Consider the following 72,089-nt stretch of genomic DNA (forward strand, 5'->3'; position numbering starts at 1 on the left):
TGTGAAAGTTAATTTTGTTCACATGGAGCGTGATAGGTGCTTGGAATGGGCTGACAGGGGTAGCAGTGGAAGCAGAAAGTGGTGCTTAAGAACCTTCAACAGGGCCTCTGAATGTACATGAATAGGCAGGGAATGGAAGGATATGGATCCTGTATAGGATTCAAAGATTCAAAATACATTTATTATTCAAGTGTGTATGTAGTATACAGCCCTGAAATTCGTCTTCCCCACAAAACAAAGAAGAACCATGGAGCCAACTCGTTCAAAGAAAAACATCAAACATCAAACCCCTCTCCCCCCGTGCACAAAAAACCACATAAACAGCAACAAAAAATTGAGCAAGAACTCAAAATATAAAAGACAAAGTCAAAAGGTGTATTTCATTTCAATTCAGCTCAGTGTTCATTATCTGCAGGCTGCCTCAATTTAAAAATTGCCCAAAAGTAGTAACAAAAAAGAGTGACCAGAACTAGAATACATCATAGAGCTGACTTATGGTACACTCCAAGTCTGAAATCCACGTAAATTAAAGGCAGAGGAGATTTAGTGTAACTTGGCATTCTGTTCCACACAGACACGCTGGGCCAAAGGGCTTATTACTGCACTCTACTGTTCTCTGTTGCCTTTTAAACCACAGATTATTACTTCATTCCACAACAGAATATGTTGCTGCAGAAATGCTTTTGCATGGGAAGACCCAATTGCAACCTAATGTTGCAATTTCCATCTTTGAATCTGGAAGGGAAGATACAAGCAAATTAATCAAAGTCAAACAAACATAACTCTTACCAAAAGAGGAAAAGGTTCAAATTACATGATATAGTTTCCATAGTATCACCACCAGGCAAAAAGGAGATGAAAGTGGTCTTTGGAAAGATGGTGGAAGTTCAAGATTCAAGAAGTATCTTCAAAGAGTTGAGGAAAGATTCATGTGGTTCACTTAATCTCAGTGCAAAGAGCCTAGCAGAATACTGTGAGTTATATCTTGCAATGAGTCCTACATTATTTAGGAGCCGGCACAAGACATGACTAAACAGAATCAAAAAATAATATCCTTAATGAGTTCAGAGATGGAAATTGCAACAACATTGGTAGTGTCTCCAGGATCAGCAACAGTACAGTAACAGAGTCAAAGAAAACTCAAAGCCCAGCCAATTGGTTAACCAATTCAACTCATTTCATTCTTTTCTTTCGAAAGAAAGCAGCGTAGTGTTTGTAAAAAAGTATGAGGTTTTTGCATGACCCATTTAATCTTTTGTGTCGTGTGCAAGAATCTCAAGTAAACTAAGCCTGCCTCTTTGAGCACGCAATGTTTCCTGTTTATACTCTATGTGTTACTTCATAATAGACCCGTAATATACATCCTGTATCCATTCATGTAGACTAGAGGTGGCAAACTTTTCTGAGAACGTATGCGTTGATTGACAATAATCTTATAAATAATTTTCTTACATGCCATAGTTGTCTTGAGTAGAGATTATTATTGATTAATGAATTAGTAACAATAATTATGGACTTTTTTTTATCATCCAACTCATCCATATGAATTATGGATAAGTCATGGGGTAAAAAACTAATTTATTACTCCCTTGGCAGTAAAAATAATCATTATGTAGTTTTTTTTATTATGGATGGGGGTTTAAAAAATCAAGGGGTGGCAATGTCAACAAAATTTTTGCATATATCATCTTGGGCATGCATGCCATAGGTTTGCTACCCCTGAAGCAGAAACTTCTGGAACGTTGGAGACATTAATGGCACAGATCAAAATCCTAGAGGCAGCAGGGTAGCGCAGTAGTTTGCACAACGCTTTACAGTGGCAGCTGTTAGATCAGGATTCAATTCCTGCCGCCGTCTGTAAGGAGTTTGTACGTTCTCCCCCGTGACTGTGTGGGGTTTCCCCCATGTGCTCCGGTTTCTTCCCACAGTCCAAAGACAAACGGTTAGGGTTTGTGAGTTTTGGGCGTGCTATGTGAGAACTGGAAGCCTGGCAACTCTTACAACGGCCCAGCAAAATTCTTGCTGATTTGATTTAATGCAAAATGATGCATTTCACTGTGCAAGTGACAAGCGTACTTGCTTTTATTATTCACATGATTTTTTTTTCTCTACACATTGGTTGTTTGACTGTCTTTTTTTAACGGGTTCTTTTGAGTTTTTTTGTTTTGTGGCTGCCCGTAAGATGAATCTCAAGATTGTATAATGTATACTTTGAACTTTGAAATAAACCTAATCTTTTTAATCATTAGTGGTTTAGGCTGGTAATGAAAGGGTTACCTTACCAAGGCACTGCTACCCCTCCTCCACTGCCATTCGAGGTTTTATGAATCCCCATAAGATAAACTACAAAAAAGAAAGAAAGCTAGTTAAATGTTTAAGTAAAAGATCCTCCCAATGCTTTCAGTGTGAAGAATCCATGCAAACTTCCTGTGATGGGTGCATATGAGACATTCATGCTCAGTCAGTATAATGGGATAAGAGGATTTAAATTCCTGGAGCAGCAAACAGTCTGCTGCATTTGGATAAATTCCTGGCCTGTGTGGATTGTGTGAATTCGTTTCCAGTGCAAATGTCAAGGCCGTTTTTCCCTAAACTTTGAAAGGACAAGTAGTGGGTGTGAGTGCTCGCTCAAGAAAGGGCAGCCAAAAGAAGTTTTAAGGAAAGGATTTTCAGTGAGAGCTTTCACTTTTCTCCAGCTCAGCAACAGTGGAATGATCAGGGCATTCCATTCCAGTTAAGGTAGTGTAAAGTGACAGAGGGAACCAGACACCAATGAGCAGACTGGGAAGCAGATCAGGGAAGGTGGATTTTTAAGAAGTTTTCGAAAATGAAAAGCAGTGTGCTGAACACACCCACTCAGCCCCAGGGAACAGAAGGACTGCCCACAAAACTTCTTACACTTTCCAGTAATCGTTACTCCTTGTTAATCCTGAGCTTTCTTCCGTTTTTTTTTGGTTTAAGATTTAACACATAATTACGAAGTAGCCCTGCGTTTAAAGGGTTGCGAGCTTCATTTCCTGGCCTGCTCTCCACTAACGGGCCACAGGGAAGTGACAGGCTCCGGCTCCTCCCTCAGAGAGGAAGCACTCTCTCCTGTTCAGATTTCACCCTGACCCTGTCTCCTCACAAAGCAGTGGTGCCTCCTTTCCCTTGGTCTCTCCTCTCAGCCGGCATGGCCCCTTGGCTCTGTTGGCCCGTCTTCCTCGCTCTTACCTCAGCCAGAGGGAACAGGGCTGAACTGCCGGCGGACAGATTCCCACTGGAGCCCTATGACCGCCTGTTCAGTACAGCGGTGGAGGCCTATTACCGCAATGACTGGCAAGGGGTGATCATCAACATGGAGCGGGCTCTGCAGAACAAGGCAGCCCTGCGGCAGGCAAAGGTCCACTGTCAGATCCTCTGCAGCAAGAAGGCAGAATTCAGCATCTCCAACAGCAGCCGGGACTACTTCTTCGATGCGAACTTCTTCGACACAGTGCTGAAGAAGGCCAACTGCCTGAAGGAGTGTGAGAAGGAAAAACTCGGACCATACTCCATGTACCAAATCTCTGAGGAGCTACAGCTGGAGTTTCAGAAGAGGACCCCCTATAACTACTTGCAAGTGGCATACTTCAAGGTAACATTATCAGTATCACTTGCAACTTCATATGGATAACACTCATCACCATTCAAACCTATTTTCATCTAGGCTGAGTATATTATTAGTTGTCATCAACAAAAACATTCTTTGTTAATTCGATCCAAGAAAACTACAAGTCTGCTTGATTAATGGGTTTAATAATATTTTATCTATAATGTGTCACTAAAACTGAATATTATCAGCTTTATCTCCTGCCTTGCATTTTTCATACACTTTAAGTAAAAGGCAGTAATTTTATGTGCTTACTTTGTTTGGGGGAGATAGGGTGGAGTACCATTTAAGCAATCTCTTTCTGAGCTGCCCGCCTTCTTTATCAGCAGCAGATGTTGATGTTAAAAATGTTTGGGTAGAAATGGAGAAAGTCAGGATTACAATCAGCTCACCCTTTTAGCATGGCAAGCAAGCGAAAAGGACCTGCAGGCTACAGATAAAGAAAATCTCGTAACAACTTGAGCCCAGTTGAAAGTACTTTAACAAAAATGCCAGTTTTAAGAATTCCTCCTGCTCTTCCTTTCTCTTTCAACAATGAGAACACCCCCACACCCACCCTTCACTCCACGGAACACATAGCACTGATTTCTGCCACATTGCAAACTATGTAGGAGTCAGATTTGAACATTGACTGTTACGTCTGGGTCCTTGCGGACATTTAGTCCCATTTGACTAATGTTTTCTTAAGTTAGACTCAAAAGGAACTTTCTACAATCCTCTACGGACAAGATTACTTGGTTTTGGTTTGCCTTGGGCTTTTACTGCTGGATTATGCTCACACAACCTGAAGAGACGGAGCTGGGCTACAATCCCCCCCCTTCCCCAGCCAATCCCCCTGCCTCCTAAGTGCCACGTAGGAATCCAGTGTCAGCTGAACTCTCTCTCTCTCTCTCTCTCTCTCTCTCTGCCTCTGCATGCAGCCTTCAGTGCACAGGCTACAGCAAGAAGGCTGAAAACTCCTGCAGCGATTTGGATAGTTGGGCTTTTGTGCCTTATAATCAAATTTTAACAATCTGCCTATCCATCCCGCGGAAGGAATGCTCCAAGATAATATCTGACTTAAGTGATTTTTTTCATAGAAACTTGTGTCAGACAGTCGAGACATCAATTGTTCTAACTTGTGTTAAACTGTGAATTTTTGTCAGTTCTCAATACTGTATGATATAGTTCCCCCCATAATGTTTTAGAGTCTTTCAATAATTTTAAATCCCTTAATCTTTAACTCCTTTAATTGTCCCTGTAAGATTAGCAGCAACTACATATTACCTATTATATTCAATAAATCATGTGTCTGTGCAGTCACTTTCACAACCTCTGGCTGTCTGGAATGAGCAGCAAGCTAGTTTTGAAATGTAGCGAATGTTTTTATATAAAGAAAATCAAGGAGCTAATGAGCACTCAACATGAAGCAAGAGATAAACAAATCATCTCTACCAGTAAAGTCATCTGTCAGGGGCACAGGATAGAAAGGATTGCCCTGGAGTTTAAACCTGTTGGCTTCCGATGGGCAACTGTGCTCATACTTCGAGTTATACTGGGCAATGTACATGGGGCCCCTAATGAACTAGGTTCTCCTTTGGACAGTTAATTGCAGGACCAATACTCCTGCAAGTCCCTCGCCTTGACCTGCTGGAGAGAATTTATTCAAAGCAGACAGAGGGATATTGATTTAAAATCTCAGCCCAATCTCAGTCACTTCCAACAGAGGAACCCTCTCTCAGTACTCCATTCTGAACTGATTCAAAGATCTCTAAAGATATAGTTGCTGGGAAGTACTGTGGTGTCCATTTGGGAAGGTTAACTTCCCATCTTGTGGCGACCATGTCCAAACTATAGGACGTACATTGTTTCAGATGTGTGACCTACAGATTTGTGATGAAGCAGACATTGAGACTGTTTCTTGGGTCATTCACTATCCATCATAGAAATTACAGGTCCTCCTTTGGTAACGGACGCCCAATTTAAACACAGCCTTCACATGCGAGCAAGCATTTGATGGATTGATGGAATGGATTTGCCAGCTGGCGGGGTGGTGTGGGTGGTGCGGGGGTGTAAGCACCTTCTGTGTGTGAACTTGTTTTGTGACAATATCTGAACGGTTGAGTTAAACACTGGGTTTTGACTACTGGTAACTCGTGGGTCTGTGCAGATTATGAGCAGTTCTCAGGAATAGAATCCTGTCTTATCCCAGGGAGGACCTGTACTTAAATCCAACCCACCTTCTCACTTTTCAACTCATGTCCTGGTGTCCATTACAGATTTTGTACAGGTGGCAGGTTCAGACAACCATCAGCAGAAGCCTTAGGGCTGGAACTAACAAGAACATTTTTACAGAAGTTTGAAGTCTATTCACATGGAATTCCAGACTGCCGTACATTGCACTCTGTAATCAGTCTGGCATCTATAAATAACAAGGTTCATGTAGAAACTTGACTAGCACAAATCTTAGCCTCCTTTTTTGTAATGGATTTTACAATGCAGAATTCTCAGTTGTAGGTGGCAAGCAAAAATTCACCTGAGATTATCTCAGTTCCCTCACTAAAAACTCCCTCCCTCCAAATATTCCTTTCCTTCCATATGTCCCCACCTTTAAGACCCTTCTCAAACTCCACTCCCTCATCCAAGCTGCCACTTGTCCTACATCCACCATTCTGATAATTCCTTTGTCAATGCTATACTCTAAATGGAAATTAATAAAAACAACTGCAGATGCTGGAAACCCGAAATAAAAAGAGAAAATGCTCAGCAGGTAAGGTAGCATCTGTAGAAGGAGAAACAGGGTCAGTGTTTCAGGCCAGACCTGAAATGGCTGACCCCTCAATCTAAACCATGGTCTCTGGATCTCAATACAGTGAACTCCGGTTAATTTGGACACATCGGTACCAGTACATTTTAGCCCAATTAGTGGAAGTTTCATGGAAATGCTTAAGAAAGTATAGGAAAGACAAACTATTATTTAACTGAGTTACACATTATATGAAATACAGAACAAATTTGAATACTACCAAAACTACTGTGGTACTACAAAATTGCATTATTTCGATGGAATAATACAATAATTGTTATTGGTGGAGGAAATCATCCAGTTTACGCTGCCATGTTCTTTTGATTGACTGTAAATTAACAAAATTACTGCAGATATTGGACTGCCTTCACACAATGCTTTCAATGATTGCATCCTCCAAATCTTCATTTTTATTGTAATATTCAAGATGATTGTCGATACTTTCAAATTCTTTGTAGTCCCTAAATTGTTGAAGTAGTGGAATCAGTTCCTTTTCACTCTTGGCTGTTTCTGGCATCTCCAAGCCTAAACGCTTGAAACCGCAGTGAGCAAAACATTTCTGAATTGTCTTACTGCTCATTACTTGTCAACTATCAGTGACAAAAATCCTTACTTTTTGAACACAAAGCACGCAAGTGACACTATTTAAAAACTGTTCGCTCTAAGCACTGTGTAGTGTCTATCAGCCACATGATCTGCATATGGCTGACACTAATTAGAAAATGTTTGGCACATGCTCCTGTCCCAATTAAATGGTATAGTGTCCCAAATAAATTTAGGGAATCCAGAACACAAGAGATCCTGCAAATTCTGGAAATCCAGAGCAACACACACAAAATCTTGGAGGAATTCTATGGATTGAGTTAAGAAATCACAAGGGATGTGGATTACAAATTGCAGCAGGAGATAGAAAAGGCATGTCAGAAGGGCAATGTCATGATAATCGTTGGGGAATTTAACATGAAAGTGGATTGGGAAAACCAGGCCAGTGCTGGACCTCAAGAGAGAGAATTTGTAGAATGTCTAAGGGATGGCTTTTTAGAACAGCTTGTTGTTGAGCCCACTAGGGGATTGACTGTTCTGGACTGGGTGTTGTGCAATAATCCGGAGGTGATAAGAGAGCTTAAGTTTAAGGAACCCTTAGGAAACAGTGATCGCAATATGATCAAGTTCACTTTGAAATTTCAGAAGGAGAATCTAAATTCCAATGTGTCAGTATTTCAGTGGAATAAAGGAAATTACAATATCTTTAGAAGAGAACTGGCCAAGGTTGACTGGAAAGAGACACTAGCAAGAAGGACAGCAGAGCAGCAACGGCTCGAGTTTCTGCGAAAAATGAGGGAGGTGCAAGACAGATGTGTTCCAAATAAGAAGAAATTTTCGAATAGAAGAAGGACACTACTGTGGCTGACAAGTGAAGTCAGAGCCAACGTAAAAGCAAAAGAGAGGGCATACAAGGAAGCCAAAACAAGTGGGAAGATAGAGGATTGGGAATCTTATAAAAACTTGCAGAAGGAGACTAAGAAGGTCATTAGGAAGGAAAAGGTGAATTATGAAAGGAAGCTGGTGACTAATATCAAAAAAGATACTAGAAGAATTTTTAAGCATATAAAGGGTAAAAGAGAGTCGTGGGTAGATGTAGGACCAATAAGAAATGATGCTGGAGATATTGTAATGAGAGACGCAGAGATAGCAGAGGAACTGAATGCGTATTTTCCATCGGTCTTCACAGTGGAAGACATCTGCAGTATACTGGACACTCAAGAGTGTCAGGGAAGTGAAGTATGTGCAGTGAACATTACAACTGAGAAATTGCTCAGGAGGCTTAATAGTCTGAGGATGGATAAATCTCCTGGACCTGATAAAATGCACCCTCGGGTTCTGAAGGAAGTAGCTAGAGAGATTCTGGCATTGTACTGGATGACTGTACAATGTCTTTATTCTTTGGAGTGTAGAAGGTTGAGGGGGGACTTGATAGAGGTGTTTAAAATTATGAGGGGGATTGATAGAGTTGACGTGGATAGGCTTTTTCCATTCAGGGTGGGGGAGATTCAAACAAGAGGACATGAGTTGAGAGCTAAAGGGCAAAAGTTTAGAGGTAACATGAGGGGGAGCTTCTTTACTCAGAGAGTGGTAGATGTGTGGAACGAGCTTCCAGCAGAAGTGGTTGAGGCAGGTTCGATGTTGTCATTTAAGGTTAAATTGGATAGATACATGGACAGGAAAGGAATGGAGGGTTATGGGCTGAGTGCAGGTTGGTGGGACTAGGTGAGAGTAAGAGTTCAGCACGGACTAGAAGGGCCGAGATGGCCTGTTTCCGTGCTGTAATTGTTATATGGTTATATGGTTATAATTCAGCAGGTCAGGCAGCATCTATGAAAATGACTTATCAGTCAACATTTCAGACCAAGACTCTTCTTTGAGACTGAGAAGGAAAAGGGAAGACAGCAAAATAAAAAAGGTGAGGGGAGAGGAAGAAGAACTTGCTAGATGATGATAGGCGAAGCTAGGTGGGTGAGAAGGGTAAAGGGCTGGAGAAGAGGGAATCTGATAGGGGAAGAGAGTGGACAGTAGGAGAAAGGGAAGAAGGAGGGGCACCCAGGGGAAGTGATAGGCAATTGAGGAGAAGAGACGAGGCCAGAGCGGGGATAGGAAGAAGAGGGAAGGGCAGAGTGAAAAAAATGACCGGAAGTTTAAATCAATGTTCATGTCACCAGGTAGAAGGCTACCTGGACGGGATAAGAGGTGTTTCCCCTCTACCCAAGAGCAGCTTCAGTATGGCAAAAGAGAATGGGGATAGGAATTAAAATGGAAAGCTACCCCCCCCCCGCCCCCCAATTTACATCATCGCTCTCACCAATGCAGAGAAGGCTGCATCAGCAGCACTGCATACAAAAGACAGCTCCAACAGATTCACAGCTGACGTCAGCGTTGGACTGGTTGGGGCCCTGAAAGGAGGTAAGGAAGGAGGTGAATGGGCAGGTGTAGCATTTCTGTTGCTTGCAGGGAGGGACAAACAGACAATGGAGTCCCTGCAGAAAGAGGAGCATGGGGGAAGGTAGAGATGTGTTTAGTGGTAGGATCCCATTGAAGATGGAGGTTGTGTAGAATGAAGTGTTGGATGAGAAGGCCCATGGAGTAGTCTGTGAGGACAAATGGAACTCTATCCCCATTAAGTCGCCAGGAAGATGGGGTGAGTGTAGATGTCTGGAAAATTGAGGAGATGGGTGAGGGCAACATCAGTTGTGGAGGAAGATGAAGGACATCTCTTATGTCCAAGAAAGGAAAACATCACCCTGGCAACAGAAACAGCAGAGACAAAGGAACTGAGAAAAGGGAACAGAATTTTTACAGGAGACTGGGTGGGAAGGGATATGGTCAAAATAGCCGTGGGAATAGGTAGGTTTATAAAAGATGCCATTAGGCAGTTTGTCTTCAGGGAGATTGAGAAAGGGGAGAGATATGTCAGAAATGGACTAAATGAATGCAAGGGTAGGGTGGATGTTGGAGGCAAAGTTGCAGAAATTGAGGAGCTCAGCATGGGTGCATGAAGCAGCACCAATGCAGTCATCAATGTAGTGCAGGAGGAGTTGGGGTGCATTACCGGGGAAGGCTTGGAGCATGGACTGTTCTACATAGCCAACAAGAAGGCAGGCATAGCTGGGGTGTATGTGGGTGCCAATGACTACCCTTGGGGTTTGGAGAAAGTGGGAGGTGCTGAAGGAAGAATTATTGAGGGTGATGACCAGTTCTTTCAGACGGAAGAGGGTGGTGGTGGAGGAGGAATGGTTGGAAAAGAAGTGGAGAGCTATGAGGCCTTCTTAAAGGAGGATAGAAGTGTATAGGGACTGGACATCTATGGCAAAAATAAAGCAGTCAGGGCCAGGGGATTAAAAATTGCAGAGGAGATCGAGAGCAAATGAAGTGTGGTGGATGTAGGTGGGAAGGGACTGAACCAAGGGGGATAGAATGGAGTCATGGTACACAGACAGTGGAGCAGGAGTAGACAGAAACAATGGACAGTCAGGTAGGAGGTAGAAATGAGCAGCATAGGGGAGGGGAACTGAGCTTGGTGCCAATAGATGGGAGTTCTCCAGAGCTGCTAAGGTCAGTGATGGTGTCGGAGACAATTTTCTGATGGTCTGGTGTGGGGTCCAAAAGGAAACTAGTCTACTTTGTCAATTTGATTTTGTTCTTTATGAGCTGTCCCAATTAACCAATGGCCCAATTAACTGGAATCTACTGTACCTCCACTCGAGGGAATATCTTCTCAATAATCTCTGTGCTTCATTATCATCTCTCATTCATTTGAATTCTGGTAAGTCCAAACTGCTCGATCTTTCTTCATATTATCAGTCCTGTAACCCAGGATCAACCTGGAGAAATTTGTCTGTGCTGCCACCAATACAAATGGATCTTTCCTTAATTATAGACATCAATACTTTCACAGTTCGTCACAGACAGAATTAATAGTGGTCTACACGTTTACGAGATTATTTTCCTACTTTTACATGCCACAAAAGCCAACATTCTCAATAACCTGCTGTACCTGCATCCAGCCCTTTATACATCATGTACTGGAACCCCCAGATCCTTTGTACTGCAGCATTTTATGGTTTTACCTCATAATTTGCTTTTACCTCTTTCCTCCCAAGATGAATAACTTCTCATTTTGTCACAATATCCTGTCTATCAAGTATCTTCCCACTCACATAACTCTTTGTCCCTTTGCTGACTCTTGAGCCCATCTCACAGTCCGCTAATTCAGCAGTACAATCCTTTGTCCAAGTCAGCCGTGTAAGTTGTAAATAGTTATGGACACAGCATTAAGCATTGTGGCACCCCACTAATTTAATGATTGCCAATCCGAATATGAAGCATCAACAACACACACAAAATGCTGGAGGAATGCAGCAGGCCAGGCAGCACCAATGGAAAAAAGTACAGTCTACGTTTCTGGCTGAAACCCCATGTAGACAGTACTGTTTTCCATAGATGCTGCCCAGCCTGCTGAGTTCCTCCAGCATTTTCTGTGTGTTGTTCGGATTTCTAGCATCTGCAAGTTATCCTTTGTTTATGAAGCATCAACATGTGCCACCCACGTAGTTTATGGGCAACGTAGTGCAGCCATTTGATCTCCCAACTTACACACCTTTGGGACGTGGGAGGAATCCAGAGCACCCAGAGGAAAGCAATGGGTCACAGGGAGAACGTACAAACTCCTTGCAGGCAGCACCAGAGGTCAAGATTGAACCCAGATTTTTAGATCTGTAGAGCTACCGGCTGCACCACTGGGCCACCCTAAGAAATCTTGAGTTTGAAGCCCAAAGGATATTTCTGTTCACTGATGCATGGCAGCTTGGGCATTACTGAGAACTTTAACTCTGAAATCCAAAGGCAATTATCCTAGTTCAGTATCACGTTTATCTTCTCAGCCTTTTGGACAGCCTCTGAAAGGGCTTTTCCCGAACAGTGCCCACTCGCCTCTCTTTCAGTGGTTGACCGCCACCTCTGTGCTCTACCTTTTCTTTATCTACCACGAGACTGCTTAAAATGTGTCCCCTTATGTCTGCGTTTCAGATTAAAATGTTGGACAAGGCGGTGGCTGCAGCTCACACTTTCTACGTGATGAACCCAGATCACCTGGAGATGCGTCAAAATCTGGAGTATTACAAGATGATGGCTGGTGTGAAGGATACTGATTTTAAGGATCTTGAAGCCAAACCCCATATGGTAATGACACACTACTGTTCTACTGAACTAACAGGTCTAATAATGCAAGATTCTGACTGCTAGCTATATCCCAGGAAGGGAGCAGCAATATAGCAGCACTGATATGATGGCTAACAGCAGTATATTTGGCAGAATAGTTTTTTCTTGGCCCTAGTGACCACCCCCCCCCGCCCCCCCGTTCTGTCTGCGTGGCACTTACACATGTTCCTCCTGGCTGAGTGGGATTTCCCAGAGGTGCTCCAGTTTTCTTGCTGACCCTTAGAGAAATTCCATCACAAACCTTCCCCCACTCTGACGAAGGGTCTCGGCCTGAAACGTCGACTGTACCTCCTCCTAGAGATGCTGCCTGGCCTGCTGTGTTCACCAGCAACTTTGATGTGTGTTGATTGTTACATTTCCAGCATCTGCAGAATTCCTGTTGTTTGCGTTCCACAAAAGATTAGTTAGGTTAAATGCCACTGTAAATTACCCTTAGTGGAGATGGACAGGGGGAAAAGAGGGTGAAGATATTGGGCATGTGAGAGAGAATAGGTTACAAGGTTCAAGGTACATTTATTGTCAAAGTATACATCTCTGAGATTTGTCTTCTCCAGACAGCCATGAAACGAAGAAAACCATGGAAGCAGGTTTCTCTACCTTCTCTTTGACAGTACCTCCTCTCTTCACCTCCTCCCACGTGCAAAATAAACAAATCGCACAAACAGCAACAGATATATCAACACCCCACACCTCAACCCATAAAAAAATCATGCAAAGGGCAACAAGAACATCATCTCCCCTCACCCTACCATGCGCAGAATACAGGGAGGTAAGTAAGTGAATCGTTTCAATGAGGTTGCTCTGAGAGCCAGCAGAGACAGGATGGGCCAAATGGCTTTGTTCTACATGCCAAGAAAATAGGAAGTTTCTGTGAGGACTTGGCAGGGCTAATGCTGAGAGACTCACGAGATGGCAGACGCTGAAATCTGGAAAAACATACAAAAGGTGCAGGAATTAACCAGGTTAGGCAGCATCTATGAAGGGAAATGGACAGCTGGCATTTCAGATCGAGACCCCTCATCTGGACTGAAACATAGAGGGGAGATAGCCAGTGTAAAAAGGTGAGGGAAAGCGTGAAGCAATAGCTGGCAGGTGATAGGTGGATCCAGGTGAGGAGGGGTGATAGGTAGATGGAGGAGGAATAGTGACAGAAGCTGGGAGGTGATGGGTGGAGGCTACAAAGGGTTGACGAAGAATGAGGAGTAATGACGCAGCGTTCATGGGCAGAAACGGTTCCAGAGAAGAAACGGCAAAGGCGGGTTACTGGCGCCTTAAAACCAGTCACTTCGGGCAGATGGGGGCTTGTCAGCCATTCTCGGCTGTTCACCTAGGGGAAGGAGAACTCTGATCTCAAGCCTCTGCTGCCTTGTGGCTATACCCACCCATGTGGAAGGTTTCGAGAGGGAACTCCGAGGAAAAATCCAGAGCTGGAGTACCTAAGGCAGACCTATATTGGGTTCGACACTGACTGGAAACTCCTGCAACACTGCCGATGCCACTGTATCAGTCCCCTCTGCTCCTTTGGATCCATCAGCTGCCTGGAGAGGGGGAGCTTGCTGCGTGGGCAACAGCTTGCTCTCATATTGTACTGCCCGAGCTTGCAAGACAGTGCTAACATAGAGAGCAAGAACACAACATCCATGGTAGACCCCGACCTGCAGAAGGCCTCAATCAGTTCATGGGTTCATAGACCACTCATAAATCTGAAGGCAGAGGGGAAGAAGCTGTTCCTGAATCATTATTGAGTGTGAGTCATCGGGTTCCTGTACTTCCTCCTTGACGGTAGTAATGAGAAGAAGGAATGTCCTGGATGGTGAGGGTCATTAATGACAGATTCCGCCTGCTTAAGACACTGGCTTTCGAAGACGTCCTTCCTTGCTGGTGGGGAAACTTGTGCCTGTGACGCAGCTGGCTGGGTCTACAATCTTCTGCAGACTCTTGCAATCCTGTGTATTGCAACCTCCATACTGGGTTGTGATGCAACAGGTCAGAATGCTATAGCGATCTGCAGGAGTCTTTGGTGACATACCAAATCACCTCAAACTCCTAACAAAGTAGAGCCACGGGCTTGCCTTCTTCATGATTGCATAAATGTGTTGGACCAAGGATGAATCTCCAAGAGGTTGACACCCAGTAACTTGAAGCTGCTCATCCTTTCCACCACCAACCGACCCCTCAAGGAGAATGGTGTGTGTTCTCACAACATCCCCTTCTGGAGGTTCACAATTGATTCCTTGGTCTCGCTGACTTGGAGTACAAACTTGTTGTTGCAACACCACTAAGCCAATTCATGACACTCCTCCATGCCTCCTCGTTGCCATCTGAGATTTTACCAACAATGATATCACCCGCAGACTCATGGATGGCTTTTCAATCGTGCTCAGCCAGGTTTAGAAGCTTGATGGTTAAAACCAAGGGGAAGATATTGTTGAACACTGAGCTGCCATCGACACACAGCAACCTGGTGTTTTTGTTTTCCTGTTGTCCAGCTGTTCCAAAGCAGAGTGGAGAGTCAGTGAGATTGTATCCGCTGTAGCCCTGTTGTGGCAGTGGGTGATTTAAGATGGCAGCAGACCATCTGATAAATTTGGGATGTGGACTCTGGAGATAGATATTTAGCATTTAGATTCAATGTGATTTGGAAACTCCTGTCACTGACCACACTTGATGTTCTGAGTTCTACCCTGGGATGTACAAGTTAAAGTCAAAGTCAAGTTTATTATCACACACACAAGTACATAGAAACACAGAAAACATACAGCACAATACAGGCCCTTCGGCCCACAAAGCTGTGCTGAACATATCCCTACCTTAGAAATTACCTAGGCTTTACCCATAGCCCTGTATTTTTCTAAGCTCCATGTAGCCATCCAGGAGTCTCTTAAAGACCCTATCGTATCTGCCTCCACCACAGTCACCGGCAGCCCATTCCACGCACTCACCACACTCTGCGTAAAAAACTTAACCCTGACATCTCCTCTGTACCTACTTCCAAGCACTTTAAAACTATGCCTTCTCATGCTAGCCACTTCAGCCCTGGTGAAAAGCCTCTGACTATTCACAGTACATATATGCACAGGAGCAATGGAAAACTTACTCACAGGCACATACAGTAGCATCATATAAACAGTATTCACAAGAAAAATGTAAATTAAACATAAATTATACACAATTTTTTAACTAATTGTACGAAAACTAAGTCCATTTTACTGCAAAGTGATGGAAGTGGCCACAGTGTTGCTAAACTGTAGTGATTAGGGTTGTGCCATAGTTCAAGAACTGAAAGGTGAAAGGCTTACAGCTGTTCTTAAACCCGGTGGTGAAGGACTTAAGGCTTCTGTACCTCTTGCCCGATAGTAGTTGTGAGAAGGTAGTGGGGGCATAAACGCAGATCACTGGACGAGGTATTTAAGGCAGGTGTGTATTGTGTGTAGTTAACAATGTGGAGAAATTATATGATCACATTTCTGTTTTCTTGTCCTTCAGGAAGCTTTCCGTAAAGGAGTTCGGCTTTATACAGACGAGCAGTTTAAGCATTCAATCAGTTTTTTGGAAAATGCATTGGTGGAGTACTTCAAAGCGGATGCTGAGTGCCGAGCCCTTTGTGAGGGCCCATACAACTTTGATGGGTATAATTACATGGAGTACAATGCAGACCTCTACCAGGCTATTACAGGTACCTCCACTCTTCTTGTCTCCTTTTCCTCCTAAATCCACCGTGCTCCAGGGATCCTTCCTTAGCCTCCATTGTCGGCTCCAATGAAACACCACTGTGGGAATGCTTCCGTGACCGCAGTGGCATTTTTCAGACAAGATAGCAGCTCATTAAACAACAGGAATTCTGCAGATGCTGGAAATTCAAGCAACATACATCAAAGTTGCTGGTGAACGCAGCAGGCCAAGCAGCATCTATAGGAAGAGGCGCAGTCGACGTTTCAGGCCGAGACCTGACGAAGGGTCTCGGCCTGAAACGTCGACTGCGCCTCTTCCTATAGATGCTGCTTGGCCTGCTGCATTCACCAGCAACTTTGATGTATGTAGCAGCTCATTAATGTAGATTCCCTCAACAGAACCAACAACCCCCCCATGGTGTCATCCTGAAAATACTACCCAAAGGGTCCTGGCCAGTACTTATCCTTCAACCACCATTACAAAGCACAGGTTGTCCACCCGTTCTCACATTGCTCTTTGTGGGATCCAGCTGTGCACGCATTGGTTCCCTGTTTCCTACTTTATAATAATTGTACCTCAAAGTTAGATTTATAAGATCAGCTTTATTTGTCACATGTACATCGAAACACACAGTGAGATGCGCCGTCTGCGTCAGTGAGGATTGAGCTGGGCAGCCCTCATGTATCGCCATGCTTTCTGCACCAACAGCTCACTAACCCTAACCATACGTCTTTGGATTGTGGGAGGAAACTGGAGCACTCGGAGGAAACCCACGCGGTCACCGGGAGGAAGTACAAACTCCTTACAGGCCGCAGTAGGAATTGAACCCCCAATATTACAGCTGAGGCTGTGGTAGCGTTACGCTACTGTGCTGCTCAACGGGGTCTTCCTCTGCTGATGGGAGAGGGGCAAAGAGCGAACGTCCGAGGCGGGGTTTTGATTTTGCTGGCTGTTTTACTGAGGCAGTGAGAAGTAAAGACGGAGTCCATAGGGGATGGGGGAGGGCTTGGTTTCTGTGACTGAGTACATTGCCGATTGTCTTGCCGATGGGGAAGCTACTCCACAAATACATGACTTTACGGTCATCATGGAGTCTCAGGGGCTGCTGTTCCTGCTGCCTTTCTCGGAATGAAAGGGAGACGGTGAGAAGCTGTCACATGGAATCTGTAGTGGAAGTGGCTTTGCTGTTGGTTTATTACTGCAGTGTGTGCCAAGACACAGTGAAACGCTTGTCGTTCATACCTTCCCCACAAACCAAATCGTTACACAGAGCATTGAGGTAGAACAAGGTAAAACAATAATGGAGTGCAGAATAAAGTGAGAAAATGCAGTGCAGTTAAACAAAGTGCAAGATCATGACAAGGTCAATTGTGAGGTCAAGAGTCCACCTTCCCATAGTTCAACAGTCTTATTACAGCAGGGTAGAAGTTATCCTTGAGCCTGCTATTAGGTTTTTATGTCTTTTGCCTGATGGGAGAGGGGAAAAGAGAGCAAGTCTGGCAATGGGTCTTGATTATGCTAGATGTTTTACTGAGGCAGTGAGAAGTGTAGACAGAGTCCATCGAGGGAGGGGAGGATGGCTGCCGTGATGTGTTGCAATGAGTTGCCCTAGCGTGACGGTTTGCCTGGGGCTAAGACGTGCAATGTCTCATTACCGAGCATTCTGCCATCAGTTTTGTCCTGGCTCAGTGACTGCCCACCCAACAAACACCATGCACAAGATGGGAAACTGTTCCTTTCTGCTCAATGTTCAGCTCTGTTGTGAAATAATGAAAAATCTTTTTGCTTTGGACTCGATAAGTTGGATGCCTCTTTTGTTATCTTCATCGGAGATCTCTATCCCGGCCAAACGAACCACTGAGCAGCCCCAGATACCCACTCCCACAGCCACTTTAAAAAGAGAGGCAGAGTGATTTCTACAGAATTAGTGCAGATATTCCCAACTCTTGCTGTACGGTTAGTACAATGTGGCCTAACAGACTCTCATTCAGCAGGAATTTCTTTAGCCAGAGGGTGGCGAATCTGTGGAATTCATTGCCACTCACGGCTGTGGAGGCCAGGTCACTATATTTAAAGCAGAGGAGCAGAGGTCGATAGGTTCATTAATTAGTAAGGGCATTAAAGGCTACGGGGAGAAGGCAGGAAAATGGGGTTGAGAGGGATAGTAATCAGCCATGGTGAAATGATGGATCAGGCTTGATGGGCCAAATGGCCTAATTCTGCTCCTATGTATATGGCCTTGTGGAATATCTCTCCTGGCATGGCTGGAACACTGGAACTCACTGCCCCTGCCGGGGGCATCATGCAGTGTTAGCACCAATCATCAGGGATTTGGCCACGGATCCTTGCATAAACTTTACCAAATCTCACTGGAGATCTACAGAATTGTACAAACATCTCCAAAGCAGGTAAGTTTTTTACATTGGTATGACATAGATCGGATGTGTAATTGAGCATTGAATTCCACCTTCTGCTGTCTGTCTTCAGATCACTATATTCAAGTGCTGAACTGCAAACAGAACTGTGTGACTGAGCTGGCCACCCGGCCTGACAGGGAAGCACCCGTCGAAGACTTTCTCCCCACCCATTTCGACTACCTTCAATTCGCTTATTACAACTGTAAGTGCTTTGGGGTGTCTGTGACGCCCTCACCTCGCTTTCTCATTTTGCTCAGGTGCTGAGAATGGTTCGCCTCTTCAGTGGATGACATCGTAGTGACAGATCCCATCAAGGAACTTAGTTGTTTCCTTCTCTTCCCTCAGTTCGCACTGAGAAAGAGTTCCACGGTTACTGAGACCCAAAGTGTGAGCCGGAATTTGGAGGGGCATGCAGACAGGTCCTGAATGTCAGGGGGCAAATTTTTGTTAACACGTTCCCAACATCACTTTATATTTCAATGACACATATCCTTTGGGTCCATGCTGGAGTACTAGTCCCATGGACTCATAGAGAGGTAGGCCCTTTGGCTCACTGAGTGTGAGCCGATTAACAGCCACCCATTTACTCAGACTCCACTTAAAAAGAAATTTCCCCACATTTCCATCAACTCTCCCCAGATTCTACCAGTTGTCTACCCTCCAGGGACGGTATACAGTGGTTAATTAACCCACTGAGCAGCATACCTCTGGGATGTGAGAGGAATCTCGAGCACCCGGACTAAAAACCCATTGTAGTCATAGGGGAAAGGAGCAAACTTCAAACGGACAACAGGAGTAAACTGGGGTCTCTGGAGTTGTGAGATAGCAGTTTTACAGCTGTGCTACTGCGCCACAAACTTTAACGTATTTATTATGTGTGTTGTGGGTAAGGGTTGTTGAGGCTTGGCCCTTGTGCACACCCCTGCCTTACCACACATGTGACCTGGAGTGTGAATCTCGTCAGCATATCTAGTTGTTCTGGTACTTCACGGCTGTGTTGTCCCTCGAGCAGCATTGTGAAATGGACAAAGCAGGGTGGTGGTTATGCTCCCACCCATCACCTTCAGCCATTAATCCAGATGACTGAATTAAGCCGCTCTTTGGTGAAGCAAGAGGATCCATTTTCAAATGTCCTGTAAAGACATACACGTGGTTTGCACTGTTTACTGGATATCGAGGTATATTTGTAAAAGGAGCATATCTAGGACTATGACAAAAGAGTACGAGAGTGGGACTAATTAGATCACAATTCACAAAGACTAGTACAACCACAAGGGGCTGAATGCCCTTCTGTGAAATATGATTAAATGATTAGCACAGATTTGAAAATACTGTAATAAACATTATGATGTGTTTCTGCTCCCTGGTTGCTCCCTTTTTGTTGCAATTTTGAGTGACTTTGAATCGGGGTGGCCTGTAGGTAATGAACACTGAGCTGAACTGAATATGCCTAGACTCTTTCGACTTTGTGCTTTATGTTCTAGGTTTTTGTTTTGGTTTTCGTTTGCACAATTTGTCTTTTTTATCGCATGTGGCAGGATGGGGGAGGGGGGCTGATTATTTTTCTTTGAACAGGTTCTGTGGTTTTCTTAGTTTCATGGTTGTTTGTGACAAGACAAATCTCAGGGTTGTGTATTGCATCCATGCTTTGATAATGAATCTTCCTTGAACCTTCGATTTTTGAATCTTTCAGTTAAACACTGGTGCATTTTGAATAATATTTGCCATAATCATCTATGGGAGGGAAAAAATGATAAAACTGATCTTTCCTGCTCTCAGTTGGACTATTAAGTTAAAAAAAAGGCTTCTGTTTTGTAAAAGTGCTTATCCACATTCTGTGAACTCAACTGTTAATTATTTGTCTCGTTTCTCATTTCAGCTGAGAATTATTCCCAGGCCATTGAGTGTGCCAAGACCTACCTGCTTTTCTATCCAAATGATGAAGTGATGAATCAGAACCTTCAGTATTACCAGGCAGTGCTGGGAGAAGATTCGTCCGAAGATCTCACGCACAGAGAGGTAGATAGAGTCCAAATATAGTGCTGCTCGTCTAGCTCATCTAACCCTTAATAACGAAGGCTTATAATAATTCAGAGGATCAATTTTGCAGACACTCCTCCACTTCCTTACGATTATGCCGGAGGGTGTCAGCCCCAGGATGAAGTTGAGGAGATCATGAGTAACATGTATTCCTCCTTTGTTGTAAGACCTGGTGGCTTACCCTCTTGCTCTGAGCATAATGTAGAACACAGGAAGCCAGTCAGAGTAAAAATGGTCCGAAAACAGATCCCCCCCCCCCCCCCCAGTCGCTTGGACAATGTTCTGCCCTATATTAGCAAAGAGCAGATTAAGTGGTTGCCAATACTTAGGGCTATTTCTGTTCCCAATTTTGGCTGCTGAGCTTGGTAAAGAAATTTAAAGCTCTCAGAGATGTTTCTGAACAATATGACAGGTTTCTGAAGAAACACAAGGATTGTAGTTTCTTTCTGTCGTTCAGATTCAAAGGCTGTTACACAATATCTTAAAAACCACTAAAAATGTCTTCTTCCATCCAATTGGAAATATTCCTCCTCCACCACTAAGCACATCTTTCCCTCTCCACCCCTCTCTGCTTTCCACAGGGATCAGTCCCTCCTCAACTCCCTTATCCACACGTCCATCCCCACTGATCTCCCACCTGGCACTTATCCCTGTAAGCGTAAGTGCTACACCTGTCCCTACACCTCATCTCTTGCAACCATTCAGGGCCCCAAACAGTCCTTCCAGGTGAGACAACACTTGACTTGTGAGTCTGTTGGGGTCATCTATTGCATCCGGTGCTCCCGGTGCGGCCTCCTCTACATCGGTGAAACCCGACGCAGATTGGGGGACCGCTTCGTCGAGCACCTCCACTCCGTCCGTCACAACAGACAGGATCTCCCAGTAGCCACCCACTTCAACTCTGCTTCCCATTCCCATTCAGATATGTCCATACATGGCCTTCTCTACTGCCATGATGAGGCTGAACTCAGGTTGGAGGAGCAGCTCCTCATATACCGTCTAGGTAGTCTCCAGCCCCTTGGTATGAACATAGAATTCTCCAACTTCCGGTAATTCCCTCCCCCTCCCTTCCTCTATCCCTATTTCACTCTGCCCCCTCCCCCAGCTCCCTCATGGTTCCGCCTCCTTCTTCTACCACCCATTGTTTTCAGGGCTACGACGTCAATGCTTCCCCTCCCCCACCCCTTTATCTTTCAAATTACTGGTCTATCAACTGACGCTACAAGCATTCTTCAAATCCTTCCCCATCTTTCATTCTTCAGTCCTGACGAAGGGTTCCGGCCCGAAACGTCGACTCATCGTTTCTGACTGATGCTGCCCGACCTGCTGAGTTCATCCAGCGTACTGAAAGTGTTGCTTTGCTCTTCCTTCCTCCTCCATCCCTTGTGGATTTTCATCACAACCATTTAGTAATAAATTTTGCGATTGATAAGATTAAGTACTTTTTAACATTTTAGCTAATCTGCCTGTCGCCAACAAAGCTGGCATTGCCCAGTTACTGTAGTGGTGCCCCTTCTCTTGACCCAGCCAGCTTCAGTTTAGGATCAGGGTGGCCGTGATCACAAAGGGTCCCTTGTATCCACTGTGTAGTGAGTTACTTCATGTTCCTGCATGAATACTACAGGTTATTGTGGTTTACTCACCTGCGATAATTCCCAATCACTTCCCGCAGTATATTCAGACCTACATCAACAACTCACTGCTGGAGAAAGAGCTGCTGTACTTTGCCAATGAAGTCTTTGGAGTCACTTTCATCGACCCGGTGAGTGTCCATTCCATATTGCTTGCACATCACCAAGGTTTGCTTCACAAATAGTCCTCCTTTTGTTTTGAATATTTGCACTGATAAATGAGACGCACGATTTTTGTTGTGCTCGTGGGCTCTTTAGCTTTGCAATTTGGAAAGGCAAGTGACAGAGGTAAAGCAATCTCAGATACCCTCCATCAAAAGCAAGAAACTCACACCACATGGTGCACGTAGTTATTACAGATGGACTTGCACAGAACGCTGTGCTGCTTCTCTGCTACAAAAGGTAATAAACCCACACAAACCATGAACCCTTTGGGCCCTCCGTTGGTCGGGGTCAACCATGGATGTGGCGTCCCAGATGTCTACCTGATCTGCAAGCCAGGGTGTTGCCCATGTAGCAGGCTCCCCCTCTCCATGCAGCTGATGAATCCAAAAGAATGGCAGAGACCGATACTGTTTGGCACTGGCAGCACCGCAGGAGTTGCCCGTCAACGTTGAACTCTATCTAGGACTGCCTTAGGGACTCCAGCTCTGGGTTTATCTTCAAGCTTTATTCCTGAAGCCTTCCTGAAAAATTGGTATAGCTGTTAGGCAGTGAAGGTTTGAGATCAGAGTTTTCCTTCTCCTAATGAGCTGCCAGCCACTGTCAGATTAGCAGCCAAGCCACAAGTAAAGGGCCAGGATTTGGACTTGGTTGTCAGAGGCTATTTGAGGTGCCTGCCATTGGGAGCATTTAATAGGTATTGGGCGCTCACCAGCCCTGGCTATAACAACCTTAAATGAAGTATTTATGTACATATAATTATCTAATCAGTTGAATATGTGAAATAATACAATCAAGTGGTTATCATATAAACATTGTAGGGCACTTCCATTTTTAGCAGCAGAACGCTGCGTACCATCTCACATTTCTTTACCACACATTTTGTTATCATCGACACCTTTCTAAGGTGGACTCTGAGCTTGTGGATCTCATAACCTGCTGTTCAGGCTGGACATGTAGCTAAATACAAAAAGCCATTTCCCCTCCACTATTGTAACTGCCTCCTACCTGTATCTAGCCATGAAGGAAGCAGCAAAGGCAAGAAAGATAAATAGAAGAGATAGAAGCATGGATCCCATTGAAACTTTCCTGTGGAATCCTTCATATAAAAGTCAAAGTGGCTTTTGAGCAAGGTTGCAATTAATGGATACCCTGGCCATCTGAACCTACTAGCGTTCCTTTGTGACTGGTCACAAGAACTGACTGTGAGGTTGGGAGGTGCTGGTCATAAGCTGATCATTGTGTGAGCTGGGGACAATATCCTGCAAGTACTTAAAAGAAAATCAGTTGCGGTGGGGTGGGGTGGAAAGGCTTCAGCCAATCCAGTGAAAAGTGTGAAACTGATCTGGCTATTTGTTAAAATCAACCGACCACAAAATGGAAGACAAAAACAGAACATGGTGGAAACACTCAGCAGATCTGTCAGCATCTATGAAGAAGGAAACAGAGTTGACAGTCTGTTTTCAGCATTTTCTTTTTGTTTCTGATTTCAAGCATTTGCACTTTCTTTTTTAAAAATTTCATTCATTGAAATTGGGAGAGATCTTTGTCTTTTTTCAATTATCTCACAAGACCATAATGACACCGAAGTCTCCAGTAAAGAATTATTAATTTTTTTCCTGCATTTTTAGGACAAGTGGACTCCAGAGAATGTGATACCAGTTAAACTCAAAGAAAAACAAAAGTAAGATTCAAAACCTCGCTATGTTTCCATAACCTGCTTACCTTTTAACCCAGACCCCAACACTGAGTTTGATCATGACAATTGCAGTTAACACACGGTAAACTTGGTCCTGTTTTGACAGTCTGTCCTGATCCACTTGTGTCCCTCCACAACCAACCTGGAGTGAGAGCTCAGTGGCCTTTTCTGCTCATTGCTGGCAGCTTGGTGGGCAGTGACATCTTGAAAGATTTAGATTTACTTGGCTGATAACAGAAGGATTGAAGGCACCCAAACGGAGTGCGGACTCCATTGAAACACTCTATTATCATGCACTCTGCAGAATGGCATGTTGTGCTGCTCACTTACTTGTGGAGATAGACTCAGAGGGCATTACAATATTTTACATAGAGCATTGTAGAGCACAGAAACAGGCCTCTCAATCCATTATATCTGTGCTGAACACAACACCAAATTAAACTAACTCTCTTTAAAATTGAAATACCACGTTCCCACTGCTGTCTGTAAGGAGATTGTATGTTCTCCCCGTGACCGCGGGGGTTCCTTCTGAGAGCTCCACTTTCCTCTTACAGTCCAAAGACAAATTGGTTGATAGATTAATTGGTCATTGTAAATTATCCTGTGATTAGACTCGGGTTAAATTGGGGGATTGCTGGGTGGAACAGCTCAAAGAGCCAAAAAGGTCTGCTTTGTGCTGTATAACAATAAATCAATAAAGAATATCTTATGTTTCTATCCTGGGAAAAAGATTCTGACCATCTACCTTATTTATGCCTCATAACCGTATAAACTTCGATCAGATTTTCCGCCAGCTGCTGATACTCCAGCAAAACAACCTCCTCTTATAGTTTATTCTCTATAAGCCAAGCAGCACATTTCTGAACCTCTTCTGAACCCTTTCCAAAGTTTCCACATCCCTCTAGCGCTGGGGCTGCCCAAGCTGCCCACAGTACTCCAGTGCAGTCTAACCAAAGTTTCATGGAAGTTATGGAAAAAACTTAACTGAATCTTGTAACAGGGCAGAAAGGGAAACTGCTGCCCGGATCTCCGAAGAAATTGGGAACTTGATGAAAGAGATTGAGAACTTGGTGGATGAGAAAACCAAGGAATCATCTGAGCTTGTGAAGATGGTGAGAGAGGGTGAGCATCTGTCATCTGTAATGTCCGGTTACTTGCTGATCTTGGGTGGGAGTGAAGGGGGAGTCATACTAAATTTGCTTAATTGTGTAACATGGGTGTTATTGACCTATCTACCCTTGAATAAACTGTTGCACTGCTTTCCTTCAAATGATCTCAATCCATTTTCATGTCCACATGCAGGTAACATCTGTAGTAAAAGAAGCAGAATTAATGCCTCAAGTTGAAGTTGCTTTGATCGAAGCCATTAACTCTGTTCCTTTCCCTCTCCAGGTGTTGGTTATTTCCAGCATTTTCTGTTTTTATCTCTTATTTTCAGTTTCTGTAGACTGCTAATTTTTGTCAATGATCTTTTTAAAGATATTATGCACACTGAAGCTTTTTCCTGCCTTTGAAACCATCTTCTGCTGCTTGCTACCCATGGTCTACATCTCAGTTGCTTCAGCATGTTTAAACTTAGTTTTTCTTCCCCACATTCTCTATTTCATGGCTACAGAATTCATCTTGCAGATGGCTGCTATAACACAAACTCACCTATCAACAAACCTCCTCCCACACCTCCCCGTGATGTGCTGCCTAACTATTCCCAAACTCCTGTGCTCCTGTTCTAGGGGGTCCATTGTTGTATGACAATGTCCAGGTTGTCATGAATGCACGGCTGTTGAATGGAACTCAGAGGGTGTTGCTCGATGGTGTGATCACGGACAAGGAGTGTGAGGAGATGCGCTTCCTCTCCAATGTGAGTATCTCCATCCACTGTGGCGCAACTCGCAGATCCACTGACCCAGGTTTGATGCCGACCTCCGGTGTTGACTGCGTTCAATTCAGATGTTCTTTCTGTGACCATGTGGATTTTTGGTGATGCTCCCATTTCTTCCTACATCCCAAAGACAGGAAGGTTGGCAGGTTAATTTGACCAGCATAAGTTACCTATAATGTGCAGGTGGATGGCAAAGTCTGAAGGGGATTGATGAGAACGTGGAAGGAATAAGTAGGGATTAGCATAGCGTTTGTGTAAATGGACCAAAGAGCAAGTTTCCATGCTGTAGAGTCCAGTGACTATATATGTGAGCAAGTACACAAAGGTATGTGGGAGATTGAAAGGGTAATTAATGTTGGTTTAGACCTTATCACCTACAAACCTTCAATAGTTCAATAAAAAAGATTGCATTGTTAAATGCCATATAACATTTCATACTTTAAGATTACTGGTTGCAGTGGAGTTAAAGAAGAATATTCAAATGGTTGAATATTTAAGTATGCACACCATCAGGATCTAACAGTGACTGCACTAACTGCAAGGTTCTGATGTAGACCATCTGAAGGCAGACACAGGAAGGGATCACCTTGAAGGCATGGCCTCCCAAATGCCTCACTGCCTGCATGCACTGTGTACTCTGTTCTCCAGGGCTTGTTCCAATTCCTGGCTGGGGATGAGACGAGATCATTGGACAGAAGGTACCCAGCACAGGAAAGAGTTCAAAGGAGGTTCACAAAGATGATTCTGGGATTGAAAGACTTATCGTACGAGGAGCTCTGGCCTTGTACTCACTGGAATTCAGAAGAATGGGCGGGGGATCTCTTTGAAACGTATTGAATGTTGAAAGGCCATGATAGTGTGGACGTAGAGAGGATGTTTCCTATGTTGGGGGAGTCTAAGACCAGAGAATGCAGCCTCAGAATAGAGGGACGTCCATTTAGAATAGAGATGAGGAAGAATTTCTTTAGCCAGAAAGTGGTGAATCATTGGAATTTGTTGCCACATGTGGCTGTGGAGGCCAAGTCATTGGGTATTTTCAAGGAACCCACACAAAATGCCAGAGCAACTCAGCAGGGCTGGTAGCATCAATGGAAGAGAGTACAGCTGATGATTTGGGCCGAGACCCTTCGCAGAGGTTGATCGGTTCTTGATCAGTCAGGGCACGGGGCGGGAGACGGAGAAGGGAGGAGATTGGGGCTGAGAGGGAAATGGATCAGCTATGCTGAAATTGTGGAGCAGACTTTATGAGCCAAGTAGCCTATTTCTGCTCCTATACCTTATGGTCTTATGGTCTTATTTCCCAGAACATCAGTATGCAGTGTCTGCATCTATTTTTACGTCTTTCTGCTGGTTTTCCGGGTGTTGAGTGGTGTTGGAGAGCTTATACATTGTGAAGGATGAGAATCACAGTCTATTGCTCTCCACCAATGACTCGATATTTGCAATGCTCAGCTCAGCAATTGAATGGATTTCTTAGACAATAGAGGAGCACTATCAAAAGCTTTCAGCCAAGTGACAGAGATTCCACTGATTGAAGGAGCTAAGGTCAAGGGCAGTTTAATACATTAGGATGATCATGATATGATAGCCTACTGAACAGAGAAGTGTAACATTTCTTCTAACAATGTTTAAATCCTTCATTTCCTCATGCTGGACGCTAGGCTGCAGCTTCAATGGGCGATGGCTACTATGGGAAGCCTTCTCCTCACACACCCAATGAGCGATTCCAGGGAGTGACAGTACTCAAAGCATTAAAGGTGAGTGAGTCTGCACTGTTAGGGACGAAGTCTATAGATCATAGAACATAGAACAGTATGGCACAGGAACAGGCACTCCTGCCCATGTTGCCTGTGCTAAACACAAGGTAAAATGAAATGAAATCTTCTCTGCTTGCAAATGGTGGATATCCTTCCACTCCCTGCATATTCATGTGCCTACCCAGCAGCTTCTTAATTTCTACCATTGTATCTGCTTCCACCATTACCGCTGGCTGCCCAATCCTAGTACCTACTACTTTCTGTAAACACTTGCACACACATCTCCTTTAAACTATCCCTCTCTCACCTTAAATGATTGTCCTTTAGTATCTGATGTTTCGACCCTGGGACTCCCCCTAGTCCCCAAAATCTGGTGCTGATGCCATTACACCACTGGCCGGCAGCTTTCTCTGTGCTGAGCACTTTGTTCACTTCCAACGTTTCAGTTCAGACACTGAGCGACCAGCGGCAGCTCTGTCCTTGTGCAATTATGAATGGTAAAATGTCCTTAAAGCAGAATTTTTCATTTTATCACACTCTCAGGCACTGAAATTTCACATCCACTGTCCTTTCCATGCTAAGCTAAAAGTAAACACCTAATCAGCTGTTTCATTCTGACTGAAGCGGAAAATCAAATTAATTTAGAAGAACAATAATTAAACCGAAGTAAAACAGATAACTGAATAACCAGTTGTGCCTTATGAACAGTAAATGCTCGAAAAATTTAGTGAATCAGTTAGCATTTGTGGAATGAGAAAGAGTCCAATGTTTCAAGGCTGAGGCCCTTAGAACTGAAAGACCAATTGTGCAGGTCTGGTCATTAGCCTGATCTTGTTAACTTTGATTTTCTCTCCAAGGATGCCGCCTGTCCTGCTGATTATTTCCAGTATTTTTCATTATAATTTGGTTTAAAATTACTGCATTTTGTTTTGCTTTTCAAATAGTCATACAATATTTATCTTGCATCAATACTTAAGCTGGAGCAACACAATGTAATGCCTAAAATTATATTGATTTTCCCTAGTTTTCACTTATTGCCTGATTATCACCTGGCAGACATTGAAGTCCACCTTTCATTTTTACATCCATGACCTTCCAAACGGGAATTGGGCAAATCCAACACACTATTGCAGTATGACACATCCTTCCTTAAGTGTTTTCCTGGTTTCAGAACACTCCAGATCAAACTAAGTAAACTATCAGAACATTAACTCAGTAGTTTTGGAAGAAGAGAAGCAAGTATTAGAAATGATAAAGTCTTGAATAGTTGAGGGAATAAACTTCAGCTAACAAATTTAAGCCCTTTATCAAATATATTTTTTTAACTTCGGCCATTGCAAGCTTTTTACTCTTTCAGTTTCCGACACTTTAAGTCACTGCATTATTTATTTGTTGTAAGTAATTCATGAGGTTTGTGTTCTTGTTCTGAATGAATTGAAGGGTGATGATTTCTCTTTTCTGGTTTTCTCTAACATGTACAAATCTGCCTTTCTGGCAGCTTAGTCAGGAGGGTAGGATCCCACTTAAAACATCCAAGCTGTTTTATGACATCAGTGAGAAAGTTCGAAGGATCATCGAGTCTTACTTCCGGCTGGAAAACCCACTCTACTTTGCCTACTCGCATCTTGTCTGTCGGACTGCGGTGGAAGGTAACAACCTTTGACTTAACTCTAGAGTTACTAGACTGAGTGGTAACAGCTGTCCCCGTTTGCTGTTAGTTCGTTATGTTTCATACCACGTGTCAGTCAATGCTGAACTCTCTACTGTGCAAATTCCTTCACCTGAAGAGCTGAAGTTGATGGAGAAAGTGGCACAACACCAGCTTCCCAAGAACTGTTAGGTACGGGCAATAATGCTGGACTTGCCAACCATGCCCACATCCTGGTAAATAAATAAAAGGAGCACATATACAGGAACTACTTGCTAATGTTTACACTGTGTGCACCACGGCCTCTAGCAGAACAATGGAAGAGGGATTTAATCTGCAGAATCGGAATCGGGTTTACTGACACTGACATATATTGTGAAATTTGTTCTCTTGTGCCAGCAATACAGTGCAAGATGTAAAAAATGACTACAAATTACAATAAAAATTAATAAATAGTGCAAAAGAGTTATAGCAAGGTGGTATTCATGGGTTCACGGGCCATTCGAAAAATTATGGCTGAGGGGGACATGCTGTTCCTAAAACAGTGAGTGTGGATCTTCAGGCTCCTGTACCTTTTTCCCGATGGTAGTAACAAGAAGACAACATGTTCCAAGTGTTGAGGGTCCTCAATAATGGGTGCTACCTTCTTGAGGGTGAAGGAATACCAAGTCATTTTGACTTTCCTGCTTCCTTCTATCTTCAGCATAAATGGACACCATTTTAGCCCAGTGTGTCCCTGCTGGCCTAATTGCCAGTGGCCAGTGAAGAGCTGGATACACAGGAGACTGTTTGCATTATATCACCCAGGACACAGCACAGTACAGCATGGGATTGGCCAATCAGCCCACAATGTTGTGCTCATCCTGATGCTAATTTGTACTAAATGTCCTCCCCCTATATATCATTCAAATGCCCCCATCCCTTTCATATTCATGTGAGTATGTAAAAGCATCTTAAACTCAACCAGACTGCTAGCTTCCCATGCTGTCTCAGTGATCCATCCATGCACTATATTCACAAAATGCTGGAGGAATTTAGCAAGTCAGACAGCGTCTGAGGAAGGCAATAAACAGTCACCATTTCAGGCTGAGAGCTTCTATCAGATAGAACATAGAACACAGAATATTGCAGCATGGAACGGCCTTTGACCTCGTGTTGATCTTTTAACTTATTCCAAGATCAATCTAACCCTTCTCTTCCACATGGCCCTTCATTTTTCTTTAATCCACATGCCCATCTAAGTCATTTGAATATCCCTAATGTATCTAGCTCTACCACTGCCCCGAGCAGTTTGTTGCCTGCACAAAGCACTCTATGTGAAAAAACACCTCTGACATCCCCCCTTTAATTTCCTCCAATCACATTAAAAGTAAGTCTTCTCGTATTGTCATTGCTACCTGGGAAAAAGGCTCTGGCTCTCCACTCTGTCTATGCTTCATATTATCTATACGCCTCCCTCAAGTCAATTCTCATCCTCCTTCACTCTGAAGAGAAAAGCACTAACTTGCTTAACCTATCCTCATAAGGCACGCTCTCTAATCCAGGCAGCATCCTGGTAAATCTCCTCTGCACCCTCTCTAAAGCTTCTACGTCCTTTTTATAATGAGGCGACCAAAGCTGAACACAAAACTTCCAAGTGTAGCCTAACCAGTGTTTTAGAGCTGCAACATTATCTCACAGTTCTAATGTAAGACTCTTCTTCCCATTGTGCTGCTGGCATTTAGGCCTCCATCTCTGGTGGCCTTCAACAGTATGACTCACTGGTTTACAATTCCCAGGGTTTTCCTAATTATCTTTCTTGAACAAAGGCATAACATTTGCCACCATCCAATTTTCTGGTACTTCACCGGTGGCCAGTTCTTCCAGCATTGTGTGTTGTTCAAAACTTCAGCATCAGTAGGATCTCCTGGTCCACACACAATGTTAAAGATAGGAATACTGAGGGAAATCTACCCACAGCAGAGGATAACTTGATGTCTCTGTTCCTCAACATTGTACACTGCTAAGGTACCAAAGGATTACAGGGAACTCACCAGCCAACCTCCAGCTCTCTATGGATGCATCTAGTTGGATTGTGTTCACTATAGATTTGTGTTGGTTGATCACACCCACTTCTGCACTCTTCTGTTTGCTTTCCTCACATTTCCTTTGACTTGTTTCTCAGATAAGCTTCAGAAACACAGGCCAGGCTCAGAAACACCGGCCAGGTTCAGAAACACCGGTCACGTTCAGAAACACCGTACAGATTCTAGCAATGCACACACCTGGCGAGCTGCAGCATACTGTTGTTGAATTCTTTGGTCTGCTTCCCTGTATTAGGAACACAGGAGAACAGAGAAGACCTGAGCCACTCCGTTCATGTGGACAACTGCATTTTAAACTCAGAAGCTCTGGAGTGTCGAAAGGAGCATCCAGCTTACACCGAGCGAGATTACAGGTAAAAGTGAACCTTCATTATCAGTGTGTAAAGAAATCTTCACATAATGTCTTTTACAGCCAGAGTATTCAGAGATAACAACATATTTTTCAGCTTTTCCAACTGCTGTAGTGTGCACAGAAAGCTCCCACAAATATTGACATGGTAATAAATAGAATTTGGCTTCATTAGTTATTGAGTAGCAAGTGATTCAGGTTTCCAAGGTAAGCTCAATGCTCAAATTCATCAAAGTCAGAAACTTAATATCAGTGTAAAGGCAACGTCTTTGACTGTGTTACATTCCTTACTAATTCAACGAATGTTATCCAAGTTTTTATGTCACTACTCTGTGGTGGGACTTAAACCCAAAGTGTCCTAGCTCAGAGGCAAAAGCCTTTGTAACTGAGCAGATTATACCTTGACCTACTTATGTATGGAATGATGCGTCAGATGATAAGTAAACAAAATCTTTTCACTGATTCCTGGTGAAAATCATAAACCAATTCCCCAGTTAGTGGAGAATAGAATTGATACTGGTATAGATAAGTCACAATCATATTAAAAGACAGGCCAGGCTTGAGGATCTAGGAAACCTCTCCTGCTCCTGTTCTCATGTATTCTCATGATGATTTGCTGTCTTAAAAATACTACCGGAAAGGAAGTTGTTCTGGATTAAATTTCCTGTCCTGTCCCAGATGTGCTGAAAATAAGACTCCACTATTCCCTGAGAATAACTCTGACTCGTTAACCATCATCAATTAACTCTACACAGTTTGATCATTTTGGATGCTCCAGCATTAAATTCAGAACGTGATATTGCGAGAACAGTTCGGTAATAAATCCATTATGTGGCATCACTGAGTGATTCTATAGTAAGTCCAATGTGTGGTATCCTGACATAACAACCCCTCTTGTGTAAACTTGCCAAGTGCCAACCCTCCACGTTCGCTGGTCTCTAGTGGTGAGGCTCATGAAGACTAAGGATCTGGGCATTGTTTTTTCCTGAGTTAGCTGCCCTCAGAAACATTCAATATATGGTTTCAGCACCTTAGGAGTGATGTCTGACTTGGCACTTCCATCATTGACCTTTACAGGAACCAATGGAAGACTGTCACCTTTTGTCTGAAAATTCTATGTAGCTTATTACAGATTATCAATAATCATAATTGCATTTTTTTCTAGTGCAATCCTTTACTTAAACCATGATTTTGAAGGTGGAAACTTCATATTCACAGAAATTGATGCTAAAGTTATTACAGTAAGTTCCTAAGACTTATTTTTCTCTTGTTTTTGGTCATCAAGAGTAGAGTATTAACTCTGGAGATGAAACTTATATTTCTTCTGTCATTATCAAAGTCATGATTACCCCGTGATTAAATCGTCTGTCTCAGATCTACATCAAACCATTTCCCCTTATGATTTTTCATTTCCAGTCAACTTATCCAAACCCTTCTCTCTGATTGATATGGTAATTCAGTGTCTTGTAGGAGGCCCATACCATGTCATTTCAAATGGAGGAGAGAGGGCAAGACACAAAAGTAAACATCTAACCCCTTGGGCCAGCTAGTCCCCAACTAGTTTATTTATGCAAGAATTTATGAATTGTGTGCTCTGTATAATCAGCAGGACGATCTCTAATCTCCGGTAGGTGGAAGTGAAATTGGGAAAAGGTTTGGGATCTTGGAGGATCCAGTTTCACAGGCTTCCCATCTCACATTCAGTCAAGAAACATTCCTAGTGAATTTCTGGGAGCAGCTCCACTTCCCTCTTCTTTCCATGCAGGTTCCTTGTATACATACTGTATGCAAGTAGGAGCTTCGTTGTGGCTCAAGGCAGGGGGATCACTTCCTTTAAAATATTGGCTTCAGCTGTTTATTCTTCACTCACTTTGCTCTTCAACCTACAACCTTCTAATTCTACAATGAGATTTGAACAGTGTTGTGAGACATGCACCTTTTACACATATGGTAATATGTTTGGAATCTACTCTGAATATTCCACTGAAGCCATTTTGGATCAATGTCCAGCAATATTGACTGGGCTGGCAGAGTTTCATCATCTGGAACTATCAAAGGAATTAAAATTAAATTCAATATGATGACATCTGTTGAAGAGCAGAGGGATCTTAAAGTCTAAGTTCGTAAGAGGCTACAGAGGTTGACAGGGTGATTTAAAGGCATATTCCATGCTTGCTTTTATTAGTGGTTGCCTGGAATATGCTGCCTGGGGTAGTGGTAGAGACAGATACATTAGAGACTTTTAGATAGGCACAAGATTTTGAGAAAAAAAAGAAAATAGACATTGTGTGGGCAGAGGGGAATGACTTAGTTGGCCACTTGATTACCAATTTATTTGGCTCAGAACAATATTGCGGGCCGAAGGGCCTGTGCTGTGCTGTACTGTTCCAGTTCTACTGGGTGTTTTATGTTTATCCACATGAGGCAATGAAGTCATGGTAATTAGGTTCTCGTTATTTCATCTGGTCCGAGCTGGAATTCTCACACCCTCTCCATTATTAACTCTGCCTCTTTCCTAATATATATCTTCCACTAACTCTTAATTTTTAGCAAAGCTCAACCGTTGTGAGTGTCTCTAGCAGGACACCATGAATAACTCTTTTATCTTCGACTCCTGGCAATGTTCCCTTTAGATTATTGCTTTTTAATTGCAAATTTTTGCATGCTACCTTGGACATTACATCTTTCACTTCCTTTGCACAATCTTTTAACTTTTTAAATTTCAGTTTATTATCATAGGCATGTGTGTTCAGGGTCTAAATGGCATGAAAGTTGTCTTTTTATATAGCAGTAGCACATTACAATGCACCTTGAAAGGAAGGTTTGATGAACTGTCTCCCTTCTCTCTGAGGATGAATAGTTCTTTCCCCTTACAATTGGCTGATTTTGGAAAACATTTGGTAGTAACTGTTAATACTAATTAATTTAGTTTTGATTTGGAACTGCACACTGTGGTTCCTGACCTTTCATCTTAATGGAAGCATGTTATTGAAACTGTTTCTAACGATCTCTCTTTGTTCAGGCAACGGTGCAGCCGAAATGTGGCCGTGTGGTGGGCTTCTCCTCGGGAGCAGAGAACCCTCATGGAGTCCAGGCCGTGACCAAAGGGCAGAGGTGTGGAGTGGCACTCTGGTTCACGCTGGATCCCCGGCAGAAGGAACGGGTATGGCTCAGCGAACGAGAATACTGTCAAATTCCGGCAGGCTAACCTGCAGGAACAGAGCTGGTGGGGAGGGTGGGAGTGGGGGTGTGGTGTGGGAGAGCAATAATGGGGAGTGACAGTGCAGTACAATGTAGTGGGAGGGGTTTTGGTTCAGAAAGGATGATGTGGTGCATGGTATGTGTTAGAGAGTATGGTGTGTTGTAGAGAATATGGTGCGTGGTAGAGGATCTAGTTTGCAGTAGAGGATCTGGTTTGCAGTAGAGGATCTAGTTTGCAGTAGAGGATCCGGTTTGCAGTAGAAGGTCTGGTTTGCAGTAGAAGGTCTGGATGGCAGTAGAGGGTCTGGTTTGCAGTAGAGGATCTGGTTTGCAGTAGAGGGTCTGGTTTGCAGTAGAGGATCTGGTTTGCAGTTGAGGATCTGGTTTGCAGTTGAGGATCTGGTTTGCAGTTGAGGATCTGGTTTGCAGTAGAAGGTCTGGTTTGCAGTAGAAGGTCTGGTTTACAGTAGAAGGTCTGGTTTGCAGTAGAAGGTCTGGTTTGCAGTAGAAGGTCTGATTTGCAGTAGAAGGTCTGGTTTGCAGTAGAGGATCTCGTGTGCAGTAGAGGGTCTGGTTTGCAGTAGAAGGTCTGGTTTGCAGTAGAGGATCTGGTTTGCAGTAGAAGGTCTGGTTTGCAGTAGAGGATCTGGTTTGCAGTAGAGGGTCTGGTTTGCAGTAGAGGGTCTGGTTTGCAGTAGAGGGTCTGGTTTGCAGTAGAAGGTCTGGTTTGCAGTAGAGGATCTGGTTTGCAGTAGAGGGTCTGGTTTGCAGTAGAAGGTCTGGTTTGCAGTAGAGGATCTGGTTTGCAGTAGAAGGTCTGGTTTGCAGTAGAAGGTCTGGTTTGCAGTAGAGGGTCTGGTTTGCAGTAGAGGATCTGGTTTGCAGTTGAGCATCTGGTTTGCAGTAGACATTCTGGTTTGCAGTAGGGGTTCTGGTTTGCAGTAGAAGGTCTGGTTTGCAGTAGAGGGTCTGGATTGCAATAGAAGGTCTGGTTTGCAGTAGGGTGCAAAACAGTGCAATGTTGAAGGTTGTTCTGGAAAATATGATGATCACATCCAACCTCTGCTTCAATCCTCAGCACTGTTGTTTAACTAAAGTTACCACCTTAAACATCCTGATGTGCCTCGCACTAATGACTTTAAATGGTAGCAATCTGATAGAGTATGAAGTAACCCTCCCAATTCCAGGCTCAATATCTGTTCTTCTGCCCAACCCTTTCGTCAAGTCCTTGATATTCTTGCTTTCCAGTGGTCAGTGATGATGGGCTGCTATTTGGTCTTGGCGGGACCAGATCTGTTGTTGGGACCTTCCATTATGGCTGATTTATTAACTATTTTTACCCCATTCTCCTGCCTTCTCCTCATAACTTTTGACACCCTGACTGATCAAGAGACTAGCAACCTCCGCTTTAAATATACTTGATGATTTGGCCTCCACAGCTGCATGTGGCTATGACTCCCACAGATTCACTCCCTTCTAGCTAAAGAAATTCCTCTTCACCTCTGTTCTAAATGAACTTCTCTGTACTCTGAAGCTATTCCCTCTGGTCCTAGACTCCCCCACTGTAGGAAACATCCACTCTATTCAGACTTTTCAGTATTCGATAGGTTTAGATGAGATCCCTTTCTCATTCGTATGAACTTCAGTAAGTACAGTCCCAGAGCATCAAATGTTCTCTTTCATTCCTGGAATCATTCTGCTGAATCTCCTCTGGACACTGAAAATCCAACATATTTTTTCTTCGATAAGGGGCCCAAAACTGCTCACAATACTCCAAGTGCAATGCCTGATAAAACCTCAGCATCAAATCCTTGATTTTATATTCTCAAAATGGGTGCTAATATTGATTGCATTTGCCTTCCTTAACACCAACTCAACTTGCAAGTTATGCAAGTCCCTTTGCACCTCTGATTTTTGAATTTTCTCCCTGCTTAGAAAATAATCTATGACATTATTCCTTCTACCAAAGTGCATGACCATACATTGTGTACACTATATTCTATCTGCCACTTCTTTGCCCATTCTCCCAATCTATCTAAGACTTTATACAGACTTCCTGCTTCCTCAACATTACCAGCCCTTCAACCTATCTTTGTATCATCCACAAGCTTGGCAACAAAGCCATCAATTCTGTCATCCAAATCATTGACATATAGTGTGAAAAGAAACGGTCCCAGCATGGACCGCGGCAGGACACCACTAACCACTGGCGGCCAACTAGAAAAGTCTCCCTTTATTCTCACTCTGCCTCCTGCCAGTCAGCCAATCTTCTTTCCATGCTAGTATCTTTCATGTAATACCATGGGCTCTTATCTTGTTTAGAAGCCTCATGTGCAGCACCTGGCCAAAGGCCTTCTGAAAATCCATGTATACAACATTCACTAACACTCCTTTGTCTGTCTTGTTGTTATCTCCTCAAAGAATTCCAATAGATTTGTTGGACAAAATTTCTCCTTAATGAAACCATGCTGATTTTAGCCTTTTTTTTTATCATGTACCTCCAAGTATCCTGAAACTTCATCCTTAATAATGGACTCCAACATCTTGCCAACCACTTAAGTCATGCTAACTGGCCTATAACTTATTTTCTTCTATCTCCCTTCCTTACCTTAAAGACTGGAGTAGCATTTGCAATGTTCCAGTCCTCCAGAACAATTCCAGACTCTAGTGATTTATGAAGTATTATTACTAATGCCTCCACAATCTCTTCAGCTGTCTCTTTCCAAGCCCTGGGGTGTAGACCATCTGGTCCAGGTGACCTACCTGCCTTCTATTTAACTTCAAACCTTTCAGCTTACCAAGTACCTTCTTAGTAATAGCAACCACACTCACTTCTGCCCCCTGACACCCTTGAATTTCTAGCATGCTGCTAGCATCTTCCACAGTGGAGACTGATGCAAAATACTTATTGACTTCGTCTGCCATTTCATTGTCCCCCATTACTATCTCTCCAACCATCTGATATCTACTCTTGCCTTTTACTTTGTTTAGCTGAAAAACTTTTGGTATCTTCTTTGATATTATTGGCCAGCACCTTCATATTTCATCCTTGCTCTCCTTATGGCTTTTTTTTGTTGTTCTCCAACAGCAGCTGAACCTCTTGACCATGCCTGCATGCTTTTATGCATTGAGTTGCTTCACATGATTGGCTGATTAGATATTTGCATTAACAAGCGGGTGTCTAGGTGTATCTAATAAAGTGGCCACTATGTGTAAGTGTTGTAAAAGAAATATTATATCCCCAGTGAGGTTTGTGGATTGGATTTTCATAGTTCATGTCATGATTTGTTTCCGGTTTCCGGTCACTCCTTTTTTATTGCTATTTTGTGCGAGTTTTGATCAGGACAGACTAGCTCTGCGGTCTGAAGTTAACGGACAACACCGCGCTAGACTGAACTGAACTGAATATGCCTGGACCATTACAATGTTTTGTGGTTTGGTGTTTTATGCTCTGCGTTTTAACACTCAATTTTTTGTGCGATTTTCTTCTTTTTTTCGTGCATTGGGGGTTTAATGTTTTTCTTTGAACAGGTTGTTTTGAGGCAGTCTGTGGGAAGACAAATCTCAGGGTTGTATACTACATTTATAGTTTGATAATAAATGTACTTTGAATCTTCATAAACTGCCCTGTCTATTGACTGAATGTGACCAAGAGATGGCCAATAGTTAGAGAGAGAGAGGTTGAGATTAAGCTGTCAGCACGGGAAAGGCAGGAACAGACACTTGGGAAAAGCAGTAATGACGCTACTGTGATGTGGCAGACATGCTGGGAGTCGTGCTTTTCGCACTTGCTGAGCGTTTGATGTGCTAATTGCTCTGTGGCTCTCCCTGCCCTCAGGAGAGGATCGAGGCCGACGAGTTGGTGAAGTTGCTGTTTGGGATGGAGGAGGAGCTGCAGCAGGACGAGGGCGAGGTCAAGGAATCTGAGCCCGATGACCACCAGCCAACTGAGGCCCCAGCCGCCGTGCCCACCAGCAGGCCGCACGCTCAGGACGAAGTGAAGCTCGACGAGCTCGCTCCAGGGAAACAGCCCAAGGTGGAAGAGCCAAAGGCAGAAAGCAATGGAGACCCTGAGCCTACAGTAAAAACAATGGACTCCCGTCAGGAGCCAGCACCTGCTGCTTCAGATCAGAAAGCCACACCATCTCTGAATATGCCATCTACAAAGCAGGAACTGTAATTCTGTGTACAGCTACTCACAATAGGGCCACTTGGTGCTTTGCAACCTGACACAAGAGCTGTTGGTTTTGATGTTTAATCATTCCTGGTAATTGTCTCCCAAATTAGGAGCTCAAAAGTGTGGATCTCCGTTTCCCCCTTGGCTGATATCCCCATCCGGTTTGATGGTATTGATAGCCCAGGCCGAGCATCTTATTCACCATATTCCCTGAACTTCTCCCATAATCTGTTGCCTCTGGTAATATCCATCCAGCACATGACCCGAACCCCTATACCTGGGTCATCAGTAGCGTGCAGAGTTTCCCCCGAGCACGTTAGCTCTCGCAGAGGATGAGACGGTCAGACGCAAGTGGTCAGAGCTACCGGTCGCTGATGTGCAACCTTGTCCAGCAGCAAAGCCCCAGTTCCACCTCAGCAGATGCTGGAACAGTTCCAGATCACTTCCATCTACATGGATTGGGACCTCAGTCTTTTGAAATGAAGGTGGAGTTTCTGTCAATATTTGCAGCCAGTATCTTTAAAGGAGGGTTAAACTCCTGCTGTATTGACCCGTCCTTGTCTGGTACACTCCTGATTCCTGGTCAGTATCTCGCAGACACTTTCTTGTCCATTTCTTTGCTCCATTGTTCCCTAATCCTCCACAGAAGCCTACAAATTCCAGCATCTGTAGTCTTTTGAGTCCCTATCCTTATTCTTTGCTTGCAACCCTCTGTATGGTGATGTGTTATATTGTGTGTGCGCGTGCGCGGTGGGGGGGGGGGACTTCAAAACCCTCAAAGTGCTGCCTTTATCTGATGTTTGACACGGGGGGAGGGTCACGGTGACAGTCAAGTAATAGCTCTGAAGTTCCGCAAACACAAGACAACTGTAGCAATTAGGATCTTCGCTGGTCTTTTGAGGTGCTATACAGTGCAGCCACTAATGGAGGCCTAGTAAGGGCAAAGAAGGATAGAGTCTTTAAGCATTTGGTTTCTTCTTATCTAAAATATAAACAGAAGATACTGGAAATCATCTGCAAATCAGGCGGCTCCAAAACTTACTGCCCGTATTTCTGATGTGCAACTTCCACAAGTGTCTATATTTTTAAATGAGAGGTTGTGTTTGCGTGTATGGAGACGGATTATCCCAGAGAGGCCAGCGTGTTGCAGTTTGCCAGCACTTTGTTATTGATGCACATCCATCTGTGTTTACATTCCCTAAAACCTCCTGCACTTGATCAATTGTGGTGACGTTACCCACATCCCATCCCACCCTTTTTAAATGTATGTGCACTCAACTCTTTAAGTTCTTAAAGAACTTAATTCATTCTTTATCTCTCTTTCCTCTCCTTCCCTCTCTCCGCTTCTCCTTCTTCCCTCCTGCCTCTCTCCCTCCCCTCCCCCTCCCTCTCTCCCTCCTCTCTCTCTCTCTGTCTCTCCCCCCTCTCTTCTCTCTTTCTCTCCCCCCTCTCTCTCCCCCCCTCTCTCTCTCTCTCTCTCTCTCTCCCCTCCTTCCCCACCCCCATCCCTCCCTCCCCACACACACAGACAGTCAGTCATACATGCACAATCCTTCATTACAGCAGTGTCTATAGTAAGTCAGTCAGTCAGTGGGTGCCGTCCTGAATCTGGGGTCGGCGGCTATGCACCTCCATCTTCTTCGATCTTGCGACAGCACCGAGTACAGCCTCTCCTCCAGTTTGTTCTCTCTGGCCGCCTGGGCACCGCCCGCTGCCGCTGTCCCCCGCCGAACTCGAGCCCGAGGCCGGCCTCCAGCCGCGGCCGCTTCTTCGAACTCGGCCCTTCCTTAGGCGGAGGCCTTGGGCAGGTCCAGGCACACGGTGCAGTGCCCAAGTTCATCATGTCTCTTCTAACTAGGTGCATAGCTTACGACTCGTAGATACGTGGTGAGGCTTTAATCTCTTCCACGGAAGATGGCCGTTGGCTCACAAGGAGTTCATCCACCCTTTGTCAGGTCTTTATTTTTTTTAGTCCTACTGGGTGTCCTCACACCCTCCTCACCAGACTAAGTCAGGTGGTGGAGCCGGCCCAAGTCGCCGACCACTCGACCATGGCCCCCGGCTGAGCGCCGGGTGCCCACCCCCCAGCGAATCTCTCCGAGCGCCAGGCGCCCGCCCCCCACTGAATCTCTCCAAGCGCTGGGTGCCCATCCCCCACCGAATCTCTTCGAGCGCCTGGCTCCCAACTGAAAAACTATAATAAGTACCTATTCTTTTAAATGCTTTACAGTGCCCATAGGTTGTGAACCTCATTATATAATTCTTTCTTTAATTTCTCTTACTTCTACATATTACATACATAGTCACTGTCTGACTCATATGAACCTGAATGTATGCACACACTTACATGCAAACACAATTGCACAATCCTTTCCAGTAGGAATTGCTCAGTAGTGGTTAGCAAAGAGAAACCAGAATAAGTCCAACTTTCCTGGAAAGGTTGGCTAACTGGACAAGTCACAGCGACTGAGCATTGGCCTCAGGAATTGTTTCTGTCCCCCACTTGCGCCAGTGGAAAATGGATACCATGACACCAAGAAGATCCGATACAAACCCTACTTCCACTTATTTGTATAAATTCATTTCAACTACTGACAGACCTTTGAGGTAGAAATTACCCGCTAATATAAAAGCAATGTTAAATTCAGCCTTTTCCAAGTGTTCATGCCCATGTCATGCAAATAGACCAACTGGGACTCCCAGTCCAAAGTGGGCCGAGATGCCTGGCTTCTGAGTGCCAGAGTATTTGAGACTTTGAGTCTTCTGAGCTGTGTGCTGAAGCTCTGTCCTCCCCCAGGCTATTTGGTAAAGAACATGACAAAGTGGTGTTCTGTGAACTTATAATGAGTTCTGCAGCCTGCGGTTATTTGCTTGTTGTCTTAAACCCAGCACCCAGTCAGGGTGTGTCACGCAGGTGAATCCTGTCAGTCTTGTTTTGCCTCGCCTTGTTCTGACATGTTGTTTTGGTGTCTGCCGTTTGTCATTGCCCACAATCTCATCACCAACCGATGCCTGACTGTGATCTACAAAGGTGTGTCTTTCCTCACACTTGTTTACATACATCTCAATAATAAGGCAGCAAGACAGAGGGCGGGGCTAGCCGGTGGTGTAGTGGCATCAGCACTGGACTTCGAGGCAAATGGTCCCGAGTTCGAATCCGGCTGGCTCTTTGCAAGCTTCCCACCTGCATTTGGTTGAACATCAAGCCAGCAACTCAGCCTCACAAAAAAACAGTCAAATGCAAATATGCTGCCCAATGCATCACAAAGTGCAAAAAGGACCAACTAAGTAGAGAGTTATGGACTGTCAGGAGGTATATTGTATGCATTTTTCTGAAAATAGATGTATCTATTGAACCTATTGTATAGGAGGGAGGGGTTTATATAGGTCAGCACAACATTGAGGGCTGAAGGGCCTGTACTGTGCTGGACTGTTCTATGTTCAAAAGTATTACCCACAGTGGCACTGAACCACAAAGACTGGCAAATTATTTTGTGTGGCTACTGCTCGTTGCTATGTGAATTGGTCTCTTTCTTCCCCTCCCTCAGTTTTGCTGTTCTCTGTGCCCAGAGTCCTCTAAGACAAGCAAACTGCAGTGGCTCATAATTTCAGATGTTGTGGAAGAATAAATAAGGCCTCCTGAGGCTTTTGCTCCTGATCGCTATCTAGTATCTGGGCTTCACGTGAGGGTTTGGGTGCAGAAGCGTAAAGCCTTGCAGAGATGAGAAGGAAAAGCTTGATATGTTATTTTTACTCATTAGTTTTACTCATTCTTAATTTTAAACTCAACCAACAAAGTTCCAAGTCAAATCCAATCTGACAGGATGCCCTTTCTGCAGAGCCATCAGGCTTTGAAACATTAAGTAACTGGGAATATACATCACACTAACTGTCTCAGGAGAATGCAGTTACAGAGATACCTTTACTTGACCACATCTGCCTTGTTTCCCCTTGATGGGCTGGAAATTTGTGATTTATGCATTGTACTATTTTCAGTAACACAACTACTGTATTACAGTCCAGCAGAAGCCTGACCGTGGTTTGTCTAAACGCCCAAATGTGTTCAGGGGTGTAATTTGTCAATGTTTCTGTATTGAGCTCTTGTGGAGTTTTATTCACAAATAAATGGTACTTTTTTTGCTGTTTTTATCAGTATGATTCCTGCTGCTTTCCTTCTCAGGCAGTCCCTCAGGGTGTGAGATTACTTGCCTCCATTCTGAGGTCTGAGGTGTCCGGGTTATATCACTGTGGAGGTCAGAGCTTCCTCCACAGATGGGGCGGTGGGTGGACATCTTGTGAGGTAGGACACTCCTTCTACTGCTCACGTAGGACATGGGAGTGTAGTGGGGAGCAAGAAAGACTCTTAAAGCTTTCAGTGAGATCCGGATAATCTGGAAAAATGAGCTAAAATGGCAGATGGAATTTCATGCAGTGTGAGTTGTTGCACTTTGGGAGGGCAAACCTGGGTAGGACTGACACAGTGAGTGGTAGGGCACTGAAGAGTACAGTAGAACAGAGGGATCTGGGAATACAGGTCTCCATAATTCCTTGAAAGTGGCATCACAGATAGGGTCGTAAAAAAAAGCTTTTGGCACTTTGGCCTGCATAAATCAATGTATTGAGTACAGGAGTTGGGATGTTATGCTGAAGTTGTATAGGACATTGTTGAAGCCCAGCTTAGAGCATTGTGTGCAGTTTTGGTCACCTACCTACAGGAAAGATATCAATAAGATTGAAAGGGCACAGAAAAACATTAAAAGGATGTTGTCAGGACTTGAGGACCTGAGTTATAGGGAAAGGTTGATTGAATACTCTAGGATTTTATTCCCTAGAGCACAGAGGAATGAGAGGAGATTTGATAGAGGTATGCAAAATTATGAGGGGTATAGATGGAGTAATTGCAAGCAAGTTTTTTCCACTAAGGTTGGGTGAGACTAGAACTGAAGGTCATGGGTTATGGATGAAAGGTGAATTGTTTAAGGGGAATATGAGGGGGAATTTCTTCACTCAAGAGGGCAGTGAGAGTGGGGGATGAGCTGCCAGCGGAAGTGGTAGATGTGGGTTCAGTTTCAACACTTAAGAGAAATTTGGATAGGTACATGGATGGGAGGGGTACGGAGGGCTAAGGTCTGGGCGCAGGTCGATGCGTCTAGGCAGATTAATAGTTTGGCATTGATTAGATAGGACAAAGGGTCAGTTTCTGTGCCGTAGTGTATGACTATGACTTCTGTGCTCTCAACGCACAGCCTCAAAATTCTCAATGAATGATCCTTCTTGAGTTTGAGTAGTCATGGGCAGGGTTCCTAAGAGTTAGTAGCGACTCTGCATTTCATTAAAGGAAGGTTTGAACACATCCTTGAACCTTGGACCTCTCATGCACTAAAGCATGAACTCTTAATCTCCCAATCTACTTCTTTGTGACCCTTACACTTTACTTGTCTGCCTGCATTGCCATTTATCTGTAACTCTAACTCTATATTCTCCATTCCAATTTCCTTTTTACTACCTCAGTGTATGGAATGACCTGTCTGGATGGAATCTTCTCACTGTGTGTGTCTTGGTACAAATGAAAATAATAAACTGAAGAAGATAGCCCCAGCAAACAATGCGACCAACAGTGACGTCCTTCAGACAGTTCACAAATCTACTTCCTTTACCTCTTCTTTCAAATATGATTCTACTGTGGTTGGAACTTGTGATTTACATTTTGTCGGTGTGTCGATTGAGTGATCAGGCATTTTGTTGTCTCCGAGGGAACTCGGTGAGGTTTGGAATGGAGCCTGCGGCCTGAAGGCCAAAGAACCCATGCGAGCCCATGATCGACTAAATTTCTTGCTGATCTCGCTGAGCAAGATTGAAATCAATGAGGACAAGAGTAGAAGGTGAGCCGGTGTTACCGTCTGCCTGTGTTCGATCAGTCTCTTGCTTCCTCTTGGCAGAGGATGGTGCCGGAGTCTTGGAACCCAGGCAGGGTTTAATTGACACGGTTATGGCTTGGACTCTGCAGTCCATTTACATGTGTTTCTGGTTTCTGATTACTCCTTTCTTATTGCTATTTTGTGCAATTTTGATCAGGACAGACTTGCTCTGCTGTCACGAAAAATGGAACAGAGCTAAATTGACCATACCTAGACTCTTTCAAAGAGTCTGTGTTTTGATGCTGTACGATCTGTGCCTTTTTCGCTCATTTTTTGTCACTTGCACAGCTCCATCTTTTTTCTATGTGTGTTTGAATTTTTTTCTTTGAACGTTTTCCATGGTGTCTCTTTGTTTTGTGGCTGCCTGTGGGAAGAAGAACCTCAGGGTTGTATACTGCATAAATACTTCCATAATATATGTACATTGAAATCTGAACTCCAATTCCATTTCCTATCTTCACCTGTGAATCTCTTCCTATCACAAATCTCAGAATAGAGGTTCTGTTTGGGACAAGGATGCAAGTGGCATAGTCAGCCCAATGAAGCTGACGGAGGGTAACTATGAACCCTGTGCTAGAAAGGTTGGTCAGAGAGAGCCAATGATTTTGGTGCACCAAGCCTTCCTGCTGGTATGGTGAATTTTGCAGTGACAGATATTTCCTGTTCCTCTATCTGCTTAATGGAAGTGATCCAGGTCTTGGAAGCAAAAAGGATCACTGCTACTCATTAGGCCAGGACTGAGGGAATCATATCTACAAAATCTTTTTCTCAATCAGCCAAAGGCTATCTTGGGGCATAGAAGGAAATGGCAAATTTCATAAACTCAAGAAATTCGTAGATGCTAGAAATCTGGAGCAACTTGAAGGAACTCAGCAAGTCAGGCAGCATCTATGGAGGGGAGTGAACTGTCGACATTTCAGGCCGAGACCCTTCATCAGATTTCATCACTGGTGGCTGCCTTGCCAAAAGCTGGCTCCTAACATATGGGAGGTGGTTCACATTTTCCAAACTCTCACCAGTGTGGCCCAGATTACCAGAGGGCTTTAGTCTGCAGATGTTCTGTGCAAAGCCCTTCCTCTCAATTGCTTCATTGAAAGTCTCAACCATGGCCTAGAGCACAAGCAAACACAGGCCTTGTCCATAGGCTGGAGTTCAGGTGATTTTGGTTCTGGCGTTTAGTCAAGATTGGTTGAATAGTTTCCCATTAGTTCTGAAAATTAGCACCACTTCCCCAGGAAGTTTGTTGGAGATGAGTTATAATATTCTGGTGAGTAAGACAGAGAGATATGTTGGGAGCAAGAAACAGCCTTATTTGACTCTGGTCTTCACTGAGAATGGATCTGTTTACACCTACTTCCTTAGTATCATGATTAGCAAACTGTTGAAAGCCCTGCACAAAACATTAGTTATGCTTATTATATGTTGTTCCGATCACCAGACCACAGGAAGGATGTGCAAGCTTTAGAAAGGGTGAAAAGCAATTTAAATGTGTGTGTTGTCTGCTTTGGAGTGTATCAGCTATAAGGATAGGTTGGACTAACTTTTCTCTGGTGTATCAGAGGGGCAGACTGATAGACCATAAGACATAGGAGCAGGATTAGGCTATTCAGCCCACCGAGTTTGCTCCATCAATAGAAGTATACAGTATTGTAAGAGGGGTATCATCAGAAGAAGGATCCTGTTGTAGTTTGTCTTCCTTACTCTTCTCTTGCCAATTACACCTTGGAAGAAGATTATGTCCATTCACATCATGGTGCTGATGTCATTCAGGAGGTTCCATTCTGTTAAGGCGTATTGATTATCATTTTCCTTTAAACTGGCCATCGTGCCTCCCTCATTACAAATGATGGCAATACTCACATTACCAAACTAGGAGAGCGGACATGCTGTTGGGACTGCCCGTAAGATTCCTGACATTGTTGGTCCAAGCAACACTCACAACACGCTGGAGGAACTCAGCAGGTCGGGCAGCATCCGTGGAAAAGATCGGTCGACGTTTCGGGCCAGAATCCTTCGTCAGGGCTCCGAAGGGTTCCGGCCCGAAGCGTCGACCAATCTTTTCCACGGATGCTGCCCGACCTGCTGAGTTCCTCCAGCGTGTTGTGAGTGTTGCTTTGACCCCAGCATCTGCAGATTATTTTGTGTTTATTGTTGGTCCAAAACTTCATATTATGCAGCGGAGGAATGGAAAACAAGAAAAAAAAACTGCAAATGCTGAAAACCTGAAATATAAACAGAAGATGCTAAAAACAGTCAGTGGGACAGGCAGCACCTGAGGTAAAGAGAAAAAGTTAACATTTCGGGTCTGGGACCTTTCATTTAGAACATTTGATGGTGAATGTCCCTTCAACAGTGTTATGTTTTGCAACTTCAAAACATTAACCTAATTCAAGTGAAGATGGGAGTCCGGGAATGCAGGTCTAGTTCATTCTCTACTTCAAGCAAAGTACACATATAATACATGGTAGCATGATCACGTATGTAATTAATGTATTTTTACACATCACGTGTAATTAATTATTTAAATGAACAAGAATGCTCAATCAAACAATAAATATCCAAGATCTCTCAAATATTACTGAAATTTTAAATACACAACAAGTAGCTAGCAACAAACAGATGTAGAGAAGGTAAGAGGCCAGGGAGAGGGGTCCAGATGGGTTGGGAATCATTGAGGTGGGAGAAAAAGTCCACATTTTGGGCTGAAGATTCCTGGTCACAGTAGGCATGGAAGCAGAGGCAGTAGGAGAGGAGTTCTATTTCATGTCAAGTCAGAATTCATTAAGATGGGGATGTAGATGATAGAAGATAACATTTCTGTTGAGGACTGATTGTTCAGCATCAGATAGAAGATGGTGAAAACACAGAAAAGGGGTGGAACTGAGAGAGACGGGGTCAGGAGAAACGGCAGAGGGAGAAAGGTTGGCAGGATTATTGGAATCCAAGATCTATTGACATTTGTGATCTTAGATGTCAAAAAGGAAGAGGAAATATGTCTGTGGTAGCACCAAATATGCTGAGATTAAAGTAGAACTGCAGATCATAATAGCTTGGAGATAGAGTGAGCCAGTGCTGTTGAAGACAGACATGACGAGCATGCATATGCTACAGAATGTGATAAGAACGCAGCCTCAAGAAATGCTCGGTAGTTGATAATTGGTAGTAGGCTTATTTTTCTTCTAAGTACTGAGAAACAGAGAAAAACTTCGTTTTGCAAGCTATCCATACATATCATTTGAAAACACAAGTACATTGAGGTCGCACAACTGAAAGATCGATAACAGAACGTAGCACACAATATAGTGTTACAGGTACATAGAAAATGCAGTACAGGTAGACCATAAAGTGTAAGGACCACAACAAGGTAGATAGAGGAATCAAGAGTTCAGCTTTACCATACAAGAAATACGTTCGAGAGTCTTATAACAGCAGGATAGAAGCTGCGTTTCCGCTTTGTGTTATGCATTTGAGATCTTGGGTTTTCCAAATGTGTGGGTGAACTGTCAGTAGAAATGGACACGTGCTGAGTTAGAGTTAAGGACATTTGCTGAGGAGGGAGATGTGTCTGTGGAAGTGAGTCTTGGTCTACACCTTGTTGTAGACCAGAAGTGAAAGGGAAAGCGCTGAGGGTGAACAAGGCAAAAGGGACAGACAGGAGTCTCCCCAGCGGTAGGGGTGCTTTGGATGGACCAACAAGGTGAATGTACAAAGGTGCCAAATCCCCATTTGTAAAGGAAAATAGTCTCCAAGTGTCTTGGCCAATATACCCTCTTCAATCTATAGTACTGATTGGCTAATCATGTTAACATTTGCTATTTCTGGGATTTATTGCCCACAGATTGATTGCTGTATTGGTCTATATTACAACAGCAAGTGTGAGCCAGAGGTATCACGAGATAATACTTGAACAGGAGACTCATGCAAAATTCTGGTGGAACTCAATAAGTCAGTCAGCATTTATGGAGGGAAATAAACAGTCGATGTTTCTTCAGAATTGGAAAGTGAGGGATTGGATGCCAGAATGAGAAGGTGGGAGGACGGGAAGGAGTACAAGCTGGCAGGTGATAGATTAGATAGAAGGGAAAGTGGGTGGGTGGGGAAGGGGGTGAAGTAGAAAGCTGGGAGGGGGTAGGTGGAAGAGATGAAGGGCTGAAGAAGAAGGAATCTAATAGGAGAGACAGTGGACAATGGAAGAAATAGAAGGAGGAGAGGAACATTCTTGTTCTGGCTTATGACCCCTCATTTCCAGTCCTAATGAATGGTCTCAGCCCAAACTGCTAATTGTTTATTCCCCTCCATAGCTGCTGCCTGACTTGCTGAATTCCTCCAGCATTTTGTGTGTTTTGCTCAAGGTTTCCAGCATCTGCAGAATCTCTTGTGTTCAACATTTGAATGGGAGTTCTTTCAAGCTATTCTGTCAGATGCTTGAACTAAATTCTTGCCATGTCTACACAGTGAATCATAGGTGGTGTCTGTGAATCTGAGGCCACCTGCTGGACTGGAAGAGAAGCACCCAGAAATCATTGGCCTTGGGCAGGGAGGACTGTGTGTATCGTGCCGGCAACTCACCAAAGGCTGTAAAACCCTTGAATAATTCCACAGTGCACAGAACCAAAGGCAGAAGCTGCTGAGGTGATACTTAGTTGGACAGGGTACGGTGGGGAAGAGGATGCGAGATGGCTGTCAATGGCTGCTGTTAACTTGTTGGGGTTGTGATGGGGACCTGGGTTACAAGTACATTTTGTGGTGGAGGGAAGGGACAGGCTGTGGATTGGGAGTCACATATACAAAATGCTGCAGGAACTCAAAATGTCGGGCAGCATCATTGGAAAGAAGTAAACAGTTGCTATTCCGGTTTGAGACAACACATCAGGTCTCAGCTCACAACCTTGACTGCTTATTCTTTACCATAGATGCTGTCTGACCTGCTGAATTCATCCAGCGTTTTGTGTCTGTTACTCTGGACTTCCAGCATCTGAAGAACCTTTTGTGTTTAGTTTGGGAGTTAAGTTGGGGAGGAAGGAACGACCTACAGGTCAGACTGAACTGGACACACTTTCATCATAGAGTGCCCAACAGTAGCGGGTTCCCTGTGCAGAACACCACAGCCCGGAGCCTGGTCTGGTTGGTCCACTATAGCTATTGATGAAGCAGGTCTCTCGTTGTTGCTTAATGCTCTGCCATCTACAAGCACAGGGATGTGAATACAGTTTGCAGAAGCGGTATCCAGATGTTGTCTGGTGTGTGGGAATAACATGGCAATTACTGGAGCAGCACTGGTCCAGAAATGGAAGCAGAGATCCACCATGACAGCAGGGAAAGCTAAATTCAAGGCAATGAAAAGGTATGGAATTCACTGGTACTGGTATTGGTTTCTAACAAGTAATTGCATTGTTATACAAACTCATCCTGTTCACTAATATTATTCAAGGAAGGAAACTGTCACACTTCCTCGTCCTTCACCATACAACGTGTCTTCACCCATCTCTCTCAGCCTTACTGCATTTATTTATCGACTCTTTCCTTGGTCTCTGTCTGTTCCCATGGTGCTGTACACAACATCTGGTTATGTTTCCTTTGCTTGGTATGAATGTTGCACTTTTGAAGCAGGCAAGAATCTCCGACTGGCACAGTGAGAGACTGAAGATGTCCTTGAACACTTCCACCGGTTAGTAGGAACAGGATCTCAGTGCCCTACCAGAGTCATCATCAGGGCCTAATGCCTTGCAAGACTTCACTGTCTTGAAAGATGTTCTGATGTTCACCTCCAATACAGAGATCAGAGGGTCACCAGTGTAGTGTATTCAATATTTCAGTAATATTTAAGTAATGTTGTAAACCTACTGTTTGATCAAACATTCTTTGTTTGTTTACATAATTCCTTATGGGTTATATGTAAGAAGTATGTGAATGGCATACGTCATTACGCCGCCAAGTCATATGTGAACACTTCACCAAAAAAATGGAAAACTAAGCAGGCAAGTCTCCTGGCTCCTGTATTTTTCTTTCAATTAGTTTGCAGAGTTACAAAACAGAACAGCGGCAACAAGGAAGCTTTGAAACGCACCCAAGATGACTACCAACCTGTTGAAGAGGAGTATGTTTTCTTTGGAAGGGGAGAGAAATGTTCGAAATAAAAAAAAGCCAGAAAAAGGACCAAATTAACAAGCAATGAGTACAACCAAGGATTCATAAACAGTGAGTACTGGGTGATAAGAATAAAAAATCTTAAAAAGCGGAAATGGCAGGCTACATTGGAAAGATAGACATGTTCAATTTCACAACCAATACCTGGATGATGTATACTGAACAAATTGAAAAGTACTTTGAAACAAATGAAATAGCCAATGGAAAACAAGTGCCAGTTTTGCTGAGTGGAATAGATGAAAAAGCATAAGGTTTGCTTTGACGCTTTTCTGCTCCAACCAAACCAGCCGAAATGAGCTTTTCTGCTATCATGATCATAATGCAGGAACATTTAGAACTGATACCATTGTTGATTGCAGAACACTTGGGTTTCATAAGTGGAATCCAAAGGAAAGGGAGTAAATTTCAGCGTATGTGGCTGAATTGAAGAAATTGTCCAAGCATTATGAGTTCAGTGATTGGCTTAATGAGGCACTGAGAGATTGTTTAGTTTGTGGAATCTTACAAGAAAACATTCAAAAACTGCTCCTAACTGATGCACAACTCACATATAAAGGAGCAGTTGAAATTGCCATATCAATGGAAACAGCAGCCAGAGACACAATTGAACTGCAGTCAGGAATAAAAGTGAATGTGAACAAAATTGCAACATCTAAACAGAAACCTACCAGGCAGAACAAATTGTGTTACCATTGTTGCAGGGGCTCACATACACCAGATCAATGCAGGTTTAAAGGCGAAACTTGCAGAAAATGCCGCAAAGTAGGTCACATACAAAGTGTACGCCATGCAGGCAAAAATAAACAGACAGCACAAGAAAGAGAAAAGGATAAAAATCCAAGTTGCAGTTTCAAAAAGAGCATGCTGTTGATGAAAAATATGATAATGATGAGAGTGATGCAGAACTTGGTACCCTTGAGATTTACAATGTGAAAGCTATCAAGAGACAAGCAATATGGCTTAAACCAGAAGTGAATAGCAAGTTAATTAAAATGGAATTGGAGACTGGCTCAGCTGTTCCAGTCATTCCACAAAATGAGTTTGAACGACATTTCAAAGATGCTGAACTGAAGCCTGCAGATATCCAACTAAGAACTTATACTGGAAAAAGAATAATTCCTGTGGGAAAGACATTTGTAACAAAGAAATATAACAACCAACAAGCCACATTGGGCTTGTATGTGGAAAAAAACAGTAAGACCAGCATTGAGGGGTGTGGTTGGTTGAGACAATCACAACTCGATTGGAGATCCATCCACCATTCGCATGCAGTACCTCCTACAAGAGAACCAACTGAACGTGAATTAAGATGTTGGCACAGCAGTGTTCAAGGATGGCATTGAAAAACTCAAACATATCAAGGGTAAAATAGTGTTAAGTGAAAATGCCATAGCCACATTTTACAAAGCCTGTCCAGTTCCTTATACTACTTGTGATGAAGTAAAAAGTAAGCTAGCTCGGAATTCTTTCCGAGGTTGAGTGGAGCCCATGGGCAATAGCTGTTGTCTCAGTAACCAAGATGGATGAGTCTGTCAGGATCTGTGGTGATTTTAAGGTCATTATCAACCCAGCACTGAAAGTAGATCAATACCCTCTGCCCAGAATAGAGGACACATTTGCAAATTTTTCTGAGAGAAACACTACAGCAAAATAGATATACCTAAGGCCTATCTACATTGAGGTGAAAGAAGAATGCAAAATGTTTCTCACCATAAACACTATCAAGAGCTTTACAGCTGTAATAGGCTTATTTTTGGAGTAGTGCTCTAGCAGACAGCTATGCACCAGGTGCTGTAAGACAGCCTAGGGACTCAGTGTTACCTGGATGATATCATTGTTACCAGAGTGGATGACAAGTAACATTGCCAATATCTCAGGACAGTGTTAAAAAGATAAGAAGATTATGGGCTCAGAACATGACACTACAAATGTTAATTCTTTAAACCAAGGATCACCTACTGTGGTCACACCATTGACGCTCAAGAATTTACACAAGAGTGCTGAGAAAATTCAAGCAGTAGTGGATGCCCGAAGGCCAAAGGATGTGTCACAGTTGCAGTCCTTTTAGGATTTGTTGATTACTATCACAGGTTCCTGCCAAACCTGGCTACTGCACTCCAGCCCTTGAACTAATTTCTACAAATCAGTAAGACATGGCAATAGACAAAGCAGTGTGAGGTGGTTTTCAAAAAGACTAAAGAAATAGTGACATCATACATTATGATTCATATCATCCATTGAAACTTGTCTGTGATGCCTTGCCTTACAGTATATGTGCAGTCATGTCACATGTTATGAGTGATAGGAGTGAATACTTCATAGCCTTTGCGTCATGTTTTCTTACAGCTGTAGAAAAGAATTATGCACAGATTGACAGAGGGGACTTTAGTGTAGTTTGAGGTGTAAAACATTTCAATCAGTATCTGTACTGGAGAGTGTTTACTCTCATTACTGATCATCAACCACTGGTGTCCATTTGCAATCCACAGAACGGTGTTCCACTAACAGCAGCTGCACAAATGCAGAGATGGACTCTTTTTCTTGGAGGACACAATTATAAGGTCAAATTCAAGAGGACAACTAATCATGGAAATGCTGATGTATTGTCCCATTTACCCTTGCGAAAGGAAATACCTGAAAAATTTACAAAAGAGGACACTGCTCTGGAAATATTCCCCCAATTCACGTTGAAAGTCTCCTTATTACTCAGACACGATCCACAGGGAAACTAGAAATGACCCCATGCTGTATCAGGTCTACATGGCGACCCAAAATGGCTGGAATGTGTAGCAGAATTTCCAGTACTTCCTTTTTCACCAGTCCTGGGATGAACTTGCCCTTGACCGGGGTTGTTTTATGTGGGGATTGAGAGTTGCTGTATCCTCCAAGCTGAGATCTAAAGTGTTTGAGGAGCTACATGCTGGTCATATAGACATGGTCAAAATGAAAGCATTTGCTCAGAGCTTGGTCTAGTAGCTTGGGATAGGTCAGCAGACCCAGCAGCTTGCCATGCACTGTTCAGGATGGCAACACATCCAGGAGATGCCAAGAGTAGCACCTCTCCACCGGGGAATGGCCTGCATCCCCACTTGGGAATCCCTGGCAGAAGTTTCATGTCAATTTTGTCAGACCATTCATGAGCACAAAATTCCTGGTAGTAGAGTCTCTAGCTACAAAGTGGCCAGAAGTGTTAACAACAGTCTTCTCTACATCCCTGCACACTGTTGATGAGTTGAGAAGCGTCTTCTCAAGGACTACTGTTCCAGAGCACTTAGTCCATGACAATGGACCACAGTTGCTGTGGAACAGTTTCAGTCATTCCCAAAAATTAATGGAATGAGACATATTACAGCTGCATGGTACCACCCAGCTATAAATAACTTGGCAGAAAGGTTTGTCCAGAGTTTGAAGAATGCACTGCAAGCAATGACAGCAGAACATAGTACATTAACACTGGATCAGAAGCTCGCCAATCTCCACCTTAAATATTGCAATGCAGCACACTCCACAACCAACAACTCACCAACTATGCTGTTCCTGGATCGTCCCTTGCATTCACGCTTGGATCTCCTCAAGCCCAGTCTCAGAAGGAGTATGCAGGGCAAATGGCTGAGACAAATTGAAGGCTCCTCAAACAAGAAGGTTCAATATTTCACTTCTGGACATGCAGTCCTGGCAAGAGACTGCCTAGGTAGCTAAGAGTCGATATTTGGAAAGATTAAGGACAGAACTGGACCACTCTCCTGCACGGTGGAGATCGTGTCTGATACCATCTGGAGATGACATAGCGATCAGTTGAGGAGAGCAGAGTCAATTGTTAGAGAAGAAAGGTGTCCAGAGCTGTCAGAACCACTTCCTGCCATCTTAGAGTCGACTCCTACTACCACCACAGAGGTGGCCAATGAACCTGAGATTGTTTCACGGCCACAAGTCTCACCTGCCAAGCAGAGGAAAGGCATCAGGAAAGGCGTTATCCCAGAAAAAGAAAGGAGGACAAAGCTGTAAGTAATATGAAGAGAAGGCAATACGTTACATATCTGAGTTGAGATGCATTGTATTTCTTTTTACTAATTTTTTATTGCAACACCAACAAATTACATTCAATACAACCAATTGCCAATTGCATTTTGACTGTTTAACCCAGCCACCCCCCAACCTTCATCACCATCCCCCCTCCACCCATCTCTCCCCCTCATCCCTCTCCCCTCCATCAACCAACTGAATAGTAGTGCATACACAGGCAAAGCATTCCTATTTTAACAAAAGATCTTTGAAGTTAGATATCAGATTTGTCCACATTAAGATTGTGTTTGGTCGTGCATCATTTACTCTTGCTGTGAAAGTTCCAGGTAAGAAATGTCCAAAAAGCTCTGAAGCCAGTGAGTATTTGAAATATCATGGGGAGGTTTCCAACGCTGGACTACAATCTTCTTAGCTGCAGTCAGGCCTGCCAGCCAGACTTTGCATGTTTTTTTCCGTAAGGGAAAGGTGGGAGTCATCATTTTGAAGATGTACTGCGGGGTCCATTGGTAATTGTACCCCTGTTAGTTCTGTAAGAGTACTGATAACCTTCCCCCACAAACCAAAAACCCCTGGACATTCCCATACAATATTTATAAAGATGCATTCTATATTGAGTTGGAGGTTATAGCTAAGCAGGAAGTTTGTTGTGCATTTAATATTTCAGTAATATTTAATATTGTAAAGATATTGTTTGATTAAGCATACTTTGTTTATATATTTCATTATGGGTTATATGTAAGAAGTAGGTAAATGGCATACGGCATTATACCACCACATTACGTGAGCACCACACCAAAAAAAAGGAAAAGAAAACTAAGCTGGCAAGTCTCCTGGCTCCTGCGTTTTGCTATCAATTAGTTTCTGGAGTTACAAGACATAACAAGCAGATGCTGCAGGGATTCACACAGATGTAGTTTTATTCTCCCTTTCAAATTGAGCATGAGAGCCGCTGAGCTCGTCTGCGCTCAACGTCAATGCTGCTAAGGCATCAGTCGAGGAGGAATAAGTGAATGGATTTCCTTGCATTGGAGAGAGCGTGTTCACATCCGGCTTGCTTCAGTGAGCTGCTTTCTGAGAAGTGGTGCCCTAACTCAGAAAACGACAAGGATCTTGCGGTTCTTCAGACTGCAGTTGGTTAGATCCTCATCATTGGCATGGAAGAAACTGATGGTATTGGTTAGCTTTTTCCACCACTGGACCTGAAAGAATTGTGAAACTTGTGAATTGTGATATTGGCAAACTCATTTATAATGTTTTGGTTCAAAAAAGGAATAGGACGAGCTTCCTTATAAACTAGCAAAAGTAGCGCAGTGCCTTTAAAGACAATGTCTAAATCTATGAAGCAATTATAAACAGAAAAAAAATGATGAAATAATACTTACAAAACTGGCGATCGGTGAACACTGATCAGTGACCATCAATGAATCAGTGAACACGTCCAGAAAGGCGTCACAAACAGACCAGTAACATCAAGATCAAGAAGGACCCAGCCACCCTGCTCATGGACTGTTTGTTATCCTATCTGAGAGGAGGCTATGTACCATCCACACCAGGACCACCAGGATCAAAAACAGTTACTTCCCTCAAGCACTAAGGCTGATCAACACCTCCATTCACCATCACTCCCCTCCACACACCCACTGGCACTACTTTATCATTTCCTGTCAGAGTCACCTTATGTACAGACACTTTTGTGCCTAGCATCACTTTAGATTAGATTATGAGAACACTCAGTCCTCTTTTATTGTCATTTAGAAATGCATACATGCATTAAGAAATGATACAATGTTTCTCCGGAGTGATATCACAGAAAACAAGACAGACCAAAGACTAACGCTGACAGAACCACATAATTATAATATATAGTTACAGCAGTGCAAAGCAATACCATAATTTGATGAAGAACAGACCATGGGCACAGTAAAAAAGTCTCAAAGTCCCGAGTCGATCGACTCCCGAGTCCCTGATAGCAGGGGGCAAAAGGGAGAAACTCCCTGCCATAAACCTCCAGGCACTGTCAACTTGCTGATACCTTGGAAGCAGCCGACCCCAGCCGACCCTGAGTCCATCCGTCCGAAAGCTTTCGAGCAGCCTCTCCAATACAGCCTCCCGGGCGCCATCCTCTGCCGAGCGCCTTCAACCTCTCCCCGGCCGCTGAAACACGCAAAACCAAGGATTTCGGGGTCTTCAGGTCCGGAGATTCTGGTTACCACACAGTAGCAGCGGCAGCAAAGCAGTCATTTCAGAAGTTTTCCAGATGTTCCGCTGTGCTTTCATGTCTGTCTCCATCAAATCAGGATTGTGCACGGTCCCCTACTTGACAGATAAAAGATATTCATCACCGAAGTGGCTGCGCGCTCTGTCGTCGCGCCACCATCTTCTCCCCCCTCCCGGGAGGGCACACGATCAACCTATGTATATAAGCTATGTATTTGTATTGATTGTATTTTTTTATTATTGTGTTCTTTATCTTATTTGTTTCGTTTTGGTGCTGCATTGGATCTGGAGTAACAATTTTTTATTGTTCTCCTTTAGACTTGTGTGCACGAATGATATCAAACGATCTTGATTCTTGAATAAGTATGGCGGCTGAGAGCTGATTATACATAGAAAATCTTCTACTTGGTAAACCTACAGATGAAAGGTCCCTTTAGCAGTTACCATAGTGATATGCTCAGCATGTGCTTACACTTACCCAAGGATTACATAGTGCCCAGCAGGCCTCAGATTTCTTTAATATGGAATGCAGAACACAAGGACAGACTATACTTGGGATCTGTGGTGTTTAAAAGGGACTACTTGACAGTTTGGAGCAAAGTGCCTACAGTTTGCAATTTCTGGCATTCATGATAAAGGAGGCTAACTCTGCAATAGATTTAATCAGTTTTATCAGTCTGGAAGTGATGCAATTGTTTCCCCTCTTACTTTATACTTAATATTATACTAGTATAGTGTGCTAGTATTACTTTGTGACTATATGTGCTATCATAACTACATGTGCTGCGTGCTGTGTATGGTTGTATGTACTGTGGTTTACACTTTGGTCCCTGAGGAACACTGGCTTGTAAATTTGTATATATGTGTATGGTTGAATGGCAATTAAACTTGAATTTCAACTTGAATAGTTTTGGCTCAGCACAGACTAGATGGGTCAAAGGCTTGTTTCTGTGTTGTACTTTTCTATGACTCTGTGACTTTATATTATCTCTTTGATCAAAGCTTTCGTTTTCCTGTTTCAGCTTCGTAAAGTTTTCTCTTTCTCCTACTTCTCCATTTTCAGAACTCCCTTTCTTTTTGTGATTTACTTTGTAATTTTATTCATTTTGTTATTAACCCTTTCCTTTCCTGTGCTGAATGTATCGGTGCAGTGTGAAATACAGGCAGCTTAGTCTCTCTCTCTGGGTATCCTGAGACAATGGATATCTAGAGAGTGGACACACAGCACTCAATGTTCTATCACTTGTATTGTAGGAAATCAAAACTGATATACAGAAAAATGCAGTTCTCAAAATTTGATCATTTAATCTTGCCACCTTTCACATTTCCTCTGCATATTTTTTGTGTCCTTCACTTTCACTGATGCTGTCCGACCCACCCAGGACATCCAATACATTCCATTTTATTTTGTGAAAACACAAAATGGATTTTGAGCACATTATTGAGGGATGACAGCCCAGATTTATGTTACGTTATGAGCTGGAAAAGATGATGCATGTATTACTGGTTCATTTTCCTTTACTGTGACGAAAAACAAATATTTTGGTTTGAAAGGAATGAAAACATTTTGCAGAAGCAGAATCAGATTTAATGTCACTGGCATATGCCATGAGATTTGTTGTTTTGTGGCAGCAGTACATTGCAATACAGAATAATAAAAACTGCAAATTACAGTAAGAAGTATATATATTTAAAAAATTAAATTAAATAAGTACTGCAAAAAGAGGAAACAAAAGTTTTCAACGTCCATTGAGAAATCGGATGGCAGAGGGGAAGAAGCTGTTCCCGAATCGCTGACTGTGTGCCTTCGGGTTCCTGTATCTCCTCCCTGACAGTAGCAATGAGAAGAGGGTACGTCCTGGATGATGGGGGTCCTTAATGATAGACATCACCTTTTTGAGGCACCGCTCCTTGATGGTGTCCTGGATGCTGGGGTGGCAAGTGCACATGAGGGAGGTGACAGAGTTTACAACTTCCTACAGATGATTTTGATCCTGTGCAGTCCCTCCCCTCCCATACCAGACAATCATGCAGCCAGTTAGAATGCTCCCCATGGAACATTTGCAGAAATTTGTGAGTGTCTCTGGTGACATACTGAATCTCCTCAAACTCCTCATGAGATCTAGCCACTGTCATGCCTTCCTCGTAACTGCATTGATATGTTGGGCCCAGGATAGATCCTCAGAGGTAGTGATACCCAGGAACTTGCAATTGCTCACCCTTTCCACGTCTGATCCCTCAGTGAGGGCTGGTAGGTGTTTCCTCGCCTTACCCTTTCCGAAGTCCACAAACCATTCATTGGTCTTACTGACGCTGAGTGCAAGGTTGTTGCTGTGACACCACTCAACCAGCTGATCTGTCTTGCTCCTGTACGCCCTCTCATCACCATCTGAAATTCTGACACTGAAAGTTCTGCCATCAGTAAATTTATAGATGACACTTGGGCTGTGCCTAGCCACACATTCATGGGTGTAGTGAGAGTAGAGCTGTGGGCTAAGCACCCATCCTTGAGGTGTGCCAGTGTTGATAATAAGTATATAGGATCTGTAAGGTCTTCACAAAGATTTGGAATAGTAAGGTGCTCAATGAATGTAAATAATCTTATTCTCAGAAAAGTTAAATTGGGCCAATTGTCTTCACTGGGCACCTAAATTCAAACTCATCCTGTTAATTTGAAGAATAAATCTTGAGACAACTTGCATCCATACTTTGATAATAAATATACTTGGAATCTTTTGACCTGCCCATATCATGATCTTCTGTAACGCAAGCCTGCATCATTTGCACATGCACCAAGCAGCACCACTTGGAACTTCGTGTTTATTTACCTTATTTCACATAACTTCCACGAGAGTGAAACTTATGCTGCACTACAAATTGTTGGCACCAGACTCTGTGTTGGCATGTATGGGATGTCCCCAGTGCAACATCCATGGGTATGCTGGTTGTTAATGTAAAATGATACATTTCACTGTATGGGATAAACAACTCTGAATCTCGGGTAGTGATTTGTGAATTCTGTAAAGGCAAATTTCTATTACCTAATCAGCTGTAACACAAGATTTTTCTATACTTATGTTTAAATTTTGATTCACAAGGGGAGATGGGCTGATCTTTTATTAGTTGGGCTCGGTAGCATAGTGGTTAGTGTGACGCTATTACATCGCGGGGTGTTCTGGGGATCCGAGTTCAATTCTGGTACCATTCTGTAAGTAGTCCGTACATCCTCCCCATGGAATGCATGGGCTTTCCCCCGATGCTCCCTCCTACAATCCAAAGACATACTGGATAGGTTAATTGTCCTGTTATTGGGTTAGGGTTAATCATGTTTGTTGGGGGTTGCTGGGCTGGGGTGGTGTGGCTTGAAGGACTGCAAGAGCCTACTCTGCACTGTATCACTAAATAAACAAATGCTGCCACAGATTTAAATAAATCACTGGGTTCTTACAGGGTATCTTCAACCAACAGTCCAGAGAGGGATTACTTCTGTGAAGATGTGTCGGGTAAATATCCCTGCCAACAAAATAAACATGTTGAGCTGCAAAGTTTGAGGAGATAAGTATTCACAACCAATTAAGTACTTGTGAGGTAGATGTGGAAGACAAGACAGGAACTTACACGCTGCTTCCAATCAGTACTAAGAGTTGATAGAAAATAAATACTAGCAAAGTAACTCTGCACTCTTCTCTGAAACAAGATCCATTTTTTTTCTACTTGCAAGGGTGGATTGTACCTCAGTTTGTCCAAAAGAAAACACCTCCAGTAGTGTAGCATGCCCTCAGGACTCACCTAAATGTCAGCCTGGAGAATATGCTTATCCGTCCAAGGCCGTACGAATCGTCAAGGCTCAGGAACTTGAAGACTCATACGGCCAGATTTGGGAACAGCTTCTTTCCAACTGTGATAAGATTGCCAAATGGATCCTGACCCGGATCTGGGCCGTACCCTCCAAATACCCGGACCTGCCTCTCGGTTTTTTTGCACTACCTTACTTTCCATTTTTCTATTTTCTATTTATGATTTCTAATTTAAATTTTTAATATTTATTAATTTTTACTATTCTTAATATTCTTAATATTTAATATTTGTAATCCAGGGAGTGGGAAGCGCAGAATCAAATATCGCTGTGATGACTGTACGTTCTAGTATCAATTGTTTGGCGACAATAAAGTAAAGTAAAGGAAAGGGTGAACACTAAGATTCTTCGAGGCCTTGGCTGGATAGAAATTGTGGGATTTCTTTCTACCTTGGTTTTGGAGTCTATATGACTTGGAAGTTAGTGTCTAGGGATAAGGGCAGTTAGGAATAAGATGAAGAGAAATTTCTTTGTCCTTCGGGTTGTTAATCTTTGCAGTTCTTCACTCAGAGGACCGTGGAAGCTCAGTCAATGTGTAAATATCCTCAAACCTGAGATCGATAGTTTTCAGTCTCTGTAAATCAGGCAGTAATAGATTGAGAGTGTGGATCTGCAACAGAAAATCAACAATGACCTTTTGAAAATCAAAAATCTGCAGATGTTGGAAACCTGAGATAAAAATAGAAAACGTTGGAAACAGTCAGCAGATCAGTTAGCATACGTGAAAAGAAACAAAAGAAAAACAACAATGTAAAAGACCTTGCTTTGGAAAAATACTTGAAATACCTGAAACATTCACTCCATCTGCCACAAAAGGCAGGATTTCCTAGTGGCCACCCATTTTAATTCTGCTTCCCATTCCCACATCAACATGCCAGTGTAACGTGAAAGACCGGAAGCGGTCGATAGATGCTTCTACCAAACTGGTCATCGATTGGCCTGTTTGAAGGATGCAGCAGCTCTTTCCCATTGGCTGCCATGTGTGCCATGACACCGTTGTCCAGTTTTTAGGCACCTCAGGGGCTTTCCCTTATCACCAGGCACTCATCTTCACATTGAGGTCACAACCTGTGTTGAAGAACCATTGGGAAAGTGTACTGCAGATATAGGAGAGCCCACACACACTTTTAGCTAAGTATCTGTTTATTGAATGTTTAGTTTTGTAGCTGTATAACTTGGGGAGAATTAATGAGATAACTGTTGAGTCTGGAGTGTTACTGAATGTTTAGTATCGTAGTTTGTTTAACTTAGGATGGCTTAGATGTTTGATCAAATGTTTTACCATTTGTCTGTCAATAAATTATTGATTTGCTTGTTTGTAAGCATTGTCTTCTGTCTCACTTACCAAACCTGTGAATCTGCTTCCTCGTAACAGTTGGACTGACCTCCTCTACGGTCACAATGAGGCCACGTTCAGGTTGGAGGAGCAACACCACACATTCTGTCTGGGTAGCCTCCAACCTGATAGTACGAACTTTGATTTCTCTAACTTCTGTAATCTTCCCCCTTCTGTCTTTCTGCATCACTATTTTGGCTCCCCTCTTGCCCCTTCTCTTCTCTTCACCTGCCCATCATCTTCCTCTGATGCTCCCTCTGCTTCCCATTTACCCATGGTCCACCGTCCTCTCTTATCGGATTCCATCTTCTTTAGCTCTTACTTCTTCAACTTAAAACCTCCCAGCTTCTAACTTTATCCCCGCTCCCTCATCCATCCCCCTTCCCTCTCACCTGGTTTCACCTATCACCTCCCAGCTTGTACTCCTTCCCCTCCCTCACCCAACTTCTTATTCTGGCCTCTTCCCCTTTGTTTTCAGTCCCGATGAATGGCCTCAGCCTGAAATGCCAACTATTTATTCCTCTCTGTAGAGATTGGCTGACTTGCTGAGTTCCTGCAACATTTTAAGAGAGTTGCTCTGGATTTCCAACGTCTCCAGAATCTCTTGTGATTATGAACCTGAAACATTGGCTTTGTTTCTCTTTCCACAACTGCTACCTGATCTGCTGAGTGTTCCAATACTTCTCATAATCTGTTGAATAACAATATGGATTTAAGTGAGTAAGGCATCATAACGTCCTTATGTTCTAATTTATAAACTTAATTTTGGAAGTAATGAGTCTTCACCGAGCTACATCAGGCATGGTTTGCATGCTGAAAATTGTCCATTATGCACGTCTGTGAGCAGAAGCTCGAATGGAAGATTCAGCCCAAAGGACAAGCCTAAAATGCTTACAAAAAGTAATGGATGCAGCCCAGCCCAACACGGGTAAAGCCCCCTTACCATTGGGTACATCTACATAAAGCGCTGTCCCAGGAAAGCAACATCCATCATCAAGTACCCCCAGCATCCAAGCCATGGTCTCTTCTCACTGCTGACATCAGGAAGGAAGTGCAGAAACCTCAGGACCCACATCACCAGGTTCAGGAACAGCTATTATCCCTCAACCATCAAGCTCTTGAACCAGATGGAATAACTTCACTCAACTTCACTCACCCCAACACTAATCTGTTTCAAGAAACTATGGACATGTTCTAGAACTCTTCATCTTAAGTTCTCAATATTTATTGTCTATTTATTATTATTATTATTTTGTTTGTTTTTTTTTGAATTTGCACAGTTTATTGTCTATTGCACATTGGTTGTTTGTCCGTCTTATTGTGTGCATATTTTCCAAAAATTCTATTGTGTTTCTATTTGAATGCCCACAAGAAAATGAATCTCGGGGTAGTATATGGTGACTTACAGTATGCATATATACTTGAAAATAGTTTGATATTAAATATCCTTTGAACTTTGAAGCCTTTATACAATCCATTAATGATAATCACCTACTTCTGCAGTGCTAACATTAGTAAGTAAGGCTCTGAAAGATTAACACCGTCAAATCATAATTTATATCACTTCAGCCCACTTCCTCTGGACGTAGCGGTCTTTAAGACATAAATATTAATTTCCTGACTAGACAGGCTATACTTTATCAGGATATATTTCTCATAAATTGGGTGGTGTTGCAAGGCTCTGAGTTCAGTTGTTCTGACCTGTTTAATATTTAGTCCAAAGTGACAGGATTAGCTTTTAAACTATTCCATTGTACCATGCACAACCTGGCCTCTCCTCAGGATTATGACAAACAACCGCAGTCAACATGTCAACTGCAACACCAGTGAGTTTATTCAAGAACCCAGCAGTCACAAGAGACCTACTCTCCACACTCAGTCAGTTCCTGCTGAAATAGCTTCTTAGAATCAGAATGAGATTTGTTATCACTGATATGTCATGAAATCTGTTGTTTTGTGGCAGCAGTACAGAGCAAGATATAAAAAATACCATACAACAGCACCTCTAGCAGAATAGTGGACAGGAGATTTAATCATCAAAATCAGATTTTAATTTCATTGGCATATGTCGTGAAATTTATCATTTTGTGGTAGAAGTACGTTGCAAGACATTAAAAAATAGTATCAGTTACAATTATAAATAAATAAATAGAGTACAAAAGATGAATGGTGAGCTCGTGTTCGTGGGTTCATGGACCTTTCAGAAATCTGGTGACAGAGGGGAAGAAGCTGCTCCAAAACTATTAAGTGTGGTTCTTCGAGCTCCTGTACCTCCTCCCTGACAGTGAGGGTCCTTAGTAACGGATGCTGCCTTCTTCAGGTACTTCCTCTTGAAGATGTCCTTGATGGTGGAAAAGGTTATGCCTGTGACACAGAACAGTACAGCACAGCAACAGGCCCTGCAGAATATAAATGTAGACCACTTTCTAAATAGGGAGCAAATTCAGAAATCAAAGGAGCAAAGGGGCTTGGGAGTCCTAGCGCAGGATTCTCCAAAGGTGAACTTGCAGGTTGAGTCAATGGTAAGGAAGGCAAATGCAATGTTAGCATTCATTTAGAGGGAACTAGAATTCAAAAGCAAGGATGTAATGCTGAGGCTTTGTAAAGCATTGGTCAGACCACATTTTGAATATGCAGAGGAGTTTGGGCCCTTTATCTAAGAAAGGATGTGGTGACGTTGGAGAAGTTCCAGAGAAGGTTCATGAGAATGATTCCAGGAATGAAAGAGCCTCAGATATTGCTACTTCTACCACCAGCTGTGGCAGCACCTCCTATGTAACTGCCAGTCTCTGTGTAAAACGCCTGTCTCTCACATCCCCTTTAGACCTTGCCCCATCACTTTCAGGAGACCAGAAATGCACACAATACTTATAAAGTTACACCATGACCTTCATGCTCTGCTGTTCTGTGCTCCAATTAATGAAGGCCGGTATCCCATTTACCTTCTTTTCCACCTTGTCTACCTGTGCCACATTTAGGGATCTCTAGATTTGCACACCAAGGTACCTCTGTTTCTCAATACTGCCCAGGTCCCTGCCAGTCACAATGCACGTCCCACCCTTATTGGACCTCCCAAGCTGGAATATCCTACATTTATCGAGATTAAGTTTCTTCTATCTTGGTCTCCTAACCTGTAAGTTTATTAATATTGTTTGGTTACATGAGACCATCATCTTTAATTTCAATATCACCACAAATTTTCATGTCATCTGTAAACCTAGTAATCAAACAGTACCTCCTACATTCATATTTAAATTGTTATTGTGGAATGACAAACAAGAAATGTTCCAGTACCAATCCCTGTGGTGCCCCTCTGGTCACAGGCTTCCAATCACAGAAGCAACTCTCCACCATCACCTTCTGTCTTCTATTACCAAACCAGCTTTAGGTTCATTTTTCCAACTTGCAGTGCAATCTCTGGGCTCTGACCTTTTGGACCTGATTTCCACTGGGGACCCTAGTCAAAGACCTTACTGAAGTTCATGTGGATTAATCAAACATGCTGCCCTCATTACAATACATTATTCAATCACATTATTCACAAAGGATCTCTTAGCAACAAAGCCAGGCTGACAGCCCCTAATCAATCCTTGCCTTTAGTGTAGATTTATCCTGTCCCTGAGAACTTTTTCTAGCAAATTCCTTACGCTGATGTTAGACTTGCAGGCCTAGAGTCACCTGACTTATTCTTTTTGCCCTTTTTGAGCAACGGATCCACCTTTCCTGACCTTCAGTCCCCCTTCATCTTTCAACCTCCTTCCTTACCTCCCATAGCAGTCTGGAGTACATCTCAATCAGCTCTGTGGATTTATCAACCCTTATGCTTATTAAGGCATTTACTATATGTCATCTGTAAACTTAGTAATCGTACAGTTCCTCCAACATTCATACTTAAATTGGTAATGTAGAATGACAAACAAGAAGTGTTCCAGTGCTAATCCCTGTGGTACGTTACTGGTCACAGGCTTCCAATCACAAAAGCAACTCTCCACCATCAACTCTTATTACTAAACCAACCTTGGATCAACTGTACCAACTTACCAATGTTCCAGAATATCCCTGTCCTCTTCCTTAAAATCTCCGACGTCAATGTCCTTCTCTTTAGTGAGCAGAGCTGAGAGCTGCACTGGTGTTGCAATCAAATGAATATCACAACATTCTGTTCAAGAGGGACGATATTCTGTACTGAAGCACTTTTGCTGGTCCCAACAGCAAATTAACTGATGTACGTGCAAGCTTAGTGCATAGTTCATTTTACCAAAAGCACTCAGACTTTACAGACGACATTGAGCAACTAATGCTGAGGTCTCTGTAGTAAACTGGATGTTTCCTTGGTATTAGGATTAAACAATCAAAGTAAACAAAGCTACAGCTGATGTTAAATCCCAAGAAAATCTCATTTCAGGAAGAAATTGCATTTCTCACACGCTGCTGGAGATCCTGGTACTATGTGCTCCATGTGGGAATGACTCAAGACCTCGGTTACCTTTTTCTGAAGCAAGATGTCGGGGTCAAGGATGACTTATTTACACTCCATTTAAGATATGCATGAGCCATGGTGGGGCCCAGGTGATCAGCTGGACAGGTGGTGTACTCCTGCCATTCTTGCTGGGCTTCAGTTACTTACTGGGGTTACTCATGAATAGGTGAGGATAGGACAAAATAATTACCTCATTGTGAACCAACTCCAATGAAGTGAAGACTATGGTATGGTAATTTTACCTTCATTCGTGGGAGAGGAGAATGTGTACAAGACTAATATTTTAATCTTAAATAAGACAACTATGAGATATGAAAGGAAACAGCCAAAGTGAACTGGCAGATTAGGTTAAATGATCAGATATTCAAGGCACTGTGGCAGACACTTAAGAGAATTTTTTGGAATACCCAGGATAAATAACTTCCAACAGAAGTAAAAATCCAAGCAAAAAATAATCTACTGAAAGAACTCAGTGCATCAAATGGCATCTGTAGAAGCAAAAGGATTTATGAATCAGGAGAATTTCCAAGGTTGGGGAGAAAAGAAGCAGGAAATGTCATGCTTGGTAGCTTAATATCTGCTGTAGGGAAAATGCTGGAAGACATTGTGGCTGGACCCTTAAAAAAAATCCAAGCAAATAAGACAAAGGTCACATGGTTGAGTGAAAGAAAAATCACATTTGCTAATTTTATAGGGTTTTTGAAGAAGTAGTACTTGTCATTGTCAAACTGGAGCTGGTGGATGTAATAAACATAGATTTCCAGAAGGCACTTGATAAGGTGCCTCATCAAAGTATATCACAGTAAATGAAAGGTTATGGAGTGGGATGTTGAAACTATGGCACATGTGCCTAAGGAAAAAGGAAATTGTCTTTTAAGCTCATGAGAGAGCATAGTCCATCAACTTTTTGCTGTTGGTGTTTCTGTAGCGGGCAATTTCTTTTTTACGAGGTCGAGTTGCTAGCTGGACGCGTAACCCAGCATGGATGGAAAGCGTGCAAGGGAGCCAGCTGGATTTGAACTCAGGAGCCTTCGCTCTGAAGGCTGGCGCTGATGCCACTACGCCACCAGCCGGCATGTGCCCAAGGTGGCACGTGCGGAAGTTTTGATAGCATGTGGCAGTACTCGCCCCACCTCCCCACTCTTTCACCCAACCCATTATAAAAAAATGCATAATGTTTATCTTTACTGACAAATGAAGCAGCAGATGTGTTTTTACAACCCAAGAGCAGCGAGAAATATTCACAGGAAACATCTCACACCAGCTTGATACCAGCTAGACGGTTTTGCAAACACTTGACATTGGATGAAATGTTTTAAAATCATTGCACACTTGAAGTACAGTACAAATCAGTATTTGGATAGTAAATGGTTGCAATAATAATATTTAGAAATTTTGTTATTTTCAATTTGTCTTTTTAAATGATTAATATTAATTTTTGAACAGATTTTATAAAATGCTTCATTTATTATAATATGTCTGTTATAATTAAATGAATAGTAAAACAATGAATATATGTAAATAAGCAGCAGGGCTAATTCTTTCTCCTTAAAAAAGCTCATAATTATTGATATTATTTTATTAATCAGCGATAATCTCTGCTCAATCTTATCATGGCTTGCAAGAGAATTTTTAGAAGATAACTGCCAATTTGGGGACACATTCTCAAAAAGGTTCGCCACCTCTGGTGTAGGAGGGAACATATAGCATAGGTTGATGATTGGTTGGTTAACAGGGAACAGTATGGGTATAATAGGTTATTTGCTGGTTTGCAAAATGTAAATGCATGATGTGCTGCTGAGGCCTTAACTTTTTGCAAAGACAGATGGAGACTCCAATGGTAAAGTTCGTTAGGAATTATTATGGATTGATGAAATAATGGATAGCATTATTGTGCATTAATTAAAATGAGAACCAGTCTTCAGAAAATAAATCCTGTTCACAATTTAACATTCAGGCTATTGAAACCAATCATTGGCTTGGGGGCTTACATAATCCAAAGCCCGATTGGGATTGTTCCACTCCTTTTCTATAGCTAACCTTTACCTGATGATAATATAATCAAAATCTCCTTAATATATCCCTATCTACTAAAACTTGCACACCCAACCCCATTCACTACAAACAGAGCATTCAGATTCCATAACTGGATATGGTGAGAAGGCAGGTGTATGGGGTTGAGTGGGATCCTAGTTCAGCCATGGGCTTGATGGGCTGAATGGCCTTAATACTGCTCCCTATGTCTTATGGTCTTATGGGAATTCATAGCCCTTAAGAAGTTAAATTTTATGTACCTTTAAATGTAGAGCATAGAAGAATACAACACAAGAATAAGCCCCACAATATTGTGCCGAACCAGCTAAAAAGTTAATTAAAATAAAACCCAAACTAATTTCTCCTATCTACTCAATGTCCATATCTGTCCATCTTCCTCATATTCATGTGCCATCTTTTAAAGGCCTCTAATGTATTTGCCTCTACCATCCTACCAGGCAGCACATTCCAGGCGTTCACCGCACTCTGAGTAAAACCGCCAATGGGATCCCACCACTAAGCACATCTTTCCCTCCCCACCTCTCTCTGCTTTCCGCAGGGATCGCTCCCTACGTGACTCCCTTGTCCATTTGTTCCCCCCCCCCATCCCTCCCTACCGATCTCCCTGCTGGCACTTATCCTTGTAAGCGGAACATGTGCTACACATTCCCTCACACTTCCTCCCTTACCACCATTCAGGGCCCCAGACAGTCCTTCCAGATGAGGCGATACTTCACCTGTGAGTCGGCTGGGGTGATATACTGAGTCCGGTGCTCCCGATGTGGCCTTCTATATATCGGCGAGACCCGACGCAGACTGGGAGATCGTTTCACTGAACACCTATGCTCCTTCCGTCAGAGAAAGCAGGATCTCCCAGTGGCCACACATTTTAATTCCACGTCCCATTCCCATTCTGATATGTCTATCCACGGCCTCTTCTACTGTAAAGTTGAAGCCACACTCAGGTTGGAGGAACAACACCTTATATTCCATCTGGGTAGCCTCCAATCTGGTGGCATGAACATTGACTTCTCAACCTTCCGCTAATGCCCCACCTGCCCCTCGTACCCCATCCGTTATTAATTTTCATACACACATTCTTTCTCTCCCTCTCCTTTTTCTCCCTCTGTTCCTCTCACTATCCCCCTTGCCATCCTCTGGGTTTTCCCCCCCTCCCCCTTTTCTTTCTCCCTAGGCCTCCTGTCCCATGATCCTCTCATATCCCTTTTGCCAATCAACTGTCCAGCTCTTGACTCCATCCCTCCCCCTCCTGTCTTCTCCTGTCATTTTGGATCTCCCCCTCCCCCTTCCACTTTCAAATCTCTTTCTAGCTCTTCTTTCAGTTAGTCCTGACGAAAGTTCTCGGTCTGAAACATCGATTGTACCTCTTCCTAGAGATGCTGCCTGGCCTGCTGTATTCACCAGCAACTTTGATGTGTGTTGCTTGAATTTCCAGCATCTGCAGAATTCCTCATGTTTGCTATGAGGTGTTATGTAGTTAACCATTTTTTCTAGTATGAATAAAATTGTTCCAATTTATGATTAACAGATGCTGTTATCTTCTCCATTTTGTAAATGTCCATTGTAATCCATAAGCCTTCTTAACCACTTTATCGACCTTTAGCTTTGCCTTACCTGTTGCACCTTCACCTGTTAATACAGGCAGGAGATTTAACAGAAGTTTAAGGAACATTTATGTCTTTGTAATAAGGAACCAGGTGGGGGTGCGGGGAGAGAGAGAGACTGCACTCAAATAAAAATGACTTGCAGAAGGCTGAAAGATCATATTTATTTCTAAAATGATAGTAATTACAGCACTCAATTATGAATCGTCAACTGTTTGTTCATTTCCATAGATATTGGCTGACCTGGATTTCCAGCAAACAGATAATAAAGAAATTTGTGAAATATTTTGTGAATGTGTTTCAAGGACCAAATATGATGATACACTCATCTGTCAACAACATGTTCTGGGGAGGATGAATGCATAATCCTTATGGAATAGGTACATGGAGCTCAGAAAAATAGAGGGCTATGGGTAACCTTAGGTAATTTCTAAGTAAGTACATGTTCGGCATAGCATTGCAGGCCAAAGGGCCTGTATTGTGCTGTAGGTTTTCTATGTTTCTATAATCATGCCCAGTTCTGTCCAAATGAGGAAAATGAGGGAGCTAACTTTTGAAAAGGCTTGAATCCTTCAGTCTATGAACAACCTGTCAGTACCAGGCAAATTAATGAGCAGGGTGATTTGTTTCCATGACATTAGGCTCAATATGACTCAGTGATATTAACTGCTGGATACTGAATATGCTTTCACAAATAATTTTGCCTGTCACTAATTAACCCATTTTTAAGAGCAGAAGAAGTAATGAAAGGCAGAGTTCCGATATCCCAGTGGGAAGCCAGACATGGAGGGAAAAAGCTGCTTATGGAGCTTTCGTTACCCAGCTTGTGCTCCCTCACTATCTCACCGTATGGAGCACATGATCACAATTAATTCTTTTTGATACATGAAGGTGCTAGTTCACTGATATGACAGTTACATGCTGATAGCCTTGCTCATATGCTGCATTATAGAGTGATGGAGTCAAAGAGCAAATGCAGCTCAGGAACAGACCCTTCAGCCCATCTAGTCTATGATGAACTTCTATCCTACCTAGTCCAGTTGACCTGCACCAGGGCATCCATGTGCCTATACTAACTTCTCTTATATGTTGCAATTGAACCCCCATCCACCTCTTGCACCAGCAGCTCCTTCCACACTCGCACCGCCCTATGAGTGAAAAAGCTCCCCCGTCAGGTTCCCCTTAAATATTTCTCCTTTCACTCCTAACCTATAACCTTCATTTCTCACCTCACCTCTCCTCAGTGGAAAAAGCCTGCTTGCATTTACCCTATCTGTATCCCTCATAATTTTGTATACTGCTATCAAATCTCCCCTCATTCTCCTTTGCTCCAGTGAATAAAGTCCTATCCTACTCAACGTTTCCCCATAACTCAGGTGCTCAAGACCCGGTTGGCAACATCCTTGTAAATTTTCTCTGAACTAGCCTCCTGGTTTATGCAGACCAACCCCACCGCCTAGACTGGAAACAAGAAACCCCATCTAGTATTGTGCTCACGACAGTGGAATTAAAATGGAAGTATCGCACACTCCTGATGTTCGAGCTGACA

General features: G+C 43.2%; 1 protein-coding gene and 1 long non-coding RNA gene across 2 annotated transcripts; one reads left to right on the plus strand and one right to left on the minus strand.

The window, feature by feature from the left end:
* Nucleotides 1-360: 360 nt before the first annotated feature.
* Nucleotides 361-3,051, minus strand: LOC134337906 (uncharacterized). Its single transcript, XR_010016107.1, has 3 exons — nucleotides 2,899-3,051; nucleotides 2,283-2,343; nucleotides 361-735 (listed from the first exon to the last, which is right to left on the minus strand). It is a non-coding gene; the product is annotated as an uncharacterized LOC134337906 (long non-coding RNA).
* Nucleotides 3,052-3,107: 56 nt separating this feature from the next.
* p3h1 (prolyl 3-hydroxylase 1) lies at nucleotides 3,108-43,051 on the plus strand. The gene is made up of 15 exons (XM_063033254.1): nucleotides 3,108-3,616; nucleotides 11,997-12,149; nucleotides 15,675-15,864; nucleotides 18,348-18,479; nucleotides 20,157-20,296; nucleotides 21,990-22,079; nucleotides 23,742-23,794; nucleotides 24,810-24,931; nucleotides 25,540-25,667; nucleotides 27,350-27,445; nucleotides 28,944-29,094; nucleotides 31,413-31,530; nucleotides 32,692-32,767; nucleotides 34,549-34,689; nucleotides 38,566-43,051. Exons 1-15 carry the CDS (start codon nucleotides 3,173-3,175, stop codon nucleotides 38,905-38,907), a joined length of 2,376 nt encoding a protein of 791 aa, XP_062889324.1. The 5' UTR covers nucleotides 3,108-3,172; the 3' UTR covers nucleotides 38,908-43,051.
* Nucleotides 43,052-72,089: the final 29,038 nt, after the last annotated feature.

This window comes from Mobula hypostoma, chromosome 25 (assembly GCF_963921235.1).
Source record: "Mobula hypostoma chromosome 25, sMobHyp1.1, whole genome shotgun sequence".
Lineage (NCBI taxonomy): Eukaryota > Metazoa > Chordata > Chondrichthyes > Myliobatiformes > Myliobatidae > Mobula > Mobula hypostoma.

What these genes read in the sequence shown, in the direction of transcription:
- p3h1 (XM_063033254.1), top strand. Translation starts at nt 3,173, where the DNA reads ATGGCCCCTTGGCTCTGTTGGCCCGTCTTCCTCGCTCTTACCTCAGCC. An exon ending in AAACTCAAAGAAAAACAAAA is followed by an intron (nt 23,795 to 24,809) that starts GTAAGATTCAAA and finishes ATCTTGTAACAG; the next exon opens with GGCAGAAAGGGAAACTGCTG. An exon ending in CAGTACTCAAAGCATTAAAG is followed by an intron (nt 27,446 to 28,943) that starts GTGAGTGAGTCT and finishes CCTTTCTGGCAG; the next exon opens with CTTAGTCAGGAGGGTAGGAT.